The 72,089-nt window shown below is 31.5% G+C and overlaps 1 protein-coding gene and 2 long non-coding RNA genes across 11 annotated transcripts in view; all 3 read right to left on the bottom strand.

Moving 5' to 3' along the window:
- Positions 1–15,899: 15,899 nt before the first annotated feature.
- On the bottom strand, positions 15,900–17,289 carry LOC124360499. Its single transcript, XR_006922246.1, has 2 exons — positions 16,990–17,289; positions 15,900–16,443 (listed from the first exon to the last, which is right to left on the bottom strand). It is a non-coding gene; the product is annotated as an uncharacterized LOC124360499 (long non-coding RNA).
- Positions 17,290–37,805: 20,516 nt separating this feature from the next.
- On the bottom strand, positions 37,806–46,143 carry LOC124360345. 2 transcript variants are annotated; one of them, XR_006922233.1, is made up of 2 exons: positions 40,668–46,143; positions 37,806–40,433 (listed from the first exon to the last, which is right to left on the bottom strand). It is a non-coding gene; the product is annotated as an uncharacterized LOC124360345 (long non-coding RNA). The 2 variants fall into 2 exon arrangements; XR_006922236.1 differs by having other exon boundaries at positions 37,806–40,428.
- Positions 46,144–59,471: 13,328 nt separating this feature from the next.
- Positions 59,472–72,089, bottom strand: part of LOC124360313 (polypyrimidine tract-binding protein 1) — a 412,476-nt gene continuing 399,858 nt past the window's right edge. For 7 of the 8 annotated variants that reach the window (XM_046813832.1, XM_046813879.1, XM_046813823.1 and 4 more), the window contains 6 exons: positions 70,760–70,793; positions 70,175–70,267; positions 69,140–69,356; positions 67,147–67,224; positions 66,913–66,976; positions 59,472–66,020 (listed from right to left, as the gene is read on the bottom strand). In XM_046813832.1, coding sequence (XP_046669788.1) covers positions 65,952–66,020; positions 66,913–66,976; positions 67,147–67,224; positions 69,140–69,356; positions 70,175–70,267; positions 70,760–70,793 — 555 coding nt within the window. In that variant the 3' untranslated portion in view covers positions 59,472–65,951. Of the gene's footprint in view, positions 66,021–66,912; positions 66,977–67,142; positions 67,225–69,139; positions 69,357–70,174; positions 70,268–70,759; positions 70,794–72,089 lie in introns of those variants that run through there. The other variant, XM_046813870.1, reaches the window with a different exon arrangement.

Raw genomic sequence — 72,089 nt, 5'->3', positions numbered from 1 at the left:
TATTGAAACAAATAATATAAAATTAATTATAATTATGTTATATAACATTTTTAAACCACTGAAATAATTTAACCAAGTTTGTTGTTTCCGTAGTTGACAAGTATTGTAAGTTTAACTGCTTTATCAATGTTATTTCTGTGAACTGTGATGTCAATAATTAGTATTCTAGTGTTATACAACCATTACACCAACTAAACTAGTTATTAACTATCAATAAATCTAAAGCTTTATTCAGAATAGTGGACTTGATGCAAATAGAGATGCTTAAAATATAACCCATATGAAAGTTCAGTATGGTTTCAATAACAATATCTTTCATTTTCAAGCTAACTGTTATAATATATTGTCTCATATTGCATGTCAATGCTGGTCCTACATTGGAAGCACAGGAATTTTCAGCAATTGATGATGAACTTATAAGAATTTTAGACAGCCCAAAGGATGAACAAGAATGGGATTACATGTTGGCAAATATCACTAATATTATCAAAGAAATTGAACTGTACATGAAAGATATGAAAGAAGACAATCAAGAAATGATACAAAAAGCATATGCAATATACAAACTTGGAAAACCTAAATTTATTGATCACACTTTTAGTGAACCAGATGTCCAGGAGTTTGGGAAAGTGACAGACAAACAATTACTGGACTTACACGTACTTAGAGACAAACTGGACAACTTGTGGAACGACTTCTTGGACATTCTTAGTGAAAAAACTGGTGAAACACTTGATTATGGTATTCATGCGCAATATCCCGGATACGGTCCAGATGGAGACCACGGCTACAATGGAGGAGAGGGTTATGGTGGCAGAGGTCAAGGTTATGGTGAAGGGTGGAATGGAGGGGAAGGCTATGGTGAAGGCAATGATGATGGGTATGAAGGAGGTTACGGGGAAGGTTATGGTGGGGGTTATAGAGGAGGGTATGGAGGAGGTTTTAGAAGGGGAAGAGGAAGAGGAAGAGGCAGAAGAGGGGGAGGTGGTGGAGGCTACGGTGGTGGAGACTTTGGGCCACCATATCGGTAACTTATATTTGTGTTAAAATAGTAATGCTTTATTAACAAGGCACACATTTTGTTATTATTTGTGAAATTAAGTATTTAGATATGATAAAAAGTCAAGTAAATACAAGTAAAATAAACAATTTAAAATAAATATTGACTAACAAACAAATTATTAATCAAACATTTTAAACTCTCTACGTATTTTTATTTTCTTTATCTACCCAAAGTAGTAACAATTACTGCATGCTTGATAATATTTGTTTACCATATAAATATATTATAGTTTCTTGGAATTGCATAAAATATTAGTAAAATTTAATACATTTCCTAAACTTATCTATAATTAACATAATTTTGAAGTGAAAAATATTATTATTATTATATTATAATATCAAATACATTGAAATTTTCTTATTAAAAACTCAATACTATTTAATTAATTATTTGCTTTTGTTTATTAAGAAGTAATATTGGTCTGTAAAGAGTTCAAAGGACCTTTCTAAGATAGTCTCATACCTCTTGTCCAATCATTTAAATATATTCAATCCTTTTACATGAGAAAGATTGTTCATGTGATATAGTTCATTTTCTTTCTTTAAAAAATTTGATGACAATTAAAAATCCGTGGGGAATTTATAAATGAAATCGTTTTACAAATACAGTTTCTTTATATACACAGAGAGGCTTCATATGAAAACATTTAAATACAAGCAGGGTTGTTTTTTACAACAACTATAAACCATGATTAAAGTACTGACTAAGACAATATACTGTTTTAATATATAATATAATAAATTATTTAAGTGTTATTTATAATTGTGATTTATTATACTCACAACCTTTATACAGAATGGTAAATGTACTTTTATTATGAGTTGCTAGTAACAAACACTATTTCTCACTTAAATATATATATACAACAACATCAAAGTTTTCTTTCTTTCTCCAGGTTATTGTGTAAAAAGTAATATTAGTTTAAAAGTAGTTGCCATCAATTTTAAACCCCAGAATTCATTTCAAATTTTGGTGTTTCTGATGTGCCATTCACCAAATGCATGTGAATAGTGGAAATTTTGTATTAATTCAAGTCATCTCTCAAAATAAAATATTACTAAAGATAGAACGTAACACATTGGCTGAATCTTGATGTAGTTTAGATTAGCAACATTTAAACCCCATTTTTATAATTTTTTATTGGAGTAGTCTAATCAAATAGCATTCTTCACATCAAAAGTGTAATATGAAGAGATTGGTATCATCATTCAGAAACGAGGTGTTATCAAACTAATGAGATGAGATCTTGTTTTCTAATAGCCACTATGTTAATGACATCTATAATAAATAGTACATATGGGTTTACAGTGAAAAAAGCATTGAAGTTAGCTGATGACTTGAGAATTATGATGAGGTATCCTAAGAATGAATATTTACCTAACATAAGAAGGTTCCTCAATATGTATGCAGGTGTATTGAGTTATATAACTCTGAAACTCGAACAGGAACCGGATAATTCTGCAGTTGAAGAATTATATTTGTTTGGACCACCAAGATTCATGACAATGCCGATGAAAGAGAAGAGAAAGGTAGATTTAAAAGTAAATTATAACTGGTCCGAGCATGATTTGGATATATTTCTTGAAGAATTAAATGATGCCAAAAAAGTGTGGAGAGAATTTGCAAGGACAGTGAGAACAAAGAATCCTGACATCTCAGGAGATCCTGTTCCAAATAAAAGTTTAATGATAAATTAAAGCCAATTTTAATTGACATATTGGCAGATTATTTTCAAATATTGCCATCATTATTGATTATGTTAACATTAATAATTAAATAAGGATATTAAAAGTCGTATCCTCCACATGTTAGATGTTTCTAAGACTGGGATAGATGTGATTGGTGAGTATTCTTAAATTATATAAAAAAATTATGTATATTTATTCTAGTATAACAATTTCATATAGCGTAACAAGCGGAAGTAGCGTACAACAAATATATGAAACACTTAGTGTATAAAGGTGACAATAATTTTTTTAATTCTGAAATAAAAACATTTCTGGACAATTTAAAAATGTATTAATACCAACAATAAAAAAATATAAAATCTTAATATGGTCTGGATGTCAGTGCAAAATATAAAAAACATTTCCGTTTTTTACCGATTTGATTTCATTAATTTAAAATGGTGAATTTGCTGGCCAGAATAAGTAAATTCAAGACCAGTGGGAATCATAGTTATGGTCTCTGTTATTATGAATGTTTTTCTTCAATAAAAAAATTGCCTCCTGAACCAAAATATATAGATGTAGTTAGTATAATTGTTTTAAGCATATACTGGGTAGGTTGAAATAAAAAGCCCTAGTTTCCATTGTTCTTCTTCTTTAATAAAACCTTTCAAATGAGATGTCACTTAATAGGTGTTTACATTTAAACATTTGAGCCGGTTCCCCAAAATCCCATTTTGGGAAATGGGTAAAGTTGTAACAGGGACTAAAAAGTTCACTTCTATTTCCTAGAAAGGTATCACGAGTTTCATCCCTCCATCTTTATCCATCAAATACTAAACAGAATGTATCCATACTTTTAACTCGCACTGTATATACATGTAACAGCCAAAGTAATTGATCCAGCTATTGTATATAATATCCAGTCATTATGTGTAGTAGTTAGTAGTTTTTCAAAGTGATAAATAATACTCTATTTATTACTTTATCAAACCATTGTACATATTATCTGACTGAAGTTGGTCAAAGTTATGTTCAAGTTATACCAAGGCATTTTATTAATTGAACCATTAGGTTGGGTTGTGTTAGGTGGTGTAAGTTTGGGTTAGGTTGAATCAGGTAAGGTAAGATCATATTAGATAAGATTAAGTTGGGTAAAGTCAGATTAGGTTAGGCCATGATAGATCAGGTGGGGTCAGGTTACTTCACATATACTTTTTCACGTGACTTCAAACACCATTCTAAAATTATTACTTTGACTAACTTAAATGAGCTATTCTTCATAATGTCTGTTTAAAACCTTCACTATGATACCCATCATGTACAGACTTTAGGGCAGTCTAGATAGTATCTGTGACTGTCCACTACAGTCATTTTGTTAAACTATGAACATCTCTAGCTTTATTATACGATGTTAAAACCTTCACTATGATACCGGTAATGTACAGACTTTAGGGCAGCTGAGATAGTATCTGTGAGTGTCCATCACAGTCAATGTGTTAAACTATGAAACATCTCTAGCTTTATTATACAATGTTAAAACCTTCACTATGATACCGGTCATGTGCAGGCTTTAGGGCAGCTAAGATAGAATCTGTGAGTGTCCATCGCAGCCAATGTGTTAAACTATCAAACATCTCTAGATTTATTATACGATTTTTAAACCTTCACTATGATACCGGTCATGTACAGACTTTAGGGCAGCCGAGATAGTATCTGTGAGTGTCCATCACAGTCAATGTGTTAAACTATGAAACATCTCTAGCTTTATTATACAATGTTAAAACCTTCACTATGATACCGGTCATATGCAGGCTTTAGGGCAGCTAAGATAGTATCTGTGACTGTCCACTACAGTCATTTTGTTAAACTATGAACATCTCTAGCTTTATTATACGATGTTAAAACCTTCACTATGATACCGGTAATGTACAGACTTTAGGACAGCTGAGATAGTATCTGTGACTGTCCATCGCAGTCAATGTGTTAAACTATGAAACATCTCTAGCTTTATTACACAATGTTAAAACCTTCACTATGATACCGGTCATATGCAGGCTTTAGGGCAGCTAAGATAGTACCTGTGAGTGTCTATCGCAGCCAATGTGTTAAACTATCAAACATCTCTAGATTTATTACACAATGTTAAAACCTTCACTATGATACCGGTCATATGCAGGCTTTAGGGCAGCTAAGATAGTACCTGTGAGTGTCCATCGCAGCCAATGTGTTAAACTATCTAACACCTCTAGACTTATTATACTATTTTTTATACTATACGATTTATTATATTTTAGCTCCAGTTTACCTTCCTCATAGTGCAGCGTTTGAAATATGATGCTGTCTTAGACTTGACTCCTGGAATCTAGAGTCATTTTCAACTGAAGAGATCCTAAAATAGTCTTAAAAAAGTTCAAAATAAACTTTTTATGTTTTTTTAACATCAGAAACACCTAGACTACAAAGTATAGCGTAATCTAGGTGAAGAAGTATTCTCTAATTGTCTCATCAGATTTCAGACACTGCACTGAGAGGAAGATGAAATTCTCACCATTGCTATATTATGTATACTGGGGTGCTATTTTAAAATTGTTTATCAAAATTTGGGGAACTTGAGCTCCTCCCCTTTGTATGTACTCGTGGTTTGGTTCTTCTGTGTTGATATAGGATATGGATTTTATGAGAGATTCTTTGCCAGCTATTGGTGAGTTAACTCTTTTTTGGAAATAAATACCCCACAACAAAACTTTTTCAAGTTAAGTGAATATGAGTCTCCATATGAGAGAGTGGCCAAGGGGTCTTACAGCAAAATTGGTTTGTATTTCAATCACCTTTCTTGTCCTAACAACATTACATGAATTCATGTCTATTAGATGACAGAAATTGCTAAAGAGACGATGAGGTGAACCAATGAAAGTACCAAACTAGCAATTCTGTACTACTTACTTACTTAATTCTAGGAAAATTGTCATGTGGATCAGCTGTTTTAAGCTACCATAAAACTGAAATGTGCAAAGACTGTATAAGTAGAATGGAGTAAATAAATGGCCAGAGTTTCCCTATATGGTAAGTTAATACATTTGGAATGCTAGAAAGCTGTGTCAGTTACATTGTAGTAATTTTCAATATATGTACAAAATTATTAAACTCATGTTGATGTATGTTTTAATTATGCAATTTTATTATTATTTATTATAAGTAATATATTTTTTGTTTTAATGCTATATTTAAAACAAAAAAAGTTTCTACTTCTCAAAACTTTATAATTTTAGATATTTTGTTATTAATTTTTATTCCAAATAGTTTCCTTAAATCAAGCGCTTACATCTACCAGGTAATCTCTTCTACATAATAATTTTACATTATTCAGCAAATTGTAAAATATTGAATTGGACCTGATTATGCCAGGTATCACTGAGTTTGTGATAAAATGGAAACTAAGTCTGAAAAAATGTAATGATCTGATGAGTAAGAAATAAATCATATTCATTTTCTGAACATTATTATTCACAATCATTTTAATTGTACTGCAAACCATAGCCACACACCATCTCCAGAAACATGTGTGAAAACAAACAATGCGCATATTTTGTGGCAATTTGTTAAAAAAACAAACTATTATTTATGTTTCATAAATGCTCATGAAAATAATTCTGTACTGTATTATGGAATTGAAAAATATTTTCTATTACTAGAATATCACTAAAAACATACAAAAAACTACTGTTGTGTTTTGTGTTTTTTTTTTTTTTTTTTTGTATTATTGAATTGCATAAGACTAAAGTTTAGTTTGACAGTTAACTGCTTTTAGCTTGTATAATTAAAACTTTACCTACTCTCTTAAAATACAACTGATAATAAGTTAAAACTAATATAATTAGTTATTTCCTATAATTAATAAACATTAAACAAACAATTTTAATACAAACTTTATAATTGTTTTCTGATCCAATTATTTGTTTTATATGAACAATAAATTAACTAGAACAATATTACAAGTATTACACAGCTATAAGTAATATAAGTGATTATAGTGGTCTTTAACACTTTTCCTTTATGTTTCTTACCCAATTGATATGTTCACATTCACAAATCATATATAAGAATTGGCTTTTAAACTTTTTTGGGAAATTTATAAATACATTTTTAAGATAATGGTAAATTATTTTTTTACAAATTTTCTAACTAACTGAATTGCTAATCACATACAGTTAGTAAATATGATTTAACACAAATATCTACTATTTAGCATTACTTGTTTGTTAGATGAATTTGCCATCCAAGAATCTTTATCAAGATGAATAATTACATCATCAAGACCATTTGTCTCTTGATAAGCAGTATCAAATGGCAGAGTGGTAATGTCAGCAAAAACATCAGTAGTTTTTTCAAGAATTTCAGGAGATTCAGGAAACAGAACTGGGAAATTCGTTACTGAAGTTGAAGCATTATGTTTTTCTGAAATACCATTGTTCCTAACTTTCTTGTAGTTTTAGGGGAAAATTTTAAATTTTGAAATGGAACTAATTATTTCTTTGACGCTAAATCTACACCTTCACTGTCTGAAGATGATGTATCTGAAGATTTTACTCGATTGTTGTCATAATTATGTAAGACAAAAATGTGTTTGGGATAAACGTGGATAGTAGTACGTACTAACTGGAAATCTACATTAAACATACATCTCAAAAAAATCCAGAAAAAGCTAAGACTCCAGAACAATGCAAACATCCAAACAGCTTGTTTTGATGCTATTGTGTATTCAACAATATATTCCCCGATATCTTGGCCATCCAGTTGCAAACTGTTTAGATCATTCAGCTCTAAATCTTCAACATGCCACTGGGCAGCTATACTTTCAGTAAACTTCTTCAGTCCTCTATGAACATTACCGGCTACGAGCATTGACAGCACAAAACAAATTAGATTAAATAAAATTGTAGGCATTGTCATACGCCACGTATCAGGAACAGTCCGGTTCCCAGCTCCTCCTCTTCCACAAATAACAAACATAACCATAAAAAAACTAGAAAAAGCAACAATCACAACTGGTAAGTAGATAGCAAAGTCACAATAACCATCATAGAAATCTGAACTTAGGGATTTAATATTGTGTGTTACATTTAATTTTTCAGCAGAGTTGTTTAACTTAACTTCATAAAATACTACTTTAGAGTATAGAATGCAATTTTGATCCATCACAGACATAACAACACTGAGGCAGTAATAAATTGCTAAGCCTGATACTATGGAAAACATATAAAACATCACTTGTAGCCCTTGCCATAAAGGTGATATGTCCATCTCATTTTTTTCTTCTAATGAATAGATATGTTCTGTGTAAACACTCATTTTATCTCATAAAACAAAATTAAACCAACAGTTCTTTTTCAAAATTGTTTTGATGCAAACGTAAACAATAATTTCTTTTGTAATATCTGGTACTGAAGAAACAGCTGTTTCATCAATAACCTGTAAATCACTGCTGATAAGACTTTATTGTTAAAATAATTAAATTTAGTAGTTATGTAGTTGATTATGACAATATCAGCCATTGTTTTCACAAGAGTTTGCAATGAGAGATTGTGGTGTTTTTGCTATTTTAATGTGTACATGGTTCATTGGTGTTAGAATACAATGTTTTACAATAGATCACGCCATGAAACTAAGTGAAAGGTTGAACGTCATGTTGAGATATCCAAAATATGAATATTTGCCAAAACTGAGAAAATCTCTCAACATCTACACTGGTGTGCTCAGCTACATCACGCTCAAGTTGCAGCAGACCCAGGGACCACTTGATATCGCAGTAAAAGAGTTTTATCAACTTGGACCACCTATGTTCATGAAAGTGCCCATAGAAAATAAGCAAGTGGCTTTCCAAAAGATATATAAATGGACAGACAGTGATCTTGAATTGTTTCTTGATGAACTTAAAGATGCAAAAAAGGTGTGGTTAGAATTTTCTAGGCAAATTAAAAGTAAAATTGAAAGTTCTAAACTACATATAGCAAATGAAAAATAATATACAATGTTTACGTTTTAGGTTTAAAAGAGTAAAATTGAAAATAATTTAAACTTATATTAATTACTAAGTTCACAATATTTATTCTTGACTAAAATTTGTTTTGAATTAATTTATTCTAAGGATAAAACTTTTGTTTTATTTTAATTATGTTCTAAAAACCAATACATATTTCTTGTTTTCTTCTATCCATACTATGCTGTCCAGAGAACCATATCCAATGAATCATTATTATAGAGCCTACTCACACACACACACACACACACACACACACACACACACACAAACAAACAAACAACATGAGCGGCCATTTTGTACTGGGTTGAGATAGAAGATAGAAAGCTCTAGTTCCCATTGTTCTGTTTTTATGAAAAACAAAAAAATGAGGTGTTATTTAATGGGTCTACATTTATAAAATTTGAGCCGCCCCCCCCCCTCTACAATCCTCCCTCCAAATCCCATTTTGGGGAAATGAGCAAAAGTTGTAATAGTGATTTAAAAGTTCAATTCTATTTCCTAGACAGGTGTCCCAAGTTCATTCCATTCCTTCATCTTTATCCATCAAAAACTAAACAGAGTATATCCATACTTTTTACTCACCCTGTATAACTTTCAAGTATACAATCTAAAATTTATTTTTAAGACAGATTGCTATGAATAATTTCCTGGAAAAATAGTATACTTGAGGTTTCTAGGTTAGTTGGTTATCAAAAATAACTCTCAGGAATTTCATATAGGTATTCTGTATATCAACACTGTAAACCATTATTTTGAGATTATAGGCTGAAAGTGATTTTTGTTTATATTCAGCAGGAACCCATTTGTATTGAGTGATTGAGAATATTCTTCTAGAGTGTGTTTGGCCATTTGGTTGAGTCCAACAAAGATATTACTGACATTAATTAAAGTTGTGTCATCTGCATGAAATAATGTGGTTACTTGAATTGAGTACGACTAGGTAGCTCATTTACAACCAGCAGAACAATAAAGGTCCTAACACTGATCCCTGAAGAACTTCATATTCAGGCTTAGTTTCCACAATCACAAGCCAGTCCGATACATCCTCTGTCAGATGACAACATCTGATTATTTAAATAATAGCAGAGTAGCGGACAACGGAGAGTAGCATTGTGAAACCATAATGCTCCAATTTATTCAGTAAATCAACACGATTAACAGTCAAAATCTCTGATGAGGTCACGGACTATTACATGGATAGAGCTTCTGTTTTTTTTAAAGGATAGTAATATACTCGTACCCCCACAAATCTATACATTGCATCCATAGTTGACTTGCCCGACCTAAACCTAAATTTATATTAGGAACATCTTACACACACCACAGCTATGGTGGGAAGGGTTGTTTTTATGCAAATGTTGAGTTTATCTAGATTTCACCTCAACTATTCCTTTCCACCATAGATCTGTTAAGTGTGTAATTTGTAGTCTAGGTATCCCTGATGTTGAAAAATGCAAAGAGGTCGTTTTGAACATGTTCGTTCTGGCTTTTTTCTGGCTCTCCAGATTCCAAAAGTCAGGTGTCAGATTTCAGACATAGAAATAAGCAGGAGGTAAATTGGACCCAAAACCCAACATTCACATTAAATTAATAACACCATTATTTAAAAAAAAAAAAAATCTGATCATAAACTAAGAGCTCTATTAGTCTGGTGGAGAAAGGTTGGTAGACTGAGTTCAGCATGTTTTCTGTAGTTCATACTGTATCAAATCAACAGTGTACAACATTTTCTCTCTCTAACTCTGAAAATGAGAGGCTGATATGTTGGTAATATGTACGAATCCAAAAGTTACGAGAAAATATGAATTAACAAGTAAGGGAATTTTTTAATGGTGTGGAAAACTTGGCTTAGCATAACTGTAGGGAATTTTCTTCTGCATCTGTGCAAGACATGTGGCAAAAAAGATATTTTAGTAAAGTCTGTAGATCAGGAGAGATTACTTTTGTTACTAATAAAACCATTCTAAGATTTCCTCATTTCATATATCCCATAAGCCATCTACAAACTTGTTGAAAAAGGGAAATTACTTGTATAATTTTTCAACCACAGTTGGTGTTGCGACTTGGGATATATTTCAGGCTACTAACCAACAGTTGCAAGGATCATTAACCTAGCTATTATTCAGGATCATCATTATACTAGGTTCAAGTTACTTGCACTAGATGAACTTTGTGTCGATGCAGTCTTGATATTTTCCTAATTATATTTTGAGGCAGAAACACTGAAAGGACAATAATATCCATTTAAAAAGTAATGTACATACACAATAATTCACTATCTACAGTACATGTTGTTATTAATATTAGGGTTAAGTTACCTCTACTAGATAGACTTTGTTCCGATGCGGTCTTGATATTTTCAGAATTATATTCTTTGGCATGGATACTGAAAGCACAATAAGATCTATTTAAGGAGTGAGGTACACACAATATACCTCCAGCTACAGTACATGTTGTTATTAATATTAGGGCTAAGTTACCTCTACTAGATATACTTTGTTCCGATGCGGTCTTGATATTTTCAGAATTATATTCTTTGGCATGGATACTGAAAGCACAATAAGATCTATTTAAGGAGTGAGGTACACACAATATACCTCCAGCTACAGTACATGTTGTTATTAATATTAGGGTTAAGTTATCTCTACTAGATATACTTTGTTCCGATGCGGTCTTGATATTTTCAGAATTATATTCTTTGGCATGGATACTGAAAGCACAATAAGATCTATTTAAGGAGTGAGGTACACACAATATACCTCCAGCTACAGTACATGTTGTTATTAATATTAGGGCTAAGTTACCTCTACTAGATATACTTTGTTCCGATGCGGTCTTGATATTTTCAGAATTATATTCTTTGGCATGGATACTGAAAGCACAATAAGATCTATTTAAGGAGTGAGGTACACACAATATACCTCCAGCTACAGTACATGTTGTTATTAATATTAGGGTTAAGTTATCTCTACTAGATATACTTTGTTCCGATGCGGTCTTGATATTTTCAGAATTATATTCTTTGGCATGGATACTGAAAGCACAATAAGATCTATTTAAGGAGTGAGGTACACACAATATACCTCCAGCTACAGTACATGTTGTTATTAATATTAGGGCTAAGTTACCTCTACTAGATATACTTTGTTCCGATGCGGTCTTGATATTTTCAGAATTATATTCTTTGGCATGGATACTGAAAGCACAATAAGATCTATTTAAGGAGTGAGGTACACACAATATACCTCCAGCTACAGTACATGTTGTTATTAATATTAGGGCTAAGTTACCTCTACTAGATATACTTTGTTCCGATGCGGTCTTGATATTTTCAGAATTATATTCTTTGGCATGGATACTGAAAGCACAATAAGATCTATTTAAGGAGTGAGGTACACACAATATACCTCCAGCTACAGTACATGTTGTTATTAATATTAGGGTTAAGTTATCTCTACTAGATATACTTTGTTCCGATGCGGTCTTGATATTTTCAGAATTATATTCTTTGGCATGGATACTGAAAGCACAATAAGATCTATTTAAGGAGTGAGGTACACACAATATACCTCCAGCTACAGTACATGTTGTTATTAATATTAGGGTTAAGTTATCTCTACTAGATATACTTTGTTCCGATGCGGTCTTGATATTTTCAGAATTATATTCTTTGGCATGGATACTGAAAGCACAATAAGATCTATTTAAGGAGTGAGGTACACACAATATACCTCCAGCTACAGTACATGTTGTTACTGCGGGCTGCAGTACAGAACATAGCCTATCCAATCAATGCCATAACAGCTGCAGTCATCAAATGTTAACTCATAAATGTGCAATGTATTTGTTTTTAACATTACATTATAAATACTCAATGTTTTGGAGTCTAAAAGTGATGTGGCTACATTTATTCAAACACTCAATCATCACAAACGATGATATGGAGACAACAACAAGCTTCATCAACAAAGGAGTGTGTTATTATGTGGTTAATAACTCGTATATATGAGTGCATATTATAATATTTTTAGTTTTTTTTAAATTATTTTACAGTTTCACTTAACAGTGGTGGTAAATTGTATTGTTTTACTTTATTGCTTTTCCAAGGTTGTACTAAGAAATATTTACATTTAACTTGTTTTTAAACACATCCTGTTTTGATCTGGCTTCTGACATATTTAATTTCTTTTCAAAACAATATTTGGTAGTGGTTGATGGTAATTGAAATAAAATGTATTCTAAACTGCAACTTAACTTACATTTTGGACAAACGTAGGTTTATGTAAATATACCTACGTAGTTTATGTTAATTTGTAGAAATGAGTTACATTTTAACATATGCCAATATCATAATTTTTGTACTCAATTGAGATTTCATCTCACAAGAAAAGCAATTACAAATTCCAACAAAGTAATAAATCTGAAGACACTAGTTAGAAAATATATTCTAACTAATTTACTTGTATTTTAAAATGGTATTCTAATACAACTTGAAAGTTATATGTTAAATTATTGTTTCTTTGGACTTACTATGGTTGAAAGTATACAAATTCTTTTCACAATTACTCTCATAGTCTTTTTATCTCAGTCTCCTACTTCTGCAAGAAATGAAGGTCATGATTTAGTAAATCTGGACAAGAAAATATACTTCATCATCATGAGACCTTCAAAAGACAAAGGAGGGAGAAAACTATTGCAATACATGGAGACTTTTCTTCAGATTTTGGTAAACTTGGAAGAGAAAGTCAGAAGTTGCATGTATTCTGCAAGAAATGCTGTTCAATACATCCTAAAGAAAATTCCTCAAGGTCCATTATTTGTAGTGCCTCCAGTCGATCCAGATCTTTGTCTCGAAGTTTTTGGTTGGAGTACAGACAATTTGACACAGTTTTTACACTTTGTAAACAGAACTAATTTTTTGTGGCCCACTTTTAAATATGAAGCGAGAACTTTACTGTCCGCAAATCTAAGTAGTAATAAATATAAAATGCCTTAATTTTATTGTGATACTAACTAATACCACAGCAAATGATCATATAAGTGTTGCAACTAAAGGTAAGGTCTATGGTTATAAAAATATATGTGGTCCTTATGATGTTATGCTCTATCAAATGCACCAAACTTATGAAGATCGAATATGAGTGCTTTATAGTCAGCATTTACAAATGCAAAGAGTCTTAATTCTTAGGCTTATAAGGACGTCCATTATCAAATGTGTATCAAATAAGATTGCACCTGTTTTATTTATCATTGTTCAGGTAGACATTTTCTTTACGTATGAAAAACTGCAGCAGTCTTTTCATTTCCGAAAATAAGGGTCCATTAACCCTCTGATATTAAGACAAATTCAGTTATGAACATTATAACAAAGTCTTTTAAAACATTGCCTGCAGGTTTAATAAGAAAGTTTGCCATCTAACCTCTTATTGGTCAGGTTACCAGTGTGAGACCTGTCACAGCAAAAGTTCATGGCAATAGTTTTTTGGAATAGACAGAGTGTTTTGTGTGAATTCATGATACGAGGAACAACAATCAATGCAGAATCATACTGTACAACCCAAACCAAGCTCCAACAAGCAATACAAAACAACGGGGGGCAAGCTGATGAAGGGGATTGTGCTCCTGCACAATAACACTTTCTCAGACTGCTGTCCAGACCTTGGAAATTGTTCACTTTTTTAGATAGAATCATCCATGATACATCCATAGCCCTCACCATGCCTCAAGCGGTTATCATCTTGTTTGTCACTTGAAGTATCATCTTGGCTGGAAGCACTTTAACGACAATAAAGAATTGAGAACAGCTATATACTCAGAGCAGGCAGCAGATTTCTTTGAACAAATATTCAAAATTTAGTTTTTAATATATGACAAATACTTAAACAAGCAATGCAGTTATGTATAAAATATCATGTAGAACTTAATTTGTTTTCTTAATGTTGTGTGAGTTATTATGTAGAAAAGGCCTGTACTTAAATGTCCGTCATAAATAATAGTATTTTAAAGATAAAATGTTCTTTAACATCTAGTTAATAATACTTACTCTTACTTACTTACTCCCAGGGCCATTTATATCGGAGGTGATATTTAGCCGCACCAACAAAGCTCCTCCATCTTGAACGGTCCTCTGCATCTTCCTCTGAAGCGCCCACCTTCTCCATATCAGCCTTCACCTGGTTCCACCATCTCACTTTCGGTCTCCCATGGGGTCGTCTTCCTTCTGGGTTACCGTACATTACCCTCCTCAGTTTGCATTCCTCTTCTCTTCTCAAAACATGGCCTGCCCAACGGAGTCTTCTGCACTTTATTTCTCCTATTACATCCGTACTATTGTAGAGCTCCCTGATTTCTCTATTATGTTTTCTTCTCCATACCCCTTGTTCATATGATGGCCCATAAATTTTACGTAAAATTCTATTCTCGAAAACTAGAAGCTTTTTCTCATCCTTCTTATTTAGCCTCCACGTTTCGGATCCGTACAAAAGCACTGGACATATAATTGTTTTGTATATTCTAGTTTTAGTTTTGTGAGAGAGAGATTTGGTTGAAAGTATCCTATTGCATGCATATACACATCTATTTGCTGAGTTGATCCTATTTTGTATCTCTGGTTCATCTGTGTTTTTATTTGATATTGTGACCCCAAGGTACTTAAAGTCTCCACTTGTTCGAAAACATGCCCATCAATTTGTAGGGGTCCTCCTCTTTGATTTTGATTCCTTCTATGAATCTATATTTTTTTATTAGCCAATAAAAGGTGTTTAGAAAGTTAATAATAGTAAACATAAATAATAGTATTTTAAAGATAAATGTTCATGGCATCTGGGAAAGTCTTAAAAGATAGAAACTGTGGATCAGTTAGGATATGGGATGTTGGCACAGTAATTAAAATTAGATCTTATAGCAATAACTTACCACAATATGCCATATTATAATAACTTGTTTATACATCACTAAAGAAGAGGTTAGGTTTTGGGATGACTCAGAAGGAAAATGATGTGTCACTCAATGAACCAAAAGAGTCATGGTATTTTTTCATGGTTCATCGTTTTAGTTGGTGACAACAAAACAATCTTGTATCACTAACTGGTAACATGAATACTGTTCAAATTTGAGCAACGTTGGATCTGTGTCTGTAAGGAACACTTTAATTTATTGCTTTTCTATTTATATCCAAGCATATACAATACTATGAAAATAAACTCTTTTTCAAGTTTAAGTTAAGAAAAAAGACAAAAATTAAATGTTGTTTAGCATTTTAAGGCATTAAAAAGTGTGTCTTAAAATTTATAACTATAAAAGTGTTTATTTATGTTTTCCCATACATTCCTTGTGTCACTTACAAGCTTTTTAAATGTGCTAAGTGTTCTATTAGACCATCCAAATCCTTCTTGCAAATTTTCATAGTTGAATGTCTCATTAAAAAAAACTGGACCTTGTACTTCTACGAGATGTTTGGTTGATTCAAACACTGCACCACGTTGCATAGCAACTTTTTTGTACAAATCCCATAGTTCTTGTAAAAAGTCAGACATATAATTAATGATGAATTGATTAAGTTCTCTTCTTGGTGATTTTAATGTCTCTGATATTTTTTTATCAGCCAATAAAAGGTGTTTAGAAATGTCCCAATCATATGCAAATGGTGGAACTCCTGAATCTACAAGCTGCTGAAAATTAAACAGGAAGAGTGATAATTTAAATATTAATATCATTATTCACTTACTCTTTAGATATTTAATACAACAAATATTTAAAATTCTTAATATTCTCAACAAGGCCAATACAATTGATTTAAGTATACATTTATTTCTATTTATATTATTTTATAAACATTATTAATCCGGTTTATTTCCATGTACATTAATAATACTTGTATGATATATATGTAACTAAATTTAATTGAGTTGGTGAAGCTATTATATTGTACATTCAAAACAATAAATTGTTAATTCTAATTTTTTTAAATATGAACAATCAGAAAGATAGATTAATGATTAAATTGACATAATAATTTTACTAAGTCAACATTCAACATTATGTTTGATGCTCATTGGTTAAAGCTTAAAAAAAATATAAAACCAAGTTAATTTAACATAAAGGTTTGTTGGTTATATACTTCAATAAATAAAATGTATAACATGAAATATATTAAATATTAAGAATTAATAACCATCAAAGTTTTTTGGTTCACACCGCATTGAAACATTACTTACGAAATTAAATTCCAGAAATATTTTTATTTCACTGTTGAGACCATCTTCAGTCAACAGATTAAACTGTACATCAAATGGCTCTCCACAGTGAGGCCAAAATATTTCAAGAATGATTGGGTAAGCAAGGTTTCAACAGGACATGTTACTAATATATGTTACATAAATGTTACTAATTATAATAATTGTGTAAGCCTACGAACTAATGATTATAATACATTGATTGTGGCAGACGCCTTACATGAAGAATAGTAGGAGAATAGGCTGTCTCACTCAATATAGAGCAGCATTGAGAGTTAACTATATATACAGTGCTCGATTTGAGACGGAACGCGGCGGAACGGCGTTCCGGGTCCTCTATCCTTAAAAAAAAAAATAATAATAATAAATCTGTACCAAAAAGCCACTGAAACCAAAACTAAATTTTTTTGGTTGGTGAGTTAATTACCAAATTTATTATGAACATCAAAATTCTTAAAATATATGATTACTATAGTTTACCTCGCAATCAATAATAAAACATTCAAATGTATCACGAAGCTATCTCGAAGTGCCTACAATTTTTAAAATGCGCCAGAAGCCTCTTAATCTTTCCTCCTCCACATGCGTCCTCTCCCTCCGTCAGTGGCATATAGACTCGCAAGATTACTAATTCCCTCCCCACATGTTCCCTCTCCTCCATCAGCGACGTATAGACCAGCCCGTTTGGCTGTGTCGACGTGTCGTATTACGCATTCGCTCAGTTGCTCAGTAGTAGTGGTTTCAAATATGTATGCGCGCCTCTCCATCGAAAACGTGGTTTTCTTGCATTTATTATGTTACTTCATTGAGGTTACACATTTTTCTGTGTTTGTATTTGTTAGTGAAGTGTTTATTGTGAACAAAAAATTAACAGATTACTTTTTCGTCTTCGGGTGACAGTTAAAATACTTAAACGAACTGTTGCATGTCCAGACAACCATGAACAACAGATTTCATCGACGTCACAACCATCTTCTAGCAGTGAAAAAGGTAACCAGATTTGAAATTAATGTGAAACCCCCTAAAGAAAAAGAACAGCAGATTGAATGCAACAATGACTTGCCAGATTGTTGGAATAACTCGCAAAATTCAGAATTTTGCAAACGGTATAATTGGTTGTTTATTAAAAATGGAATGTTAGGATGTAGGACTTGTAAGGAAGAAAAAAACAGGAACAATTCAAAAGAATGGGCAAATGTTGAGATAGACAGTTATGGTGACACAAAAGAGAAAAAACAAACTTCATTAAGGAAAAAAATTCATAACCACAAAGAGAGGAGCCGTAAAGCAGCAGACGAAATTTTATCCGAAGCTAAAGACGGAGCATTGGAGAAAAAATATCTTGAAACAGCGTTCACAGGAAAAAGAAGGGACTGAAAAAATATTTTGAACGGCATACAAGGTTGTTAAAGAAAATCAATCCTTTAATGATTTTGAAACATAAATAGATTTGCAAGAACTTAACGGATTAACATGGGTCGCATTTTACATTCTGACAAAGCTCGTGCTAACTTTGCTTTACACATCAGTAAGGAAGTGAAGAAAAAATTTGTAAGTGAAATTATTAAGAATGAGACAAAAATTGGTCTGATAATTGATGAACCCACTTCCCTTAAGTAATAAGTCGGGTTTTATTGTATACGTCCCCGGTGTTCTTTGAAAAAAAAAAAACTGGGTATGTGTGGCTTCACTAACGTATTTCTGAATCTCGTAGAACTTGATGGCGTTACCGCTAAAGAAGTATTTGATTCTTTAATGAACTGCCTTCATTCAAATGGGTTATCTGAGCAGTTTTTAAGCGATAACTTGAGAAGCTTAACTTTTGATGGTGCTGCTACTATGCTCGGAAAAACACAAAGGAATTGGGGCATTATTTTGTCAGAAATTCCCTTCTATTATTGTCTGGCACTGTGCAAACCTCAGACTTGAGCTGTCAGTTTCAGACGTATATTAAATCTGTTTCAGGAATAAGCAGATTCAAATCCTTTATTGATAAACTCTATGTTATCTATCACGCCTCACCAAATAACAGTAGGGAACTCCGGAACTGTGCGAATCTATTAGAGGCAGAAATTTTAAAAATTGGAAGAGTTTTTGAGCACCCGTTGGGTCGCATCTAGTTTCAGGTCTGTCTCAGCTGTATGGGTCCTACGAGGTGTTAGTACAAAACTTCAGAGAAGCTTCAAATGATACAACTAGAGACAACAAAGAAAGAAGTACTTTTTCTGGCCTCCTCAACAAAATCACAGATACAAATTTCATATTAGACCTGGGTTTGATGGCTGACGCTTTACAAGAGCTTTCAGAACTAAGTGAAGCTTTACAGCATTGCAAACGCAGATTTGAGCTATGCAAATAGAAAATTGCAAATCATAGTTGCTTTATTTGAAGAAAGGAAAACAACTCCCTGGTCTATACTCTAAAATGGCCCAAGAAGCAGTTGACAACTTGTCTTTTTTCAGTGTTTCCTCTCCAAACAAAATCTGGTCGAGTAAACGACCAACCGATGAACCCGGAAATATTTTACGGAATACTAAAAACGTCCCTATTGAAGCGAGTCTGTTAAATGAAAAAGACACTAAGTTAGCAGAAACTTTCAAAGTTATTGGACACTAGAAAACTGGCCTGAAGACATCCCAATAACGTTCGGAGAAAACGAAATGAGGGAACTTGCTTCCAGGTTTAAGCTTAATGTAAGGCAGTTAATAAAGGGTTTCAGAGAATATATCTTCTCCAGAACGTTACCAGACAGCCTCTGTCGGCTCGATCAATCGATCAACTCGGTTGCCATTTCATCAAGTGAATATGAAAAAAAAGGGGTTTTCTCAAATGAATTTAATAATAACACCTCTGAGATTGTCACTCAAATTTACAACGGTGTCTGGCCTGTTGTTTTGTAAAAATAAATGGACCTCCTCTCCGGCTGTTTCAGCCAGAAAAGTACGTTGACACTTGGCTTGTTTCTGGACACCACTCAGTGCTAGCTGTCAAAAGTAAGAAGAGATCAAGAGAAAAGAAATACGATGAAAACGAGTTAAAGTTTTTGGACTATATTTAAAAACGCATCCGAATACAAAAAAGTAACGCTGTATTGCTGTACTGCTATTTATGTTAATAAAAGAAGTTTGAGGTTCTATAAAATCTTCTTGTTTCCTTTCAAGAACCTAATTCTTTACAAAGGCAAACACTGTTTTGTGGTGATGGAATAATATATAATAGAAGGGAGTGGGGGATAAGTCTCGGCAGGTTGTAGTTTCCGGTACCTCAATTTCTAGAAATCGAGCACTGTATATATATATATATATATATATATATATTATATATATATATATATATATTATAGCTTCTTTTTTTTCTTCTATGGGGTGGCCTATTGCCATGAACTTAAGTCTCAAGGGTATTTTGTGCACTCCGGAAGCACACCTTGAGGCCGACCAGTCTACAGCTTCAGCAGTTCTACAAACCACTGGAAACAGCCGATATGGTCCTCCTGAGGAAATTTGCTACTCTTGTCCAGACTACCAAAGATGGCATACCAATCCCTTGCTATTGCAGGACAATCAAGAGCATGTGTTCAGCAGTTTCCTCCTATTTGTCATACATTCTACAGGGCGGATCCTCCCGAAGGATACCAACTCTGTGAAGACGCTTCCTCCAGTAACCATGTCCCATAATCAGACCCATAACCCAAGAAGACACCAATCTATTTAGTGAGAGAATGTTAGACACCAACCTAGGGAAAGACAACTGTAGAATACAGCCCCGGATTCTCTCATGTTCAGCGTGAACCTATTTAAAGACAGCCCTAAACTATTCAACTCAATAAAGAGCAGCAGTGAAAGAGTTAACTATATGCATTATAGCTAGATAGTTATCATAAAGTAGTTTGACATGTTTACTGCAGCAGATGCCTTACAGTGCAGAATAGCAGGGAGAGTAGTCTGTCTCACTCATTTTAAAGCTGCAGTTAAGGAGTTAATTTGAATTGAATTTGTAATGATAAATTCACAGAAAAATCTGGTGATTATAATGGATTTCAATACACTGTTTTGTTTCTTTAGTTATGAGATTATTACTAAGCAATGAATACTCCTGTGAACAACAAAGAAAAGATGCGGTTTAACAGTAAGAAGGCAGAAACTGTATATGGAAATTCGCCTCTATCCTGTCAGTTAGTCTGATCTAAGAAAGAAATTATCTTTGACTTTGAATCTGTAAATCAATAATTAACTTTTGATTATGCTATTTTACTTTCTCTACTTTTCTATGCTATTTCCTTTAATGTCCAAACAAATTTTGAAGCCCATTGTTGTAGAACTCTAATGTTTGTTTTGAGAACAGCAATATGGTCATTTTGATCACATCATAAAAGTACTACTGATGGTACTGATTCTCCAGATGCTTCTTCAATCTAGTTCTTCTTTTAATCTAGTTATAAGAAACTAGTTATAATGAAATATAACAACTGATGTAGCCTAATTCATGCCAAATCCTGTGACATTATTAATGCTTAATGTGGGACAACAATAAACATTCTTGATTCTTGATTCTTGCATAAACTGGGTGCTAAATCAGGACTGTAAAGACAATGATCAGATTGTTCCCGTCCACATGATGTGATGATATCTTGCACATTTATGTCACATCATCAATTTTTGCGACCTTTCCATTGTTCATTGTGTTTGCTCTGTAAACTGTAGTACTAATATAATAATCAGATGTTTTTAGTAGGCCTTTAGCATCAAAAATAAAAATCTTATCATGTATTTCACAGTCACCAGGATTCTCAATTGGTGGAAACATTTTTTAAACACTAACAAACAAATACATCCATCTGTTTCTTTAATAGTCTGTATTCAGTCTGTAACTTCCTAACAGATGTAGGTAAACTGTGTGCATGTGCCCAAAATTATAAACTACAGCATTGCGCTCAGCATGTATCTTTCTTATAACGTAGTATTGCTAGTAAACAACATTAACAAAACAAGAAAGACAAGACAACATCATCAATACTAAATTAAATTTTACAAGATAAGGTATCATGTGAAGAACAGTGCTAGTGTTGGGTGACAAGTAGTGACAGGCTAGCGGTGAGATGAAGCTGATAGTGGGGTTAATGTGTTCCGTGTTGCCCATCATAGCATGGCATGATGGTAACCATTTAATACGCATGGACAGGAATATAAAACATCTAATTACTAACCCGACAAAACAACGATCATTACTGGTATTGGGATATATGGATTCTTTTGTAGAATTGTTTGAATATGTAATTGAAAAAATGACAGGGTTCCGTGACAGTGCAAAAGAAGCAGCAGAATATTTTGTGCAAAAAAGACCTGACGGCCCAAAGTTTGCAAGGCTTCCTATTAATGTGTATGAAAATTGTGAGAAAGTATTTGAGTTCAATAATGAAACTTCTGCCAAGTTTACAAATCTGATAGAATTGACAAATACTTTGTGGCCTAAGTTTGTCAAGGAGTACCAGATAATTCGAGGTGTTGAAACTAACAAGTCTGAGGAAGAAATAATATTTGGGCCAGGCCCATAGGTATTCAAATTTTTAGAAGCAATGAAACATTTGTAAAATATTACCTATAAAATGCAATTCTGTTAAGAAATTTGATTTCACCATCTACCCTACATTATTTTACTTATTTTTTTCAGTGTTCACATTTGACATATACATTTAAATATAATAATATTTAACATTGACTAGAAACTCTGATTGTATTTTAGCATTAAATCACATATTTTATTAAATTCTTTTATTATACATTAGCAACTTATTAATCAAAACATGAATACTATCTATCTGCCTACTGTTTGAACCCACTGCATAAATCTAGTGATAGAAAAGTAAAATTTTTAATACATTCCATAATTTATATTTATATGATTGTATACAAAGTTTGCATTTGAAATCTTACTTGTAAACATGATATCAAGGATCATAAGGTCGTAATGGTCAAGAGGAAACATTTCTATCTCACATTACCAGGCTGAAAACTGATAATGACCTCTTAAGTGTTATTATCTTAAGTGTCACTGGAAGAAGTCTCAATCTCATTATTTATCTTGAAATCATTACCAGAGTCCTAGACCTTTTGGCTTTCAAATTAAGGTCTTCGTAAACAACCCTTATTTAGATAAAGATATATAATTGCCCTGCACAGAAATATCAGGAATATTAGTTTGTGCAAACATCCCAAGATGAACTGTATATTAGATGGTCTCTAAACTCTATCTTGTTATACCAGGCTGAAAACACAGCTTTAAATGGATGGGCCACAACCTTGAATCGGTTTTAAACAGTAAAATGCCACAAGTATCCATGAGACAATAGATTTTCAATTGAACAAATTCTCAGCTCTGGACTCATTTCCCCTTTGTAGCATTGAACTCAAAAAACCCTCATCCACACCCCCTGTTTCATTATCAATAGATCCTGAATCTTCCATTAAAATACGTATCATTCATGACCGAACCTGCCCACGAAGGTCATTTAGTAACTGATTGAATGAACTCACATACTGTGGAGTAGTAACACCTTGTTCATAAAAAAGGTTGGGCCAACCTCAGAACAGAAAAGTAGATCAATACGTGTTATTTAAAACTTTTTCTAACAGGAAATAGCTATGAATCAATCAACAGCATTAGCATTGACCCCATACAGTACAAATTTTTCATTTATAAAACATTCCTTCAAGAATGTGAGGATTCCTGGTGTTTCATTCTGACTTTTTTACCTTTAATAACATCACCGTGATAGAAATTGGACTCGTCTGAACAAAATTCTGAGGAACTCCACACTTATGTCCAGGTCATCCTCAAGAACACAACAAAACTTCCTATTCTTCTTGTTCTTAACAGTGAAGATTTGGGTACTCCACGTTTAGTTCTACCTTTCTCAGAGATGAAGATTTGGAAGTAATGAATAGCGTATCAGTTCTACTCTTTCCTGATCTGGAGCACTTTTTCACTACACTTCTCACTCTTAATAACAAAATTATCTCTTTATTAAGGCTTTGGTTGGAAGCTGCACTCTTAAGAAGACAAGCTAAAATTTTCGAATTGAATATAAAATGTTATTAGATTTTAATGGCCTACTCACAATATTTTGAAATACTTGGTTTAATGTGAAATCAAACAGGTTTTCAATTGAAACAGCTGTTTAATAATCAAGAGACATAAAAATGTATTGTTTTATTTTCCTTTTCTTACATATACCATCTTGACTCCACTAATACAGATGGTACTTCACAGATCCATTGTACATCATCGAAAAGTGTGTAGTCTTAAAAATGTTGGTGAAGGAAACCAAACTGTATACCTCTTTGTGGAACTTTATACATTTCCTTGAATTCATTCAAAATTAATTTCTCAAAATTTTACTATTTTTTATTATTTTGAGAAATATTATGTATTAACAAATATTTGTACTTAAATATCAGGAAGAATTCAAGAGTTAATACTTAGATTAAACTCAAAAATTGGAAATATAGTAAAATACAAGTAGCAGTGTTTTATATTTTATTTTAGCAAGTACAATTTTTTACAGTCTTATATTATGTAACTAATATTTGATTTTTATTACATTTAAAAAAAAATTTTAGTCTTCGGTATTAGTGACAAGATATTTGGATGTGTGAAAAAATACTGAGAAAACTAACATCCTGTTATACAAACATCCCTATAAGTTTTGAAAAATACTAACACCCGGATGTCAGGGTATTGTGAATTTTATTTTCTTATATTTTTACTTTTCATTTAAATTAATTGTATATACTAAATCCTCAAAAACATGGATTTACACTGACATTCATGATTGTAAATACACTTCAAATTATCTACTTAATGTGTAAAAAATAAAACAAAGATAATTGATTGTCATAGAAATGTTATTTTTACTATAAAACCAATAAATTTTTGTTACTGTGTAATAACAATTTTGCCTGTGGTATTAACTGAAATAAAACATTTTGTATCATGAATTTTTTTATGCAATGTTCTTTCGATTAAAAGAAGAAAAGAAACATTTTAATTTTATGCAGATACATTTTTTATTGATACATTTAATTTTTATAATTATTTAATAAAAAGATGATTTTGGTAAAAAAATTGAATTGCGTTAAATTTTTACAAACATCATTCATTTGCACTAAAAATAAGGAAGTTACCGGCAAAAATGTAAAATAGTGCACAAGAGCCTAAAAAGAGTGTGTTGTGGTTTGGTAAAACCCTGGGTGAAAGTAGCCAGTATTCCTCAGATTATAACCAGTAGAGTCCATTTGAAGTATGGCTAGTGGAAGAACTAAACTGGTAACCTTTTCGACTATTATTTTAACATACAAATCACTAATCCCAGTGGACACTCTGAAATAACTCCAACTGATTTAATGAGTGAGAAATCCTCCTGCTCCCATACTACAGTCTTACCTTTTGACCTTGTTTTGTTTGTGACACCAGATCACTAGCAAATCATTGAGACTGTCTTTCGAAAACAGTTGAGGGCAATAACGTTATGTTTATTCTAAGTATAATGTTTTAGTGATGATCAATTGTTTTACAAAAACTAGATGACATGAACCATACTTAAGATGATAATACTACGTAACTTGTCACATACAATGTAATTAAATTCTTAAGAATGTACCTTAAGATTTTTTAAACATACATAAGAGTAATACAAAATTAAAGAAATTTGTTTCTTCAATCCAATTTTCCTTATGGGAAAACCCAAAATATGTTCCCTGCCTCATAACCAAAAATTTGTATGGAATAAAAGAAAATCCAATGTTTAGACACAAGTTCAGAGAAGCAACATGAACTAACCCATTTTAGTAGACATACAACACAACTTTTTTAATAATTTCTGTTTTACTAGGCATTTTGACATCTAGTATGCCATAATCAGGTGTGAATCCAACAATTAAATACAATTTTTAATTGTTTACCCTTTCATTGAAGTAAGAACTCTAAAATAACCAAGTCCAGCTTCTGAAGCTGAGGAAATGCTTGACTGTGTCAAATTTTTGAAATGCAAATGAAACACTATCCCTTATTGTTTTCCTTAATTCCATATATGCTGCAGACTTGAAATTTGGTACTCAGGTGCAGTTTAAACTGTTTTCATATCAGGAAAATTGTGAAATTATTTTGATATCCCGTGTTAAAAACTTGGAGATTGTTGCTTTGAGGCAATTCGGACAATTAGTGTGAAATTGTTGTTACCAATAGCGATGGTGAAGCATTTCCTTAGTTTTCAGACTTCTTACTATTCCTCAAGTACGTTGTCACTCTTGTGAGATGATGAATTACTATTACTTTTTTACAGGTCTTGTGTTGATACACAGAATGTTATTGAATAACATTAAATTATGTTAATGTAATTATGTTTCCTTAATTTTAATTCACTGCAGTGTGTGCACAAACTATGTATATTGCAATAATTAATTTATATAATTAATGAGAAAAAATTAATAAAAATTTTATTTGTCAAAAGCGGTTTACTCTTTACTTTCATAGTCATATTTATCGAACTCATATGCACTTAATTCAGGAAAAATATCATGAAATGTTGCTGTATAATTTCGAATACCCTCAATATACTGACTCACTGCGTCTGTTTTGAAATCTTCCCATTGAAACGTATCATGCAAGCGTTGTAAATCAATGTATACATTTAGAAACAATGGAGCACCTTCTTGGTATAAATGTTTAGCTGTTTGGTACATAAATTTTGGGCTGAATTTCAACAAATGGTTGACATCTCTCAGGTGAGTAATATACTCATCCAGGTTATACAGGAGAGGTTCTCCCTGATCAGAAGTGGGCTGAGATAGAATTTCTGTGATGTTTCGGTCCAGTCTCATTATGAAGTTGCTAAGTTTAGTTTGCGACCAGATTGTTGCAGGCAGAACAACTACTAAAAAGTAACTGAATAATAGTGAACTAGACATAGTGGATTAGTTCAAAAATTCTTTACACTCGAAAGTTACTAAGTACCTGGGAGCATTGACATTGAAGTCTTGAGATCATGCTTGTAATCTTAACATCAATGTCTGTTTGTTAACAGACTATACTCTCTTTAAGTTAAATATAATATCAATAATGAAATATAACAATCATTAAAAATTACATAACGCCATCTTCATAACCATTGACCACACATTCTCTTTAAATTACATGTTTTCTTTTTTCATTAGTTGTATAACTATGGTTTGTGTATTGAAGTATGTGACAGAGATCTTGTATATGGCTCCTCTTAACATTTCTCACACAATTGTAGCGTTTGTATTTCTTTACAATTATTGTATTTTAAATATAGAAAATGAACATATTGTTCTAACAGGAATGTTGTTATAAACATATCCAAACCATATATAGAACAAATGTTTATGTATAATTTGTAAAAATATTTTTTCAGGTTCCACAACATTGTTAACACAAACATATTTTACACTTTTGTTTAGCCATAGTCATAAGATCTTTCACCTTAGCTAAACATTGTGAATTTAAAAGCTGTTTTTACTCTTATTCTAAAAATAAAAACAGTGGAGATAATTTTTGACAATATCTATACAGAATTACAATCTTGAAATGTTTAATTAGCTTATCAGCTTAAATACTGTAGAGGGATAAAAGATTCTGTGAATCATTGAGTTACCTAAGTTCAGGAATGTTAAGAAAGAAAGGACATTTTGGAATGTTATATTGCATACCAATTCTGTTAAAAAAATACAAAACAACCTACAATGGCAGCTGTCATGTGACTTGTGCTCACACCCATTGTTGTACGTAGTCTTGGATCCAACAACCTGTCAATGCTGATCAAGCTGTTGAGTCAAGAAGATTTTTTTTTACGTTGTGTCTATTTTTATTATCTCTGTTTATTTTTTCTGGTGATCAACATGATGAGATTACAAAGAGGAACTCAGTATCAAGGTGAAACTCAAGAAAGCTACGATAAATTATTTTGAAGACAGCTTACACCTAAAAATACTCAAGAAAAACAATTTTTCAAGTGGATACACATTTCAGTGAAACAGAGAAAATTACAGGGTGATGCAAAGTCAGAAACCTATCACATCTTGTATTGACTTTGTGGTACTGAAAGTTAATGGTATCTTCACATAGCGTAACTATGTGAAGATATGGTGGGAAGGGTAGATTTGATGTGAATGTTGAGTTTAGCTTCAGTTCACCAACTTCTTATGTGTAGAAAACTTGGTTGCTCCATCGTGCTTAGAGAAGGTGTCTACAACATCGAAGTGCATTCAATTATGCACCTGATGAGATAATAAGAATACCTCTTCCACCTTGATTACACTATATTTTGTAGTATAGGTGTCTCTGATGTCAAAACGATGCAAGCAATTCATTTTGAGCTTCTTCGTTCCCGATTTTTTTATCTCTTCAGACGAACATGACTCCAGATTCCAGAAATCAAGTCTTTGACAGCATCAGATTCAAGATACTGCACTAAGAGGAGATGAAATGGTATCTTGTTCTTCTGACTATAGAACAGCTAACTGTAAGTGAAATTTAGTTAACTTAGTTTAGGAAAATTATTTTTAACAACACTTCTAAATTGACACTGGGTTTAAATATTGCCGGGCCCGTATTCAGACTGGTTTTTCGGACAATTTTACCAGTGCTCGGGCCCTAAGGAGTCCTGGGCTGTCCCCGCCACATGTCTGTTTGAAGGGACTGTTTCGACGGACGAGATAGCACAATCTAATAACTGTAACGCTATTATAGGCAAAAGTTTTCATGCCGTTGATTACAATTTCGATGAAACTGTGATTATTACTTTTAAAACCATTACGATCACGTTCAAACGTGAGCAGTGAATTACTGTATTCAATTTATTTATTGCCCTGCGTCCTGCTTATCTGTGTGATGGTGGTTTATTGGAGGTAAGGTGATTCCGTGGGGGGTATGCGGTGTAGCTGGGGCGCGGTTACAGGACATGACAGGGCCCAGCCGAATATTTTTATTCAGGCCCACCAAAGCTGTGTGTAGACCTGAATATTAATGTACCATAATTATGCCCAACCTAACATGGTAAGCTAAGATCAATTTATTAATATGAAAATGTCACCTACACATTTAGTGATTATTGCTACGAATTATTGTCCTACAACTCAAACTTATGCTTGATCATCAAGTATATTAATCATCAGTTAATCATCTGCTCTGTAATTCTTTCTTAATGTAGTTAATTTGTAACTTAATTAATTAACATGGGCCATCAAGCACGACAAGTTATATTTGCCATAATCATATGCAGAAATCCATAGTATTACAAATACTATTGGTGACCGCAATGTTCTGTCTCCAAAGAGCCATAAAAGAAAACAACAAAGTAGCTTGAGGAATCAATACCTTTTGGTGGATTTTTGCCTGTGGCACGTTTTTGTTGTCATTCGTAGTGATTTAATAGGGTAAAACCAGAGTGTAAACCCTTAAAAAAGCAGTTAATATGATCATAGTTCATAAAATATATTTAGTCAAGTTTCATATGCTTATAAAAGGCATAAAGCAGAGCAAGAGGATCACAGGTGGAGGTAAAGGTCATGGTCAATGTTATCATTCATGAAAATCAAACTTATTGCAACTTATGGGAGCAAATATAGTAGGTACACCACAGTAGGGAGGCACATCATAATGTGATCAAGAAGATGTACAGTGATATGAAGTGATTTGATCTACAAAACAAAGTTGTGTACTGCATGGTCTATAAGAATGCTATTCTGTGATTGTTTTTTTTTTCTTAAACAAAATAAGCTCATTCTTCCCACCTCTGAGGAGTTTCACATCAGTTATGAGTGAATTGTTACTATTCACTTATTTTTTATGATAATGGTAGTTACGTGAAAATCGTAATGGTGAGTGAAGCTTTACATCTCAGTAATAAGTACTTCTAAAATATAAAAAGTGCCAAAAGTTATTCTTATGAAGGAATGGAATCAATCATGGTGAAATATGAATTCCATGACAAGATTAGGATACTCTCTCATAAACCTCCTAGTTTCCTGTTTATTGGACATAAATTACTTAAAACTTACAATTACTTAAACTACTCTTTGCTTGCAACTAATATTTTGTCTTTGACTTCACCAATGTCACACAATGAAGAATATTTAATAAATGCATAACTATCTGTAAGCCTGTAATAAAGATAATTTAGTTATTTATACATACAAAATTAATAAAATCATAAGTTCTTAGTAGGTTTTGAAATAAGCTTCTCCTCTTACATAACAAATATTGAAGAAATTGTTTATGGTTGTCCAGATTTGATCACATAGTAATAATCCACGGCAGCATTGCTGCATTGATTTATTTTATTATGTCTTGTAAATCCTAAATATTTTCTATGTAAACAATTCATGTACTCAAATACTTATATACCACTTTTCCTTCTTTCTCCGACATACTTCACCTGACTAATTTGCATGTAGTACGAAATGGCACTTCGCTAATAAATGATGAAACAATGTTATGGAGTTATTTAAAGTTGTTATATACTTACATCTATTCAACCTAAACAATTCAGAATATTGATTTACTTATGTAAAAAGGTAAGATTAAAATTGTCATTATTTCCATGATATCATTTAATCAAATGTATGGGCCATAACATATTAGGCAAATTCAAAATATTTCTAAGGTTCATAATTACTAAAAATCTTCTGAATAATACTTTAATTCTTGTCATATTTAATTCCCATTTTACAGTTTTTAACTGCGTTTTTTATGTTTAGAACATCAAAAACGTACTTAACATAAAAAACATGTCAAGCTTATAGATAGGTAAAAATAAGAAAGAGGATGACATTATTTGCTTTCATTCGTAATTTTATATATTTAGATAAACTTTCATTACTTTGATAAATATGCTTGGAATCATAAACAACACATAAAACAGACATTAAAGATAATGCAACGCTAGTAACTTTTAAAGTGCAGAATCAGTGATTCACCAGAGATAGCAGAGTTTCTTAATTGGACGACATTTCTGATGTTATACATTTCTATTGTAGCCATTGTGAAGCAAACACAACTGTCTGAATGAGTACAGTAACAGTCCTTTAGGGATGGACAGAAAATGTACAATGATGTTTTACACTTTATTTGTGGTGGTAGGAGGATTGAATTGTGTGTTTTCAAAAGAAACTACGGAAAAAATAGTTTCTCAACTGATAGTCAAGGTTGAAGATTTAGGCACTTATTTGGTTGATCTAGATCAAAAGATCTTGCGGATGCTGATACTTCCAGAGAAAGGGGGTGGTGATCAGCTTCTGGAGTATTTGGAAAAGTTTTGGAAAAACTTTCGTCACCTGGATGGTCTGGTAGTACTAAGTGAACAGGAGGCTTTCAGACCCGCCAAATACATGCTCGAACAAGAGTGTCCAAAGTTTGTACAAGAAGCTTTTGATGTTCTGAATTTACAACAGACATATGGTTGGGATGCTGTACAGTTTTCTACTTTCAGAGAATACCTGATCCTGATATCAGGGCTATCAGCAAAATTTCCAGATGATTTCAGCAAAATGAGAGTTGATGTTGAAACACTACTTCAGAAACCACTCCAACAGCAAGTTTAGTGTTAACATAAGGAGATAGAATAAATATGTATACTTAATATTTATAGTAAATTTGTGTGTCTTTATATTATATGTTACTTAATCTTTTACACAAACTTTATATGTTGTCAGTAATTAGACATCACTGAGCAATCAATAACTGTGTTAGTGTATTCCTGGGATAAAACATTAACTTTTCATTAAATTTGTCATGATGTTGAATCAAGAATCAAGAATCAAGAAGATTTATTGTCGTTAAATACACACAGGTACAATAGACATTGTCAGACAATATAAATATATATAATCTATTAAAGTTCTATGGTGGTTATAACACAGTAATAAGTAATGTTTTTCTGTAGTAAGTTTATACATAAGTGTGGTTTACTTTCTAAAAAACTATATAAAAAAAAATTGCATAATAAATATTCACCAGTGCTAAAATTCAAATACTTACAAATAGGAAACACAAATGAATAATTTATCACAAAATTTACATTGAAAAATGAATATAACAAATTAAAATAGTTTGACTAGAATGCTGAGCTTAAATTAAAAGATTTCAAACTGGTACAATTAAAACTAACATTATAAACAGTACAAATTAAAACAAACATTTATAGTTAAAAAAGATGTATCAGACCATTTACAACAGACTATCAGAAAATTATGGTACTTGTATCACAGACTAAGAATTCATCCACAGAGTAAAAAGGTGCAACCTTAAACCAATTCTTAAGAACTGTTTTAAATTTATTTAGACTCGTTGTCCATGCACTATCAGGTAATTTATTAAACAACTGCACCTCCATAAAGCAGTGACTTTTTTTAAAATTTTTCAAGTCTTACTGGTATTAAATTTAACATATATTTAGCTCTTGTATTATAATTATGGATGTCTTGACGCACCTCATATTTGTCTAGATTTTCTTTAACTCTCATTAAGCAACAATATATATACATAGATTGGTACTGTCATTATGGAGAACTCTTTGAAAATCGGGCGACAAGATTCCCTACCCTTCACATTCTTAATCAATCTTAGAGCTTGCTTTTGCCACAAAAAAACTCTTTGGGCTCCACTACTATTACCCCAAAGAAGTATTCCATATAACAAGAGTGAGTGAAAAAAAGGCAAAATATGATGTTATTAAAACATTTCTCTACTTACACATAAACTTAATTTACGTAATAAGTTATGTTACCCTAGATAGCTTTGTACATAGACTACTTGTATGAGTATCCCAACTAAGCCTGTCATCCAAATGTACCCCTAACAGTTTAACTGATTTACTTCCACTTGTTACAGCAGTTCTTAAAACTGAAATAAATATTCTCTGTTTTACTATTGTTTACATTTAAGAAATTTGCCTCTAAACCAATCACAAGCTACCTCATTGCATTACCTTGCACCAAGTCTAAGCTAATCAGGTCTTTACCAGAATTGAGTAAAGTTGTATCATCCGCATATAAAACGGACATACAGGGTACACTAAAAGCATAATCATTTATAGCTACAATAAACAAAAAAGGCCGCCCCAGGACCGAGCCCTGAGGGACACCCATTTGAACTAATTTGAGCTTTGATACGTCAGAACCTTGAGCTACCATTTGCTTCCTATTACTTAGATAAAGAGGTCATTAAATTCAATTCTTTACCCTGTATACCGTAACAATGAAGTTTTTTTTAAAAGCAGATCATGAGATATACTATCGAAAGCTTTCGACAAGTCAATTAAAGTAGCTGATAACATATCTTTACATTCAAAAACTTCTTAAGTTTTTTTTCAACAACTGATTCAACTGCTTTGATAGTGTTTTTACCAGGTAAAAAACCAAACTGCTCCTTACTTAGTAGTTTCTCCCTCAGCAAAGTAATTGTACAGTTGGTCTTTTATACAGCACTCAAAGACCTTACTAAAATATAGGAACTAATGATATCGGGCGATAGAGGGGCACAATTTATCTCCTTTCTTAAAAATAGGTTTACAACTTTGACAACTTTAAGAGTATCTGGAAAAAACACTCTGCTCAAGCATCATGTTAAAAAGAAGTGTTAAGGGCTCTAGAATAATATCTATTATTTCCTTGACTACTTTGTTGGAGAAACCATAAACATCTTCACTTTGTGATGAACTCAATTTAGAAACATACTTGAGCACATCTTTTGAAGGAATCTGCTTCCAGTGGAAAACGTTATTTCTCAATATTCATGTCAGATATATACCTATTTAAAAACTGGATGGCAGCTATATTACAGTTACTCGCTACATTATTTACATTTGATATTGTTACAGAGTTAATAAAATAGTCATTAAAAATTTCTGAATCAATTTTTTGTTTCCTGATTTGCAGGTCTTAAATTAGCTTCTAATCTAATAACATTCCAAGCAGCTTTACACTTATTTTTTAGAACTAAGAATATAATTTTCATGAGATTCTAACTTGGCTTGTTTTATTTTTACTTTTATAACATCTTTTAGAATTTAAATATGCATCTTTATATAAATTTTCTTCAGCAAGACCTTTATTATTCTTATAGCAATCATACAAATACATAACATAATCTCTATATGACCTCAGCTCAGGTGTAAACCACTTATTCTTACATATATTTTTATTTAAATCTACTTTTATTTTCTTTATCATGCAGCATTCTTCAAAAGAAGTTGTCAAAAAAGTTAATAAAATCATTAAAAGCTAAATCAACTGTATAGTATGTTTTTAAGAAATTCCAGTCAAACTCACTTAGCACCATTCTAAAGTTTCTTATTGCTTTGGGAGTTAAGTCCCCTCATTCGCTTGAAATATGTTTGTTTGTTTGGATCATTACCCATAAAGTCGTGGAAGACTGCTAAAATACCAGAGTGATCAGGAGATATGAGGCTCGATGATCTGACATTCTATATCATTTTTAAACATATTGGTAACAATGTTATCAAGACAAGCTACATTTCTTGTAGGTTCATGATTTAAACAGTATAAATTTAAAGAGCGTAATGTATTGAGAAAGTTTGTAGTATTTTAAATCATCTTTTAAAATATCAATGTTAAAAATCTCCTGAAATAATAATATGTCTGGAAGGGTACTTTTTGTACAGGAAACCAACACAACTATCTAAAGAGGACAGAAAGCAAGCGAGGTCTAAACCTGGTGTGCGATATATTGTTGCTACAATAATGTTGGTCTTTACTCAATAAAACTGCAGTTACTTCAAACACAGTATCAATACAAAATTTTTTTCCAAATCAATAGGTTGGTAATCCAATCCATTTTTTACAAAAATACTACACCCTCCTCTAGTTAATGGCAGTTTTTCTACAATAAATATTTGCAAGACTATACCCTTGAGGAACAAAAAGCTGACTTTCTTCTATGACTAGCCAGTGTTCATTTAGTGTTAAAATACTACAATTTAGTGACTCTAATAAAAGTTCTAACATTTCAATTTTCTTCCTAATTTGACTGAACATTTAGATGGAAAACATTGAAAAAATTTGCATTTATTATCAACATATGCTACTTTAACGGATCTAGAATTATTGATGTGGAGTTTTCCCGACACTGTGGCTGCCTCTTCTTCACCCGATGCTGTTGTCTCCTCCTGTAGCTGCGGCTCGGTATCCCTCTGCACACCATCCGGGTTGGTTGGACTCTGGCTCCGGGAAGCTTCAGCCGTGTCACAAAAAGTCTTAGCTGCCTCACGAATTTTGTCTGCAAGCCACAGTTTTCCCTTATGATTGAAATGCAGACCGTGGCGAGTATGAAGTTTTCTGTCAGCATCATGTACATTCACCAACTTGACATTATTATACTGATCACTTATTTCTTGTAGAATACCATTAGTCCTCTTAACTTCTTCATTGACACATGACCATTGCACTAAAATCATATCGATGTGGAATATTTAAATAGTATTATATTTTGATATTGAATGTTCTTCAAGTGTGTCTTTGATTATATTTATTGCTTCATTTGCCTCATTTCCTTGAGACGTCATTAGTACCACAAAACACCACCAAAATGTCTTTTCGTCCAGTTTTTCCCCTTGAATGTTTATTGGATTAAGAATTTGCTTGGCTCTACCACTGGGGGCTACAAAACCTACTGTTTGATGTGTGTCTTAATCAATTTATTTAAGTTCCAAGTCAAATCACGTCCATGGCTGTCGGCACACAACAAAAATTATGTTGATGAGCCTTGCAGGATTCATTTATTATTGCAGTGGAGGGATGTGAAGGGGCTGTTATCAATTATTATTTGAGGCTGTAGAGGGATTGGGATCTCAGGAGATGTTGGCCTAGTCAGTATTGTTTTTCTAGTTTTATTGTTTTTACTACAATTTTTATTGAGGATAGATTTAGGAGTATTTACATCAACAGGCGATAAAACCCCAAATTGATTACTGCACTGTACCTGAAAAGCTTGTGTTATCTTGTTGGATAGGCTTTTTAGAAATTCTTCTGTTATTACATTGGGCATCCTGAAAAAACTGGAAAACAGTGCATACACCTTGAATTTTTGGGCTTTTAATTCAGTCAAATTATTCTCTAACGTCCTTTTGTCTTGTTCTAACACTGTGATGACAGTATTCAAGTTCACAATTTCCTGTTTACAAGAATTCAGCTCCTGAATAATAATTTTGCGTTTGAAAATTTGGAGATTTTATTACAGTATTTTGAGGAGAGTCTAGGGCAGAGTCTTTATTGATCAGGGTAGCAGTGTTTTTTTTTCCTGTTCTAATTGTGTTTATAAGTTCTTCCCTTAGCTGGTTTTTCCATTTTTAATTTTCTTTCAAGAGATTTTATTGTTACATCCATTTCATTTGCCTTATCACTATGAGTTTTTAATATTATTTTCATTTCTTCTTCTATTTGTTGAATTTTATCCTCCAACTGTAGTTTCATATTGTAGACTTTTGATTTTTTACTTCGTGCAACTCCTGCTTCAAGTTTTCATTTTCTTGGAGGATGGCACTACCTAATTTCCGTAGCCAATGAAAGGGAAAGATTAAAATCATCATCTTCATTTTTATTATTCATATTAGAAACCATTCAGTTCAGCTTCACTGCACAATGGACACAACCATACCCCTATCTCTTCATCTGTCATATTTTTAATTGTTGAATATGTCAAACCAATACATTTAAAATTGAATCCATTTTTTACAAGTACCAGTGCAAAATATGGCTGCACTCTTTGCATACCTGCCACACACTCTACAGTCATTTACACAACTTTGATCCATTACAGACACTAAACACTGTACACAAATAATAAAATAATAAAAAATGAACACACAAGTCAAGTTAGTCCTGTTAAAACAATTTAACAAATAAATATGTTATTGTCAAATAAACTCTATTTGTTTTGTCAATCCAATAAAATACAAATAAAAACTCTAAAAAAAAATTATCACAGTAAAATTTATAAAGCAAAAATATTTGCCTGCAGTTGGATTTGAACTTGAAACCTCCAGGTTAACAGTCAGAGACGTTATCCACTGAACTACTGTGATGGATAGGAGGGAATGTTTATCAGTTGTAGATAAGGTATTCAATCAAACAGACAAACTTGATTTAAACATGTCACAGCAAACAGGCAATATAACTCAATTTCACGTTCAAACTATAAAATAATAATCCATTTGCAACTATTAGTCCTGAAAGATAATAAAAGTTTTTTTATTGTAACTTTTAGCTTGTTACTTTAGAAAAACAATTAATATTGTGAAATACATTTAAAATGTTTGTTCGAAAAACATAATATAGGTTATAATGTCCATGCAATTTTCTTGATCAGAGATATATGAAATACTTAAAAATCAACTGATACCTATTATTCCAGTGCTTTAAATATAGAAAAACACTCACTTATTTAACATCCAAAGAACACTTTTTGAAAGACTTTTACATTAAACAATGATTTTAAACTAGTTGCTCACAAACTTGCCACACTCTTCCATTGCTCTCTTGGCATGACGACTTGAATAGGGTATACCTCCTCAAATAGTACTTAACTATCTAAAATTTTTGTTTTTCTGGAAGGCATCTTATTTTTGACCCATTAGAATAATGGTAAACTAATAGAGTTTTGTCAACATTCCTTTAAATAGCTTTTCTACTACTATTAAAGTGACTTTCAAAAATAATAAAAAGTCTTTTCTAGGTCTTGGATTATCTAAATTATTCACATTGTAGATATCGTTTTAGATAGCCAATTTAATCTTAGTTTTACAGTAGTTACACATTTAAACTATTTATTTGTAATAGTAATAGTTTTAATCATGTAAGAGCAAATTTTCAGGAAATGTTCACTAAAGTATGCATAGTGGAAAGATATGTTGAATGAAACAACAATTACAAAGCTAATTTTCCACTTTTTACTAGAAATTAGTCATTGCATTGGAACAAAAATTGCCACTCACTTTGGAGTGTCCTTAAAAACAAAACAAAATACTGAATACTTAAATATGCTAGAAATTGTGAGCTGTGAATTTTGATCCAATGAGATACATTGTATCAGGTGAAAATGTATAGTGTCTACATTCATACTCACGTGCATGCACTGGCCACCATTGCCATCTCTAATTTTGCTACAAGTGTACTACAAACACTCAAGCTGCACAAACTCATAGCTATTACCAAGATCTATAACTAGTTCAAATTTCACAGCAATGTATTGCAAAATTGAATTGTTGTGTGTAATACTACTTCAAACTAACTAATTTGAAATAATATTTGACTGTACAAATGTTGTAAATATGTAGTGGACATATTTATACAATTCCTAAATTTGAAATACATTTTTCCATTGTGCATGTTTTAGAATAAATATATTTCATTTAAATAATTAAAATTTCTTTGAGTACCGGTAATCAACATTTTAGGTACACTTAGAACTCATTTTTTTATTATCTAAGCAATATTTACTGTCAGGCACAATGAAGAGATGTTTACCAAAAAAACAAATCAATTTAGTGATCAAACATTCTGAAACTGTTTATTCCCTTATATTTAGTTGTAAAATTTCACAAGAATATGTATTTTTAAATACATATTCAAATGACTTTAAATAATCGATATAATTGCTAGTTATTTTATAAAAATATTGCCAAGTTTTTGAAAAAAAAAACACTGATTATAAAACTCTGAGTGTTTCTTCAATACATAGATTTAAACAATGGAGAAAAGAAATAAATAAGTAATGATATTCTTAAATTTAAAGTTATACATAGAAATTGTAAATTACAATGTATGTGTAACTGCTGTATTGTGGCTTGAATTTAATGTCACATTTGTCCTTTATAATCTTGCAGAAATTCTCCTCACAAAATCGTTGATTACAAAAAAATTGAATTATAACTTACATGCAATAACTTACAGTTATAAAGCCCGCTAGTGTAACCGTTATATAAAATGCAGCAATCTTTTTCAAATTTTAGTTACTTTAAGGTGGTTTCAAGAAAAATACAAACTATTAAAAGTCAAACCTTTATCACAATGAAGATCTATCAAAAGATTTAAACGATATCACAAATATAATTAATTAAAACCAGTAACTACACAGTACTGTCCTTTATACTCAGCTAAAAGAAATTCACCTAAATGGTGACATCAGTTTTACATCAGTTCAAAACCTAAATTATCACATAATGTTTTTATTTCATGCGGTAATAATTACTACTACCGTGTTGATGGTTGCCAGTGAAACAGAGACTGAAATTGCAGTTGAGGAATTAGGAAACTTTTTAGTTGATTTAGACAAGAAAATATTGCGTTTGCTGATACTTCCAGAGAGTGGTAAAGGAAATTTGCTTTATGGTTATCTGGAAGATTTTTGGAAAAATTTAAGGTATTTGGATGGATTGGTAGTACTAAGTGAACAAAAAGCTTTTAGGCCAGCAAAATTTGTCTTGGAAAACGAGTGCCCATCTTTTGTTCAAGAAGCCTTTGACCTTCCAAACTTACAACAAACTTATGGGTGGAAATCTAAAACATTTTCTAATGTCAAAGATCTTTTGCTTGTAATTGCAGCACTTTCACAAAAGCTTCAAATTGATTTCACTAAAATGAGGGTTGATGTTGACACTTTGTTTCAAAGGCCTTATAATGAGTAAAAAATAGTAATCAGCTGCAAAGATGTGGATACAACTAACTTCACTTTGACTCATTTTCTACATTATCATAATTAATTATTAAGATTATTTTACAGTGTCATTTTTTATTAAATTTTTTACCTGCTGTGCAAAAATGCTGTCATGTCTTATTTACCGCTATTGGCTGAAGTACACATGCTATTACTTATATAACTTTAATTCCCCTTTCATGTAATATACTACAAAATTTATAATATAATCACATTATAAATGTGATTGCAATTGATCAATTAAATCATTTCCGTAATTGTAATAATTGTGTCTGTATTTTACCTGTTCACACAGTCTGTTAAGAACCATTTTAGCAGTTACGAAAATTATTGATTTATAGCAACTATTTAATCATTTTAAATGCTCAAAAAATACATATAAGTATACAAATGTAAACTGACATTTCAGAAATTGTCAGTTTTTTTTATTTAATCCCTGCTGTGCTTTGGGATCGTTTCTAAAACATCCTAGTGCACTCAATTAACTGTGTACCTAAGGAGACAATGAGAACACCCCTTTACCTATATTATACTTAATGGTGTAGTCTAGGTATCTTGATGTTGAAATAATGCAGAGTTCGTTTTGAGCTTCTTTGTCACCAATTTTTTTTTATCTCTTCAGACGGGCGTGGACTCTATATTCCAGGAGTCGCCTTTGACAGCTTCAGATATCAGATGCTGCACTAAAATAAAGCTAAACTTAAAATCAGTGTTCTCACTATTATGTTAATAACTAATTGCTTTTATATTTATATTTGTTTTAATCCGTTACTTCATTACATCATCAACCTATTTATTATTGTGAAGCACATGTAAACTATTATGAATATTTATCTTTTCCTATAAACTTTTTAATTTCCCTTCAAGTATAATCAAGTATATATCAATACAAAACACAGGCAGAGAATTACTCGTACCTGAGGAGGTTGCATCAAGTGGCAGAGAGTGCTAACATATCAGGAGTGCTCTTCCGGTGATCCCTATTGGCTGGCAGACAATGCTTCCTGCAGGTCGCTTCTTGGTTGGGCTAGAGCTTATGATCTTTGATTGAGATCACCATTTCACCAAGTTGCCATTCTATATGGTCACAACAATGCTATGGAAATGAAATCCATAACATGATATTTAACTCAAAATAATTTTATTTTTTATAATTGATTGAAAACATCTGTTCAATATTCAATCTTTCATTAAAATAGCATTTTGCACTAGACTTAAGTTGGGAAAATGAAATAAAATTATTAATATACATAATAATTTTCCAATCTTTTGGAATTGAGAAGATATTACTATAGCAGTCTGTCTTTAGTTGATCTTTCACAAGGCTTCACAAAATAAATTGCCATAACATATTGATTGTTTTACAGCTTTTCTCATGGTGTGAAGGTTTTGACATCAATCTGCATTGACAATTTTATTACAAAAAATAAATGAATTGTCAGATCTCAATGGTCAAATGCTGGGACTTTCAATAGAAATCTAAAAAATGAAAAAATTATATTATTAGTTTAAGTAGGATTACTATACAATAAAGATAAAGAACTGCATAACAGTATTAGAGTGAAAAATAAGCAGTTTAATCTCAAATTAGTTGATTGCAAGAGAGAATTATATGGTTGCAAAATCAGGAAAACCACTTAGCAGATTATTAATATTCGAAGAAGAAATTCGAAAGACAGTTTTAGAGATAGTATTTAAAAGAAAACAGGGAATCAACATCTGATCCAAACAGTGTTAGTAGTTTTTTAATTTACAATTTGTCAATACAGTTCATAATCTTACAAATAGTACCGAACCGTCTTGGATTTAACTAAATGGATCCAAAAACTAAGGAAGGGCAGTTTTAGAAGAGGGTTTTTAGGTGTGCACGAGTAAATGAAAAAATATTGCATGTTATAAAATGTTTTACAAATAAATCATCAAGTGGTCATGATGAAATTCCAATTAAATTAGTGAAAACTGCTACAAAAACCTCTTCTAAAACTAATAGTACATTTAATAAATTCATGTCCTATTACTGGTATTTTTTCTTCTGAAATAAAATTGCCAAAGTAGTCCAAATTCATATAAAAGGAAGCAAGTTAGAACCCAATAATTACTGTCCAGTATCAGTCTTTCCAAAACTATCAAAAGTGTTTGAGAAAGCAATGTAAATAGACTGGTGAACTTTCTAGAGCACAATGAACTGTTCAATAGGGAGCAACATGGTTTTAGAAAAGGTAAATCAGTGGTTACAGCTCTGGTTGATTTTACAGAACTAATATTCAATTTAATAGATGAAGCTAAAAAACCTATAGGTATCTTTATGGATCTCTCTAAGGCTTTCGATACCATCTCTCACTTTTCACAAATTCATAAGGTTGTAAATTTATAACAAAAGATAACCAGATAAAATACTGTACTTGTTACTCTACTTATATCATCAATAATATGGAAAATTAAATAGAGAGAGCTTTGCAGTGTGGCTTCAGAAGACTTCGCTGTGGCTTCGTCGCTCATGCCAACCTAATAGCTCTAATCATTAAGGTATAACACTTTATGATCATATTTAACATTATTGGCTTGGAACAAACACCCTGTGTTCATCCTCTTTGAAACTTTCTAATAGAGATTTTGAGGACTAATTTGATTTAAACAAATAAGTATTTATGCCAAGAGTGACTTGTTTTAGCTCTTAGAGAAAATGTTATACAGTATAAGTGGAAAATATATGCATGGGTTCCAGACTGTTATCACACACAAACCACTTACATTAATCTGGCATTAATGCCATTTGCTAAACCTGTGGAAAGGAAGATAGTCCAATGGTGAAGCAATCAAGCAAGGAGTCCATTTAGTCCAGGTTCTGAAATACTGGTTTACCAGTTGAACATTTTCAAAATAATTTAACTTATAAAATAACAAACAATGCAATGTGTGTCACTTCCTACATAATTTATAAATTAAAATAAAATAATTAAAATTTTACATACACACAAAAAGATTGATAAGAATCTCGTATAAGATTGTAAACTGTGAAATACTCTGATATTTTTCTATCACTTATTTTGTTTAAATGGACTCAAAATGTGCTAGATGTGTTCTTCAGTGGACTTGTCTATTTTATAGTATAGGTAATGTGCTAGTTACAAAAGAAGAGAAACCTCTTGTTATGAGCCAAGAAACAAAATACTTACTTTTGCTGGATGATAAAATTTCAAAACTATTACAGTCATCAAATAAAGAAGATGGACAATACCTACTTCAAAATATGGAACTGTACTGGCAAAAGTTTAAAGAGTTTGACAAATTAGTTCAAACCAATTCAACATTTTCAGATTCAGCATTTCATATGATAAAACTGGGAACTCCTACTTTTATGAAATTGGAATTTAACTTCGATAAACTGATAGAGCATTTTCAGTGGAATAAAGTAAAAGTTGAATCGTTTAAAAAATACATGAAACGTATAAAGAAACTATCACTCATCTTTCCATTGCACTGTAAAGACTTGGTATATTCTAGTTTTTCTTTTGGTTAACATTATTCATAATACATAAAGAAAATAATTTTAACAATATTGGAAATGAACAACATTTTTACACTCTGGACATTAAACATAATAATGTTTCTGATGGGCAGAGAATTTCTTAAATGACAAGCTAGTCTAAGGCATACCACAAGATATACTTTAATAATACAAGAAAATAGAAGAAAATTGTTATGTGAGAGAAAAGTAGATGTAACCTCAATCATACATATATTATTTGTTGGGTCCTGCTGGTTATTACTATGTTGATACTAAAACTGCTATTTGTTGTTAAATAATTAACGTATTGAATAAAAGTTCAATGTTTTAATGTGATAAAATTTTAATGCATTTTCAAAGTACTGAAAAAATACATTTAGAAAGTGTTTGCATATAATACAGATATTTTTAGAGAAATGCACAAAAATATGAACAAGAAAAAAATTTTCAAACCTTTTTCTGTCACTGAGAATTTTCCTACATGAGAAGTGAGAACACTGAAGGTCAGATAGGTTTCAAGAGGTTCTTTAACCAAAGATAAGCTACTTCTTTCAGTCCTCTTTAATCACAACCAAGAACATTTTTATTTTTAAACTTCATAGTTAATCTACTAAAAAAATTTAGCTATAAATAGTTTAACTGAACAACAAGTTATTTCTTGGAATATATTTATACTTCTCTATGAATCTCCTAAACAAAAACCACAAATAATGTGTATCAGTTAACCATGTTTGCAAATTAATCACTTCTTGCTTTGTCCAGCCACACTTGTCGACGAAATAATTGTACGTGCAATTGTAGTGAAGAAATATGGGCCCACCTTGTTCTTTCAACTTCAACACAGATCTAATGTATAGACTGTCCTTGATTTTTATTTTAACAATAATTAAATTAAGCAAATGATTATACTTTTCTACATCACGTGTTATAACAGAAGTGTTCGTTTTTGTTGAGTTTTGAAAATATTTACAAATATTACTTTCTAAGCCAAACAGAGTGTTGTATATATTTCTTGCTTTAAGTAGTTTTTTTAATTCAATCATTGATGAAGTTGATAATTCACACTGAAAGATGAGGAATAGAAAAATAATGATCATAGTACATTACTTTTATACAGATGTTAAAATTTGGAACAAATATGGATTTTTATGTTATCAGTAGTAATCACAGAGTTATAAAATTTTATCAGATACCTTCTCAACACAATGACGCTACTTTGGTAAACCTATTCATATTAATATAGACCTTCACTGATATAAAACTCTATTCATTTTTGAAGCAGTCAAAATATTAACAAAACTTTACAATACAGTAAACCGAATCTGACAATATTTATTGTGCAATGTTTGAGGAGTGGAATATTTTTAATATTTGAATATAGAAACTTTCAAGTGACAAAAACTGCCTGAGATGGACATTTAGGAGTCTTCTGACACAGAAGAGACTAGAGATGAAACAATACAGAAGCACAGAGGAACCAAGTAATCTCCTGTAATCCAACTGTGGGAGCCAAACTGAGGCTGAGAAATTCCCTTCCTAAAAACTGACAAGAATTCTGTCCATGAAAAACCAGCCTGAAATGACCACCACTCATTGACCTGACAGTCAGACACCTTTATTTGCCAGACTGTTAAGTAATTGACTATTCTGGTGTAAAAACTATATCTTATGTATACAAACATAATTTTGATAAGGCAAACATTTTTTGGCTACATTCAATGTATCAGGATGTGTAATAGAATTTTTGAAACTCATTCATGGAAGGTATCATAAAAAGCTACCAAGACTTTTATTATCTAGGATTTTTGGAAACACTGTACATAGTTAAAATCTATACTTGCAATAGACAGTAATAGTCATTTTAATGATACTTGATATTTGGTCATATACAAAGTAACTGACAAAATATTTAGCAATGACTCAACATGAAGTTTTCACAGCATGGACATTTCACAAAAAATATATCCAAAACATAAAACTTTATATTTTATCATGTACTTTAATTTCACTTTTAATTAAAAATAAACATGTTATATGGTATGCAAAAACAGCATTTAAAAACTATAATATTCTTATGGTAGGTGATATTTGATAAAAGTTTGTAGATATGTTGAAATAAAGTGTTCTTTTAGTGTGGCTGCTGTTTCATTGAGTATAGGATTTTTCAGTATTTCTTTGAGTACCAAACCCAAAAATTTCAAAAACATAGTTGGATTGTAATGTTGTTATTTATATTTTAGAAAGTTTTTTGGGTATATACTGTGTTAATATAAACAATGTAGCAAAACATATTATAAACATTGCCAATAAGTGCAAATTTATGCAATTTTTATAACCATGTGTAAATTGCTAAAATTGGCAAAGTATTTTTTATAAGCTAAGATTATTTTATACCTTTGATTATTTTGAAAATTTCCCAAAAAAGGTCTGGCATTGGATGGGGCACAAATTTGATGATTGTGTATCTTTCAGTTATTTTTCATTAGTAAACATACAATTATATTATGATTTTCTTGTACATCACTTTGTCTTTTTGATTAATATGGTTTTGATCAACTTATTGTATGACTTACAACTAAGTTGTTTTATGCCCGGAGACTATAGAATACAATCCGACACAAGTTAATCCTTTAAATCTCTGTAGGCTATATTCACACAAAGGAGTGAAATAAAGAGTGTGAGAAGCCGTACTAATTTCATATGCCTAGGAAAACCAGCAATAGAGTGAATGAATACTTTTACTTTGCACTGGCAATGCTGAATTTATTATTCAATCCTCAAAGAGATTAAAAAAGTTTGAGCTTGAATTGAATTGGTAAAAGTGAATATTGTTATGTGCAACTATAACAGATTATGCCACTATATTCTAAATCACAAGATTTTAATTTGTAATTACTGATAAGAGAACAAATTTGTGAGATAAGGTCTTTTTCTATCAAAGTGTATGATGTAATATGAGCATAAAAGTGTTGTGTTTTTGTTTAAGTGTTCAGTTTAGTGCATGTACTGGTTATAATTTTACTAAAAATCATGACATAAATTCTACTTTGCAGAGCTTGAAATTTAAGTACAGGCACAATTCATTAACTTTATATGATAGATTACTGACTTTAGAAAATCGAGCAAATGCATTTCTTCAATACCCCGAGACAAACATTGCATCGAATTTGACAAAAACCTTAGAAGAATATAACAAGTTTTTAAATCTTGTAGTTGTGAAGGTTAAAATAAGAGACAGAATGTATTCAAAAACTGTGGAAAGGTTGTTACATCAAAGTGGTCCTTTTTTCCTCCAGTACGATTATACTTTTGATTTCTTAATGAAAAATTGGGGTTGGACAAGACAACAGGTGGTCAACTTCAGGACATGGTTGACTGACACTTGGTACTTGTGGTTCTTGTTTCGAAGAAGTGTGAAAAAATACAAATATTTGTCCTATATTAGTTAACGATGTTTAAACAAAAGTAAACTATCTGATTTCAGTTGTTTAAATACCTAGGTGTAGGCAAGTTTTTGTTTTTTCAGCAGTTTAACACAGGTATCAAAAGTAGTATAGTTTAATTAAAACATTTTCACATTCATGCAAACTTTACAAAAAATGTATAAATAAAAACCGAGCCTCTTCTGAAAGAACAATGTTACTGAATCAGATATGTCATATTAACATTTGAAAGTTATGGCCTATTATTATTCTTATTGTTACAAAATATAGCCAAACTGGCTACATGTATATATATGTATGTTTAAATATATATAATTTTAATAAGCATTGAATCTCAAAAAGTTCTTGCTCCGCCGGGACTCTAACCCGGATCTCTCACTTGTCGGGTGAATGTGCTACCATTACACCAGAGCCCTTACTTTTTACGATTCAATTATATTGTATTTGGCCATATCTGTCATTATATATAAGAACTACTGGGGACCCGGACAGTAAAAATTTGGTAAAAATTACGTTTTCACTTTTTTATTTATTTTTGTAGACAATTTTCTTGTGAACATTTTGATATACAACACTTCATATTTTAAATTTTATTAGCACTCATAAAAAAATAAATTCGAAAGTGTGTTTACGTAAATATGGCAAGGAAACAACACCTCATAGCTGAGCAACGCAACTTATTTGTTGTAGTACTCATTACTTTATCAGTAAAAGAGATGATGCCTTATGGAGCAGATGTCCTAATAGACAAATTAGAGTGTATTGGACACATACAAAAGCGGATGGGTACTAGGCTACGCAAACTAAAGTCCTATAATAATTCCATAAAACTTGCTGATGGTAAACCACTGAATAGTAAAAACCGCCTTTCATCAAGTGCTATAGACCAGCTCCAGGCCTATTATGGCCTAACCATAAGAAGGAGCAATACAGTTGAAGAGATGAAGCAAGGAATATTGGCTTTATTTCATCACAAGTCATCCAGTGATGAAAATCCTCAACATGGTCTTTTCCCAAAAGGCGCTGAAAGTTGGTGCAAGTATCACCGATCTCTTGTAACTGGTGAGACATACAAACATAAAAATAATATCCCCTCAGTTATTATGGAGTTTATTAGGCCAGTGTTTAGGAGCCTGTCAGATCCTGATCTCTTGAAAAATTGTTTACACAAAAAGACCTAAAACCCTAACGAAAGTGTAAATAGTGTGATATGGGCTCGCCTCCCAAAAACTGGATTTGTGGGTATAAAGACCTTACATTTTGGAGTTTATAAAGCCGTTTCAACTTTTAATATCGGACAGATTACTAAATGTAAGGTCCTACAGAAATTGGGCATTTCAATTGGCAAAAACACTGTTTCTACAATGAAATTACTAGACACCGAGAGGCTTCGAAATTCAATGCGCGCTTCTGCTGAATTATAGAAAAGGGCAAGGCAGACCAAGAGGCAATCTAAAAGGAAGCTGGAGGACAAGGAAGAAGACACAGACAACCAAGTTATGGGGCTGGCCTGTTTTAAACACAATTTGTAAGTAAAATCTGTTTTTTTACAACATTGAAATGGTACGCATTACTTTAAATCGCGATTCCCGAAAGTTGCATTTTTTTACATTGTGGAACACTTTTTTCAAAAACCATTTGAGATATCAGACTGAACTTTTTACCACATATTCTAGGCTATTATTTGAACACTTTAACACGAGCATTTGTTAATTAGCACGTTAGTTAATATTTTATAAAATATTATATGTGAAATTTTAAGTAAAAAATTAGCAGCATATAAAAAAAATTAAATTTTTAAAACAAATGTGTATTTTTTTAAATCCCTGTGTTAAAGTGTACTAATAATGTCAAAGAATGTGTGGTAAAAATTTCATTTGGTTATCTCTAATGGATTTTGAAGAAAGTGATCCACAAAATACACAATTTAACATTAGCGTAATAGGACTGTCCGGGTCCCCTTAAGTTAATAAGGAATATATATGTATTCAAAACGGTTCTTCAAAATGTTTCAAATAAGATTATTAATACAATATTTCTTTTAATGGAAAGGTACTTACATAATTATTTGTACTTTAAATTCAATAGGCCTAGCTCTTGTTCTAGCTTTATAATGAGAACAGTTTAAATCAGTTGAATTAAATAATCAAAAGCACTCCAAATAATAAAAACAAGTAGTATCTCCCAACTGATTCAATTGAAGACCTATAATTCCAACTGTTTTTGTATACAATGTAGTGACATAACCAAGGTGGGTTGAGGGAGAATAAAACTCACTCGAAAGCTCTAAAAACTGAAAAGTTTATTTAACAGCCATCCTGCTTGTTTGAAATAGAGTATTAAAATGTTTGAGTATGAAAGTTATAGATTTTCTGCGCTGTGTCCTAGATAGAAGTCTCAAGGTTTTAATACAAAAGATTTTTATTATTTTCAATTGTTATTGGGAAGTAATAAAAATTTCTTTTGTATTAAGTTATCTAATGTCTTCAAATTTAGAATTTTTCACATTAATTCAATAACCCCTGTTATGCTATACTCTTCAATTAGATTCATCTCCCTGAAAAGACAAGCTGTAGATACAACACTGCTACAGGGCTAAACAGGGACAATGTTTGAACCATCAGATTGCCTCAAGTGATTACAGGTCAGTTTTGCTTTAACCCAACTGTTTCTCCTAGAGTTAGAACCCAGTAAAAATATTGTATGTTATTGAGTATTTCAGATATTTGAGGAAATGAAGACTGACCCAGAAGACTCGTGGGCTTGACAGACTGTGCCCAACTTTCCATAAGCTGGTACTCTTATAGACAAAGAAAATACGAATTTGGAGACAAGTCTCAGATGATTCGGATCCCTCCATACCTGAATACCTCCATTCAGTCCATATTGAACTGTACCTGAATAGAGAGGATAAGGAATTGTACAAATATGATCAATCTAAATGTTTTTGGATGCTGTAATGAAGAGATTCATGCGTAAGAAAGGTCTAAACAGATATGGATTCTGAAAGAGATACATTTGATGGAAAAAGAACACATAGTTGTAAAAGAAGAAGGTTTTCTTTTGATTTCTGAACTAACACTTTATTTAAATTGTACTGTCTTTTTTCTCTAAAATAAGAAGCTCAGTAAATCTCTATTGTTCTTGTACTTATAAGCTCTTCTACACAGCTTCCGTACTAACAGGATAGTCAGAATGAGTTTAAGGTGGGGGATTGGGGCCGCCTCTTGTTCAATTCCATGGTACAGCCACTACGAGGAGGGATAGTGAGTGTATTATTGGATATCTGTCATTCTATCTTGGAAAAAGAGAAGGCTAGCTGTGTTGCACATCTACCATGCAAATGTCGGAGAAGAGTTCTCCTTCAAGTTTTGACTTGCTAAACCGTTATACACGCTCCATCTATTTCAACAATAACCTCCACAGAAAAATTAGACCTGTTGATTAAGTTGTATGTTTAACTCAATATCTCAAAATTTACGGATAGTGATGTACCTCCATAGGTTTACCAACATATAAATGACATTATTTTTACTTGTACTCAGTGTAGGTTCTATTAGTAAGTATAAACCAGCCAGAGGCCAACCCTTATGAGGACAGCATTCTAATGATACAATCAGTAATACCAATCAAGTGCTCTTGTTGAGGCAGCTTCTCAGAGTATGAAAGGACCTGACAATATCTCTTTACCTTTGAAGTCTCCTGATGGCTTTTATAGTCCTTCCTTGGAGTAACTATCCTCCAGACGTTTCACACAAATTACAATGATAATCTCTTGATGAAAGACAATATTACAGACTGGTTTCAGTTAGTTTTTCCTACAATATGTTGTGTCAACTATCAATACACTTTATTTTCTTCTTAATTCCACAGATAAGATCTGAAGACAAGGAAATAAGCACACGTTCATAAGTACAAGAAAATTCTGATCCATTCTATAAATATCATTGGCTGAGCTTTAGCGAAGCCTATCACTTGGGAGGCTGCAAAATTTTAATTTCTGTCTGTTTGCACAATGTCTCGGAAACAAAATGACCTACAAATTTGAAATTTTGCATGAAGCTTCATTTCATTATGACCAACACTGAGTTTGATGATGGTGCATATTACTCCATGGGATTTGGCTGACCATCAATTTCTGAGTCAATTCTGTATGCCTGTATATCTGTCCACATGATATCTCAAGAATTAAATAAGTTCTAGATTAGACATTTCACATACAACCACAGCGAAGCCTGTTACGTGAAACGTGGTCTTGTGTATTACTACCAGGTTGTATATTAAAGCCAAGTACTTGACTAAAACGAGGGCCTGACTAAAAACATGAATCTTATCTTATAACAAGGATGATTTGGGAAACTCTTTTTATTAACAAAATATTGCCATGGAGATAATTGGAAGTCTAGCGTTTTATTCTTGATCTTCTTAATATGAAAATATATTGAATATTTCCACTCTTTTGAGCAACTAAAATGCACTGGAGCTAATTGTTTCCACCATGGAACAAAAATTCCCAGTGGCCATACAGTAAATTGTGACGGTATCACAGGTGCTGCCAAAAGAAGAGGTCGAGTCCATTCCCTGCCAGTCAACATGCACGCCAGAACCATACATAATTTTAAATATGATTTTTTATACCAGAACATACAACAATTTAATATGCAATATTTCCTGACATTTGCGATGTCTCAAAGCTAGTGTGAGGGGATTATTTCTTGCCACTTACTTTATCTGTTGTTGATAAATTATGGTTATTCCTCCACCATATACTGTGACACAGATTCACATTTTTAATATCTTGACTGCTTGTCTTGACATTGTGATGACTTATGTGCTTCAAAGTAGAAGATAAACAAAACTTGGTTACTTTCTCCCTTACATAAACATTTTCAAAGAACATTTCGTTAAATTCATAGCTTGATTCCAGCTAAGAATAAGCTGTTCAAATTCTGGGGGGCACGCTCGGGGGGGGGGGGGGGGGCAGTGCATGCTGTGAAGGGAGGGGGGGTGTGGAACCATTAAAACTATGACTTTTATAAATAATAATTTAAAATAGAACAGTAAAGTATACCTAAGTTCACCCAAGCTTATTGAAACGTATTTGTGATGTATTTATTGTAGGCTAACTAAATCATTCCTGTCTTGCTGGAGAATACGGTTATTTTGAACCATTGGTGAGGGATCTTTAAGATTTACATCATTGTATTTAAACCTTTATTTACAGTCCATGTGATACAGCATGCAGTGTTAGGTTTGTGGCAATGTGTTCTGTTATTGTAGGTTTTATAGTGAAATGTTAGAGTCCTGTTCAATATTGTTCAATTATAGTTGTTGTTAATTAAACTAAATTGTGTTTTTGTAGTTCATTCTTCACAGAATTGTCTAGTTCTACTAATCCAAGTACATAAGTAAGTAAGTTAGTATACCATTAAAAGCTTTGTTGACCTCATATCATGTTTCATATAGGATTGCTCAGTGTAAAAAACTCAACAATTGATCCTATTCTTCCAGCAGCAATCGACATTTTGTCCACAAGCTTTGGTAAAAAAGATAAAATCTATTCCACTCTATAATAATACTAAATCAAATCAATTTTTGGTGATGTTTATGATCAGTTCCTTGAAAAATTAACAAGAACTGAACACAAAATCCAGATTGACAAAGCTACCGATATGTATGGGACGTTCATTTCATAGCATAATATGTAAGATTTATTGACTAGGTTAAACTCATGGAAGAGCTTCTTTTTGTGAACACTTTTCAACTAACACAAATGCAGAAGAAATATATGGAATAATTTACCAATTTCTTAAAAAGCATGACGTTACATGTGAATAGCGTACTGGAATTCTTACAAATGGTGCTATTACTATGTCCGGTACTCATGCTGGCCTAAAGGTGAGAGTAAAAGATGTGTAGAGACATTGCACTGTTTGGCTGCCTAGAAACATTTCTGAACTTCATGATGTATTGCAAAGATATGAAACAGTAAATTTTATTAAAGCTGGGCTTTGGAACTCAAGACTCTGTAAAGTCATGAAATCTGAATATGTTGCATTACTCTTTCATACAGAAACTAGGTTATTATCAAGAGAAAACTTGATATCATATTGTTGTGCTGAGATATGATTTTTGTTCTTGCGGAGGTGGTCTCTAATGAGGATTTTCTTCTAAAACTTACCTTACTGATATTTTTCATAAATTAAATATTTTTAACAAATTTCCTCAAGAACATGAAGCTAATATTGTGACATGGAATGAAACTATCTAGGCATTCAAAAAGAAGCCAGACTTGTGGGAACAAAGTTTAAAAAATAACAATACTGAAATGATCCCAACTCTCAGTAAGATGGTAACAATTATTAAAAATTATAAAATGTCTTCCTCATGTATATTTCTTTATAATCAGAATTCAGCCACCATTTTCATGTAAACTTGAGTCATATTTCTTGGATCAAAAATCCTCATAAGGATGTAACAAAAATAAAATCATTTTGTATTATGGATAAAAAGACTCATTGATTTCGAGTGTGACAGCAACTTGAAGAGAGAGCTTTCAGAATGTTCATTGCCAAAGTTCTGGATAAGCCTAGCCAAGGAAATACAGGAGGGGTAGACATTACTGAAATAAAATATTACAAAATTGAAACTGTATTGTTTCTAATTATTGAGACCATAGCTTATGCTTGTGGGCTCTGCCTCCTTGGCTACAAAGCCAGTTATAAGCTATCCTCGGTTATTTTGTGTTCTTCAAAACATTTGTGCCAATTTTTGCTGAATCCATCTAACTACAAGGCATCTATAGTAATTTTGTATAAAATGGTTTAACCCATCTAATGTAAACAATTAGCACTTAGAACGTCCATTAAAATTTTGATTAGAATTCATTCCATCACAATGGGTTTAATTGAAAAACAATTTCTGGATACACAATTGTTATTACCTATTACCTTTTTTAGACACAAAATTACTTAAAAATGAATACATTTTGTAGGTGACATATTTTTTGTCTGGAATAATAGTTAGTTTTTTAAAACAATTTCTCACATATCTTCAAGAGTTCTCTTCTTTTGTATTTACATGAAATTATTCAATATCTGAAGTTACATTTTTATATTTAGATGTTTTTATTGAATCAGGATTTCTTTAGTCTAAATTTTACTAAAAAAAGACTAACACTATAGACTGTCTACATTTCTCCAGTTACCACAATACATGTCAAAAAATCTATTCTGGAATGTTTGTCAGTAAGAGCCAAGAAATTATGCAGCAGACAATCTGATTAAACTATATATATTGAGAAACTAAGTAAAACATTCAAAGGTATGGATTACCTTGAAAAATTTAAATTAAAAACCCATAATCTCCAAAAAGTGCATATGACTATTCAAAAGAACCTAAATCTTACCTGATCTACACAAAATTGATTCTGATATAAAAATTGGTTTGAATTAACTTCAAAGTTTCCCTGACACTTCAACTTTTATTTTAAAAGCACCTAGATTAATTTTTAGAAGACCTCGAAATTCTAAGATATGTCAGTTTGAACAATCTCAGGAACGGTAAACACAAAAGTTCCGAACTCGGATAAAACAGGTAGGATACTTAGAAAAGTAAAATGGAAAAGTTTATTGGTCGTAACTTGATTCCCAGATGTTGGAATATTGATTAATTATGATTACTTTTTTAAACAAACTGAAAGCAGCAGTTTATTACTATCTAAGTAATACAAAATCATACAAATGATTCCTTGAAGGCCTTTGTTTATCAAATAAAACATTCTCACTGTCATAAATATTTATATATAGACTTGCCTACTGAAAGTAAATTGTAAATTTTTGTATCCGTTAACCTTGTTCTAAGAGGAGGTGTTCATTCATATCTAATAAGGAACAGAAATTTGATCAATAATGATTATGTGAAACTTAGTAAAACTAAGTTCAAGTTATTTCCACTTATCTGTTACTATTTTTAAGATACTTCGTAAAGATGTTCATAATGTTAATTTCAATAGATTTAAGATTGTGATCTTTAATTGGCTAGTGAATAACGTTTTTTTATTTAAATCAAAAGAGATTTCACTGAGAGGGGATCTACCATCTCAAAATGTCAAATTAAATATGGATTTTTAGTTTAAACGGTTCATTTGTACAACACTGATGGTGTGATGACTTTCATAGTCATGGTTGGCATGATACTCGCACACTCCAAAATATTTATAAACTCTATCGTCTTGAAACCTTAGAAATAAAAATTTTTAAAACATGCATTTGTTTGTAAAAACATAAAATTGATTTAGTTATAATCAACAGGAAATTATGTTTGTTAACATATCTACTTATGACAATCAAATATATACTTGTATACTTCAAAGGAATGGTTATATTTCAGTTGTTTCATTGTAAAAAACACAAAAAAGACTTTTAGAATTCTAAAATCATTCACAACGTTTGTTACGTGTTTTATTCTGTCATAAAGTTTTTCAGATAATGAAAGTACAAACTTTTGAATAACGCACAATATCAGTAAGGAATTAATAGTGATCACATGATTTATAGCCAATTCAACTGAAGTTATATGATGTTTGGGTAAGTTCTTTGGCTAGTCTCAACCAACAGAAAGTTTCAGGATAGTGGCCATTCAATTGTACAAAATTTTGGTCTGGGAAGATACAATTTAAAGCTACTGTTATTCCTAATATTTTTTCCATAAAAGCAGTTGTTCAAAAGTTTTAGAAGTGTAGAAGAAAATTCAATATTTATAATAATTCCAGATAAAAGTACACGTGAAATCTGCCTTTCTTCCAACTAAACCAGAAGGGAAATTTGACCTCTTGATGTAGTTTCAAAAATTGTATTATGACTGTCGTTATTACAATGCTCAATACATTGATTAATCTGGTAAAATAATTAATAGCTATTTCGCTACTCATAAACCTTTACAAACGTCCAGTTTTTAGGATGTAGTGTGTGTGAATTTTGTATGATCTAAAATGTCCTATTTCTAGATTCCTACACATTTAAAAAAAGTATTTTGTAAATAAATATTAACCCATCTAATGCAACATTCAACTCTACTTTGATTTTAGTAGGAGATAACCCATTAATAACAGAATACATTATCGTTGATATTATTTTAGTTCTTTCCATACCAGAAATAAAACTTGAAATTTACAAAATATTACTCAAGCAGAACAACATAGGTTGTTCTCTCAAAAATTCAGATAATAATGGACAAATGTAAAGGTCCACATAACCACATCACCAGGTTGACATTATCATTGCAACTTCATGTCGAGGCCTGAAAATTTCCATCTCACTCTTATATGGTAAGTTACCATTTTGACCATCAGTACTTGTATGTTACGTATTTTCTTTTAATTTACCATAAAGAGTTTTTAAATCTCATCTTTTTAGGTTTGCACAAAATTAAAATGTTGTACCTTTTGTGAATATAGATTATTTTATATCACTCATCATGAATTTTATATAGATAAAAAAATGTAAATTCAATTTATTGAAATTTTCCATTTGCAAGGATGTAGTGACATAAAATATAACTCTTATTTACTTATTAACACTATATAACAAGTATGTTACTTGAACTTTCCTGAATAAATTTAATTGTTTTATTATTTTTTTATGGAGAGATTAAAAGCCTTATTCTGCCTGTCCTAATGGGCCTGTGTGAGAATCTTATGAAATAGAATAACATGGAAAGTAAATGAAGAATAAGGTCGATAATATTGATCAAAAGTATTATGATCACAGACAGGATTTGAAGCTGCTCTATGTCTAATTCAGAACCAAAGTTCAATACCTCAGTCCATGCGCCAATCAGCTGTCCCTATGTATACTTATTATATTTTGCACTTACGATAATAAAATAAAAGTAAATCAAATTATGAGGTAAGAAACAATTTTCCATTATGAAAATTTGACCATCAATTCCAGGATTGAATTCATCTGTTCTTACAATAAACTTGCTGATAAAAAATTGTATTAGTAATTACAACAGACTTTGATATTACTGTTTTGGTGTCTTTGCACTCTACAACTAACAAGCGTATACTTATTTGGTTATATAAATGGCTATATTGTTATTTTGCTTCTTCTTATAAATACCTCACAGTCATTTCTATTATTCTTAACTCCATTATTCTATTATTCTCAACACCAAGAAAACTGAGTCAGTAGTAAAAGGGTTAAAATACAAAATACTACCGTTCTCCATGTGGATCCTCTTGCTGCGTCTTCATCAGACATCATCTGACACTCCTACCTGCATGCTCATTGGACTCTTTTATAAGTACACACAGATGTCTTCCATAACCATTAAATGTTAGTGAGAATAACCCATCCCCTTAGCCCATCTGTACCGCAATCAGAAGGACAGGGTAATTACCAGATGTTGTTATATCTCGGTACTCGGAAATACCAAGATATTCCTATATTGATATTTCTGTGGCCAGTGGTAGTATTGTGTGAAATTTCAGTCTTGTATTAGTAAATCACAGTAACCAAGTCAGTGTTACCACAATTGGTCTAAAAACTCACAAGCTCCAACATCAAACATCCACATTAATGAAATTTGCGATAATAACATGGATATGAGTATTGGCACACGTGCCAAGTGGAAATCTTTAGTAGTGCTATTGCCAGGAGATCAATAATGAAACTGTAATTAATTGTCAGAATAACAAATAAAGACACAGAACTATGATATAAGTCCGAATAGCCAGGTTACCAAGATGAAGAGTGTCATGAAGGATCTTGGAGTTTGACACCAAGCTCACGTCCGCTAACAAATTTTTAGCACAACAAGCAAGTTGGTGTAAATCACTGCCTATTTATACCACCTTGTAAATACTGTTATGCTTGTAATAAGCAAGTAACAGCTGCTCATATCTATACACATGGTACAGGCCATGATCTTGTACAGGTATAAGGCATGGGCAGATACATTGCTGTAAGAACGCTACAGGGGCATGACATCACCAATGCAAAGAAAAGATGCCCTCCAGATAGTGAGTGCTACCCAACAGATGTCTGTGAATTGCATTGATCACACCCTGAAGACCAGTTAATTGCTGAAATACTTGACTCATAAGGATGGCATGTGAGAGTTCCCAGAAAGTAAACGCTACTTATATATAGCAAAAGAATTAGTCAGGGTAATGTCGCTATGTTGAAATCGGTGTGTACAATAGTTCAGTACGCTTCTAACTGTACAGCACAGGGCATTGTTGTTCCCAGTATTGTTGTCCAGTTATATTTTCAAACATGACTGCTGTAATAGAAAATCCCATAAGTGTGAAATGTATTGTGTTATAAGATTTCTTTGGGCAAAACATCACTAAGCAGCTGAAATTCAAAACAAAAATTGTGGGCTTTTTATGGCTTAAACATTATGAGTCCATCAATGAGGGGAAATTTGTTTAAACGGAAGAACATTAATGATAAAGAAAGAAGTGGCAGAACTTTTCTTATCAATGATGCCCTACTGATTAAAAGGAATGGAAAGTTCAGACGAAGCGTCGTTTCAACATTTTGGAACTTTTAAATCTTTTTATATACGTAAAACTAAACTACAAGTTTTGTGCTTGTTGGGTACTGACGGTCACAAAACGATACAAATGAGTTCTGCCATAAACTTTCTTTCACGGTATGACATTGTAGGTTGTGATTTGTGGTTCAAATTTTATAAAATGTGTTTAGCACGATTTGTTGTGGTAAAGACCAGATTCGTTACCAATTAAGTACAAAAAAAGATTCTTCATAACATTAAAATTAAGTCCTTTCCTTTTATTTTAGTATTGGTAAATAATTATTACTAGACACAGTGTATATTGATAACATAATTTTAAGTTGTTGGGAAATAGTTTAAGTTTCAAGTATTTGTGTTATATAATTTAAGCATTTTTTCAGTCAGTACACAACACTTTACTTCCAAAAAACATTTCACTCTAATGTCAGGTTGCCTCCTTGTCAACCTTTTCATGCTTGAAGATAGATAAGGATCTTTGACAAAACTTTAGTAAGCCAAGAAGGCGAATTGAAATAATAAGATTTATAGTCTTGTTTGACCATTAAAAAAAAAAAACCAAGAACACAAACACAAAAAAGGTAGAATTGTCATGTAGCAAAATATTTGTTACACCCTGCCTAGTTAGAGCAAGTTTTCATACTTATAAGCACATATTTTTGTTCAGAATGAATATGATCATCATAGTTTGTTCTTGATGACAATCCAATTCGCATGTTAAGAGACTTGAGTGAGCTATTTAAAGGTTTAATTTAAAGCAGGATATTCCTGTACTGGAAAATTAAGTTCACCAACACTAAATTATAGGTAATTGATAGAAAAAAATATTTTTCATCAGTTTTAATTTAAAAAATAAAGATGTGAATTTAAAATGTGTTACAGTTGGCTGGCTACCAATCCAAACATAATTTATCAGCATAGTAGTATGAAGGACTGATGTTATTCTTCTTCGTTCTAAAAAAGTGTTTCTTCAAAAGGTTTCATAAAAAACTAAATAGTCCAAGAAGAAAGATATCTTTTATAGTTACCTCCAACATGCCAACATATGTTCAAAAGTCTTGAAAATGTATTTGTTTAGACAAAAGTCAGAGTCACTTAATTTATTGATGTATGAGGTTTTTCATGTAAGACAACTAAATTGATGTAGATTTAAGTTTATAATCCTGCTGACTCATTTCACGAATGTTAAAAACGCAACAAGGGTACAATACCCGCACAACAAGAAATGAAATAAACGTTTTTTGTAATTATTTTATTACAAAACAAAAAGAACACCACGATCTTAAAAATTGTATCCTTATGATAAATTAATACATAATACTTTCGTTTTATAATAGTAATTATAGCAATACTTATTCTAAATATAATCTGTCCAAAGTAATTTTAAATAATGTTTATTACAACATAAATAATATTGCAAAGGTGGGTACACATAACTAATTATACCTCATAAATTCGATTTTGTACCTTGTTTAAGTCTTCACTATCAAAACTTTGGTAGTGACACGATCCATCCTAGTACAGTTAGTCTAAAACTCGCTCAGTCACAGGAAACGGGACCTATTTCTTAATTGAGTCTTCTCGATTTATCCTTCAAAAATACCTACTTATTTACAATAAATCACATCAAAATAACAACCTCAAAACTACATGAACTTCTATTTATTTAAAATATACTTTTTACTGGAAAACTATGGTGATACTCTATAATTATCTAATTCAGTATCACAATAAACACATAATAAAAACTGAAAGAATCAAAAGTTTTAGACGAGACATGAAATAGAATAGTTGCTGATTTGGCACTTGCTTTACTTCATAATAGTTTTGAAAACAACAGGACTGATAAGAAAATTAAACTTACATTGGACAGACTATAGAGACACCTTACACATATACAGTATACTAAAAAAACGACAAATGCACCATTTTTGTGGATCACTGGATGAACACAATAACTTGGTATAAGCAAATAAACAGCGATGGGAGTTATATGGACGGGCTCCTCGCACGCTCTGTGGCCTACTGGAGGGCTGCCATAGTCTTCACGCACCAAATTATGGTTAAACATGCGATATTCACCAAGTGTGTCATTAAGATAACATTATACAGTGCCAATTTTCTTTGAGTAAATCCATGCTGTTTGATTTCACTTATTTATGGTTTATAACAGCAAACAACAAAAATCAGAAAAGTAGTACAATTGTTGTGATCAGTAAAACTTGTATTCTGAAACATAAATTCAATAGTTTTAATTATTTTAAAGATGAAATAAAAAAATAGTGAACTGAAAAAACCAACAAATAGACCAAGCAAAATATATGTTATTGCATTTCATTTAAATTAACTGTATTTGCATTTTTAACAATAAATTTATAGAATATAAGTGATTTAGTACCCCATGTGGATTGCACATTCAACCATAATTTGTTTCGTAAGACTGTAGGTGCTGTTTTACCAGCCATAGCACTACAGATCTAGAGTGGGGAGCTACCATTCCCATGTGCAGCTTGCCTCAGCCTCGGTGCGACAACAGGTACTAAATCTGGGGCACACTACCATCTCCACTTGCTAAAACAAACATTTTGTCTCAAAATACTGTTCCAAAAATTTATCAAAACTTCATTAACCGTTAGGAGTTTTTTAAATTCATTTACAAACTGCTTCACTGACCGCTATATAAATATTGTGAGTAAGTTACTTTTAAAGAGATATCCGCATTTTAGATTAAGTATTAGTAAATATTCAATGTGAACGAATAGCATAACTTGTAGTTAAATATTCACAACCATTCTTGCGGTTTACTTTTATAAAAATGTATAAAATGTTCTCATAGTAGTTGATATAGTATAATTCGAACGTGTAGCTCTTAATTGAAACTACTCGGGGGTTAATCTGTGGACAGTTAAGGAACTAAGACATGCAGAAAGTCTTAATGTTGTCAGAAAGTGGTATGAGTAGGATCGACAGAGGGGCAAACAGGACATACAACTCAACGTAACAATTACTCAGTTTATTTGTAAACACTGGGATCTCTTTCCATCCGTTCTGAAAAAGAGAAGTTTAGCAGAGCTCCGTGCAGATAAATCTAGAGAAGAGAGAGAAGGTACAGCACAGAATTGCCTTCAGCATTAAGCAAATACTTTCATTTACAAGATGTCAACTGAGTACATAAATCCGGAAGGAAAATCACTATTCTTTATCTTAAAATACTTGTTTGACGTTCAAAAATTATTATGTGATACTATTTACTGACTTGAATGATTGTTTGAAATATAATTATAACGCACAGTTTTTACTGCTGTTTTGTCTTTAATGTTTTCAACACTAAAATTACTCAAATTCATACCATGTTTTTGCTTAATGCCAAATAAATTCTCAAGGAATGTAAATGGAAGTAGATGTGAAGAGAGATAGAGAGAAAGAAAAGAAGAATAGCAGAAGAAAGATAATATATTTTGGTTCCTACTAGATAAACTCTGTTATAAAGAAAGCTGATAATTTGTGTTACAGAATACATAGCAGACAGAAACTAGACTAAAGGAGTGGGGCTGGATCCTCCAAATCACAAATCAATCAGAAACATTTTTATCCGCGTATCTGAGGTCAAGTACACTTCAATACAAACTAATTGCATCTGTTCCAAGACCTCAAAGTAACAGCCAAACGCAAATGATGTATTCTATTACTTGTACTAATGTCACATAAGATTAACTTTGTGATCTGGAAGCTTTGCACCTCTAAGTCTACACATTAACTAGCCAGCTACAGAATAGAGTAGGTCAACACACATTCACACAAACACTCTTAATATAACTTCATGTATTATATTATTTATATAAAAGAATAATATTGGAAATATATATAATATATATTGTTATATGATTCATTACAAGCTAACTTGTTTGATATACAGATAAAAGACAACATATTTTCCTGAAGATGCTTTAAAATGTTAATAAAACGTGCTAAATGACTTTCTTTTCCATAAAAAGATATAAGATTTTTGATGAAAATGTTAGCCTAGGTTTTAGAGTAAAGTTGATCCCATAGAAGATGTGAGGCACAGTGATGAGAGGGGGAGAAATTGTCAAGAGTTACCAACTAAAGCAACAAATTCTACCTAAATACATAATACAATGCAAAAGCAATAACAAAGTTAAATAGACGAAATTACTAAGTTGATTGGCACATTTTTACAGTCAAAAGTTTTACAGCGGCAGATACTGCAGGGTGTCGGATACATTTACTTAAAGCAGTGGTAATTCGCTTCACGGTGTGAGGAACTGCAGTATGAGCAGCGTAGCCAAAAGTAAAATTACTAACTGTATACACTACTTGTTACAAACAGTTTTCAGGAACATATTGATCTCATATTTATTATTATTAACCAAAGCAATCAGTTTTTACTCAAATTAAGACTTAAAATAGTTCAATTCATTAAAATGTGCAACTATTTTTAATCAAATACAATAATGACTCCTCATTAAATATCAATAATTATAATTCTGCTGTGATGGTACAAAACAAAGTAAGCACGTGCCACGTTGTATGAACTGACAGATAAATAGATGTTTAAGAGCAAATCAAACAAGAAAAATGTGGAAAAGAAAACACACAAAGCAAAATAATCATTTTATCAGCAAAAACATTTTAATATCACACACAACACACAATTTAAATGACAGAAAATGAAACAATAGAAAAAAAACCTTAAATATTTACAACAATAAGGTAAGAAAATTGAAGTGGAAAGAGGGATCAGAATAGATCAAGACAGAGAGATAAATAAAGATTGAGAAGTGAAAAACAGGTGTACAGAGAATAAGATCAGAAATAAACAGCTATAACAAAGAAGTATTAAATGTTGAAAAATATAAATATTTTAAAAGTTAACTTGAAAATACCCTGCGTGTGCGATAAGCGATTTAAGGCAAAACTTGTTTTAAAGAAGCTTTGCGCGAAAACTGTTTCTATCGTTTGCTCTACTTTCGTAGAGCATTAAATTGACGTGGGTAGGTTCTTTACGTTACTATTCAAAGAGGAAACTATAACTTTACAGTGGAATTCACAGTTGAAACCGAATTTCAAAAAGCTTTGTTTAATAATTATTTGCCTACCTTATGGAAAATAAATACTTTACATGATATGTTATAAGCCTATTCAAGAAACAACAATGATAAACTTGTAATAAAATAATGAATGCCAGAACGAACGAACAATCCTGTCCTACGGGTACTCAACAAATGTACATTCATCATTCAATGAGTACCTTTTTGGTCCGAATTCAACACTACTAAATAAACTTATAAACATTTCAAGTTTGATAATCTTCAAGGGCAATTGGGTACTAATCTACGTCCCTACCCTGTACTCTAAATACTACTTCAATATTATAAACAACTGTAGGTAAATAGATAGTATAAACACACCTAAACTACAGAAATTAGCCAACGTTTCTCCATTAACACATCGTAACCTCCCTAAAAGCTGGCGAACAAAACACATTGACAGAATCATGATGTCGAAAAATAGATATATGTATATAGATAGATATATATAGTAGGGCAAAGATATGATTGTCAGCCATTGATTAAGAAGATACACTCATATTGAAGCGTAAGGGCGTACTACTAGTTATTGGATAGAACATCATTGTTTTGCAGTTATATTTCAGATGTAAGTTATAGAATTGATCTGTTTTTTTCATCTCTAGCACGAGAAATTACTCATTATTAAATATTTGACAGTGTTTGTTATTTTGTTAGTTAAAGCTATAGCAATACTGGTCACATTACAACAAAAGAGTACAAAAATCAGATCGTTTAACATATCACACATATAAAAATATTTCAATAAATGCTTTTGACATGAATTATTGTTAAGTATTCTCAGAAATGATACGTCGCCATTCACTTCTAAAATCCTGATGACTTTTTCTGACACCTCTTTCCTAAAGCTCAAGAGCTACAATTACAAACTGATTAACCTTTTCTTATTTTTAATACCCAATTGAAGTTTCATAACTATTTTTGACTACCAATCACAAAGAAAATATAAAAAAAATCATACCTGTATCATCGCTATACAAAATTCTTAACAAAGTTTAGAAAAAACATACTGCCACAAAATCAGCTTGACTTTCAACTTTTATATAATTAACTCTTAACATACATATTTGTACAGCTTATCACCCTGACAATAAAAGGGCCAAAGGATAGCACTTACTACACAAAATATAATGATTGATAGTTATACAGTTCATGTCAAAATATAATCATGTACAGTTAAGTTAGCTTAGCTACTTGGCCCCCCTATACACGAGTTCGTATCACTTCTCCCACCATTACTAAACTATTGTACAAAAGCTTCCCTCGATCAACTAATAAAGAAAATAAATAAATAAAATTATAAAAAACTACAAGTGCAAAGCAACTAAGTGTAAATATAATAAAGTAATGAAATAATAACAACTATTTGTTGTGATAAATTAGAACAATAACTTTACTGAACTTGTAAAATAGGTACAAAATACTTGGGAAATACATTAAACAAAACTTTCCAATAGTAAATACTTCCTGACCGGTAAATTGCCACTTTTACAACAAATAGTTGCTATATTAAGCACTTACAAGTACAATAAAATATTAATAATACTTCAAAATACTTATACAGTTATAAAATATGAATAAGATGATTTGAATAATTTGTTGATCCTGATAATAGTGCTGATTCCAAGACGAGGGATCAACACTAGAACTACCCTGACATACACACAGACATGAGAAGCTACGATATTCATTAAGTTAGGAAGTGAAGAGTTTGTTCCAGTTAGGGTATTAGGACAAGAAATTAAGACTAAAGAAAATGTTTCAGATACAATGAAAGATGGTTGACAATAACTACTTAGTGTGTTAAAGAATGAATTTATCAGAGCTTGAACATCGAAATAACTTTTGTAAACACTTAGATGAGAAATGAACAAGGTAAAAGTTGTAATCTAAGACAGAAATTAAAGGAATCTAACATCTCGTAAAAGATAAATTCAATCAGTTAAACTGTATTTCTTCCACGCTACGCTATAGGAGATTCGGAAAAACACCGGGTACAAGACCCATCTTTTAATAAGTTCTACAATCTTTTCTCTATCCTAAGCTCTAATCTTTCTAAAGGTAAAATAATGCATACAAAATACGATATGTATAATCCAAGTTATTCAAACTCTGGTCAACGAGGCTTACGAGCCATAACAAAGCTTTGTTTCACAACATTTCCTTCTGTAGAAAACTCAATTTAAATATAAACATTTGTCCTAATAAAACCTATAGAAACTAATCAGTATCTGTTGTCTGTAAGTAACAAAATAATTTTACAAAGTAAACCATATTACACGGAAAATGCCCTCAAAATGTCTTAAAAGTTAAACCTTTGTTTCATATTTTTACAAACACTCCACTTCGTTTTGAGTCACTCAACTGAAATTGACGTCACCAAAACAAATGTCAATGATATCTTAAAGGAAAATAATCCTGAGTCGACGTGAACCCTGCAAGCTTCGGTCTCGGTGGACCGGACCGCACTATTTGGCTAACAAAATACTGGAAACGTACAAGTTCAATTAAATAACAACACAAACTATTGAAGAAACTTAAGATCGCCGATAACTATATAACAAGTTCATAAACACGACAAGTTTCTTCATGTTTCTAGATGTTGGATTTTGAAAAAGATACCCTTAGATGGTTCTGTTCACTCAACTGGTAGTTGTGCATTTTCTGAAACAGAAAAATATTTTATTATTAACAAAATTAGAACTTAACAGTAAAATTATTTTGTTACAACTAAACAACTTTTAGACAATGAACAAAACTGAAGTGCATCCCTAAAACCAGTAAAAAAGAACAGAGTATAAGACAAAGATCATCCTAAGGACTGGTTCCAAAAATAAAGAGGATTTTATAAGCTGAAAACTTGACGGCTTGATGTTTTATTGATCACAAAAGAAATTGTTATAATGGTTCCTTAAAAATCATAACCCTGCAAAATTAATATTGAAGTCTATGGAACAGATTTTGCTGACAATTAGACTATAGTTTTTCTAGCATTAGTCATTTGAACTGGCAAATTTTAAATGATTTAACAGCAAAAAAAAATTGTCTATAAATTATTTTAACTACCATACAATTTTACAAGGTGCTTTTAATGATGATTATTTCATATCTGATACATTTAATTACTCATTTCAACAGTTTTTTAATTAATTTTATGAGTTTGGCCAATTTTATACAGCTAAACAAAAAGCAATATATCACAATCCATGTTAGGAACTGAAGGTTAGAAACTGTAACCTTCATAAAGATGGGCTTGTATTAACAAGGATATTTATTTAAGGTATTTTGACTGGCTGAAGAAACTGTTCAAGAAAGTGTTAAGATATCAGTTCCCCAAAAGATCCATATATCTGAAACAGAAACACTGTTTCATCTTAATAAATAAAATAAAGTACTATAAATTAAAATGAGATGGAGTTTTAGACATCGCCGGTTTCTGCTGTTTGTCATACTTGTACAGTAAAAACGTATATACCTAAAGCAGAGAAAAGTATTTAGAGTACAGCAGGTGAATGTATTAAAACTATTTTTGAGGAATTTAATGAGATTAACTTACAATAAGTGCTGCGACTGCGTCTTCCATAGAAGCTAACTGTATTAAAGCCATACGTTTGTCCTTCCTGAAACAGATGAATAACTAGATTGTAGTTTACTCTTGTAAAATACTCAAACATTAAATTATGCAATGTTATATTGTCACTCTCAAATGTTCAACAGTTATGAACCAACAGGTCTCTGAATTACAGAAAAGTCTATTAAAGAATGTGAAGAAGGAAAATCCAGTACTTACGGGAAGAACTTGAACGCCTTAACTGTAAAACCATTTTTGGCAAAGGCTTCCTTCATGTCTTCTTCAGCAACAGTTGACCTAAAATAACAACAATACAATTCATAAGGGTAAGCAATATTCTGAACATAACACAATTTGTTAGTATATGTCTTATCAGGAATGCAAATATATTTTCCTTCACTTTAGAATAAAACAACTAACAGTAAATCAGATTTACTGCAAACATCACAAATATAACTTATTAGAACTGCAATACAATTCACTTGATTGGATTTCCCTACCAACATACTAAACTCTTCCAAAAATATAGCTTCCATTTTCTGTTAACAGACCAGTGAGCCAAATTTACACCATACCTTGTGGAACTCACACACTAATTAATGAAATGATGGTTTGCTGATCTGTGAGCAACACCTTACTTTTTACACCAGTGTGTCATACGTGTTAAAACTTATATTTACCTAAAGAGGGCCAAATATTGGTTTTATGTACAAAGATTCACCCAAAAATTACCAAAATACCCTTTTAGTGGACAAAGTCTATATTTCTTACATTTGTTGAGTGTTGTGTAGCTTTCAGAATTTAGTATAAACAGTTGTTCATCTCAGAAAGTTGTGTTGTCACAAACTTTTTGTAATTTTTGACAAAACAGTTTTGCTTCATCCATTTAGAACTAAAAAAATTAGCCTGTTTATTGGACCCTGGGAGTGAATACTGTATATTGTTTTAAAGCAAAAAACAGGTGAATAATGCACAAAGTGTGTAAAACATTGAACTTACTATTATTAATTCTTATTGTTTAGTAAAAATTACACATGCTTATAAAAAATATAATACAAGTTACACAATTTAGCATAGCACAATAATAATTGTTTTGTGTTTTGGCCAATGTTACTGTCATTTATGTTGATTTGGTACCAAGACATTTCATGATTATTAATTAATTTTTTCGACTTTTAAATAATTTTCACTTTGTCCACTACCATTTTCTTTCAAAACAGTCTCAATAAACACCATACATTCATTACAACTTACATATGATACATGAATATAAATATAGAAAACACAAACTTCAATGTAAATATTACAATATTTGCAAAACAATAGTTATTTGTTGATTTGGTTATATATATATCAAAGCCATAGAGTAAAAATATTATGCCTTTTTATTATAAAAACATTTTCTACCAATCAGTACTTTTGCGTAATGCTAATCAGTGAATAGATGAAGCTGTCTTGTGGTGATGCAAGTACAAGTACATAAAGTGAATATAGAAAATTTCTAACTGCAAGCAATATAATATTACTTATAAACTACAATAATTTGTTAATTAGTTCTTTGTTTGAAGTTTTTTTTGATGATGGAAGGATTGTGAAGAAAAGAGGATTTGTATGTAAATTAGATTATCTATAAACAGTTTTTCAAATACAAAAACCTACAAACACGGTTTTAGCAATCAGTAATTTGCGTACTGCTGATCAGCTCTCGTTTTCGAATAGATGTGTTTGTATGATACTCAAACATAAACATAGAACATACAAGTTTCAAGTTACATATTGTATAAAAAATCACCATATTTACTTAATTTTGTTAACTAACTTAAACTTTTCCATCTACCACAAACTAGTCAAACAATGATAACACTCATACAAAACATAACAAAACATATACAGTAACTTGGCACTTCCTTCTTTTCGTGATGGGGTCTTTAGTCTCAAAAGGCTTAATCACCTTTTTTGTGAAGGTATAATACACCACTTTATTATTTTAATTGCTACTATACAAAATGCAGCTGAAAAGTGTTGTGATATTGAAAACTAATATTACAAGGACTATATTACTGTAAAAACCAGTGTTCAACAAAAGTGAAAAAATATGTTCAAGTGTTCAATTCAAACAGGTTTTACGTCCTAACATAATAATAATTAACTATAAACTTGGAAACTCTTTCTCCAGTTACTTTTAGAAGTGCCTTACTGAAAAGATACTCACGGAATGTTTGACAGGTGCAGGGTGGCAGATGGAGGGTAGATGTTTTGGTAGTTCTTAGAACCTGGTTTCTTGAAGCGATGAAGGTTGGAGGAGGTGTAGTCCTTGGTGAGCCCAGCGTCTGGCTGACCCTCTTTCGGCAGTTGGACTGCTTGGTGTTTAGAGGCCATGACTCGCATTTGCTTGCCAAACAACTTCAGTTTGTCCAGGTGGTTCATCGCTGTTCATCACATGCATATATCAATAATTGCAACTCATTAAATTGATAAGAGGTAATGAAAGAAAATATTGTAAGTTTTGATATTTTCACAGTGTCTTTACTAAACCAAAGTATTTTTGTTTAATTTTAAAAAGTATAAAAAGCAAATATAATCCAAGTTTACTTTTATTTTTCCAGGTAAAATAGCAATACAATTTTGTGTGAACAGTAAAAATAACTATTTAAAATTAATTCTTTTTTGCTAAAATACTAGAAGTTTTTGTCACTAAAGTTAGAAACATGTATTTAAGCATGACGTCCTCGTAGTACTCACAAAAATTGCATCATAATACTTAATTTATTGTTACTGTTTTTATTTTAATACTGGTTTAATACTAAAAAATAGTTACTAAAATTATAAGCTAAAACATTTTCACAAGTTGACCTTAAACATTGGTTGTGATATAGCTGTGCAATAAAAAGGAAATTTTGTAATGAGGACTCGCCCTTTAATATGATACTAGTAAAAAACTTTTTGTAACAATTAATTAGTAATGGAGTAAGTTCTGATGCAGCTTTAAATCGTCTCTTTCAGTCGTCCATTTTTAATGGCAGCTTTTTATCATTTTATTTTTAATTGGAATAAACAGCCTGAATTGTACTACACATTGAAATATAATGTCAACATCTTGTAAAATTCCACTTACTATCAGCAAAAATATTTAAAAAGAACCACACATTTTTACTTATAATCTGCCTGTTGCATTGTGTGTTAAACTAAACAAACTTACTAGACATACTTGTACCATCCCTGAATAACATATGTTTGGAATACAAACCTAACTGTGCTTGATGAGGCTCAGCCATCTGTATAAGAGCACTATCTTTCTTCTTATACAGAATCTTCACCCTCTGAACATCTCCATACACGCCTAAAAAACATTAAATATCAATGAGTAAATTTGTAAGTTATGTTAAGAGGAACAAATATACATACACCTTGACTAATAAATTCTGAGTACTTCATAAATTTAAAAAAATTGCTATCACAATTTTTTATTAATATTTATCAAAAATATTTAGTGCTGATGAAATAGAGAAAAATATAGTTAAAAATGTTTGTTTTATCACTTAATATTATAGTTTGACGAAACAATTATTTTTTTAATCAATGCCCAAGTAAACTTCAAATTTCCTTCAGCACAGCTATAGTTAGTACTCATCAAGCATTATTCTATAAATAAATATTCAATGGAACAGTGAAAGAAGTATAAGCGAAAACTGTCTAATATCATTGCTACCAGCAAGCTCTAAGAACAAAAGCAAGCAGGCATAAATGAAAGACTTGCTAATAAACTAAAACAAAAAATTAGATAGAGTACAAAGACTGTTACGACAATGAGAAGAGGTGGGCAGTGACGTACCAAACAGAGTAAAGAGCGCATCAGGAGTGATGACCTGGCGAACCACAAGTGGAAACCGAAAGTGAAAACAGCCGCAGAGCCGGAAAACAGAAACAGAGAACAAAACACAGTGTTAAGGAATAAATCAAAATAACAGAATTAAAGCAGAGCAGAAATTGCCAGAGAAGATTACTTACTAAGACAGTCAAAACAAAAATCACTACAGAAAACTTCTGTAAGTTTTCACATTTTCTAACAGTCACACTATGTTATCAAATTAAGGAATTACTATGCGTGTTGTGGAATGTACTAAAATATTTTACAGTTTATAAAGTAACAAAGTTTTAGCAAATTTGACTACATTGAGTATTCTATAAATTAATGTTTACATCTCATTTAAATTGATTCTGCTACATTAGAAACAATTTTTTTAACTCTTTGAGAAAATACATATTCAAAAAGAAGTAAACATTTAGACTGAAACCAAATGAAAGGACTACATACATCTTGTAGTTATCAGAAATAATTAACAGGTAAACTAAATAAATAGATGAAGAAGTTAGTACATAAGCACTCAAAAATACGCTTATGACGTTAAATTCATGTAGTGTACAGACTAATCAGTTATACGGAGTGTACAACAAATACCTTGAAAATTCATTCTAAAGAAAAATATTCACACACAAACATATACATAAATTTATTTGTCTGAAAATTCTTTAATAATGAAATGCTAAGCTTTAATACACTAGTTAAAAAGGGAGATGATAATTCCATGTAGTTTTGACCTATGAAAGCTAATATCTCACATTGTAACATCAAATAAGAAATAGTTTTTATGAATAACAAATACAATTATAGTAATTAGAGTAAAACAACTACTATTTTACTTTTCTGTATATTGCTTGTGTTGACTTACAAATAATAAATAAAATATGTATGACATGTAAGTAAGAATAAACTTGTATGCATACATATTTATCCAACTTGGTTTGTCTTATCTGATATTTTAATTATTTGAAATAGGCTTAGCCCTATCAACTTTGGATAATTATGTCCTATATGTACTATTTCATTCATAATTGAACTACATATAAACTTAAAAAGTTATTATTTGTATTTGTTTATCAAGGTATTAACAAAGTTATTGTAAAAAAGGCATGAAAAAATTAGTTTAGTATTTGCCAAAATGATTTAGAATTTTAAATATTATTAGCAGTTTCCCACAGCATCGCACACAATTTCCTGTTGAAAACAGTATTCTTTTTCTATCACATTCTTTTAAACACTCCTGAGATAATTGATAGTAGTTCCTTCGTGAGCCTTTTAGGCATATTAAGAAGGCGTGTAC

This window comes from Homalodisca vitripennis, chromosome 1, assembly GCF_021130785.1.
Source record: "Homalodisca vitripennis isolate AUS2020 chromosome 1, UT_GWSS_2.1, whole genome shotgun sequence".
In the NCBI taxonomy this organism is placed as follows: domain Eukaryota; kingdom Metazoa; phylum Arthropoda; class Insecta; order Hemiptera; family Cicadellidae; genus Homalodisca; species Homalodisca vitripennis.
This window is presented reverse-complemented; position numbering and strand designations above follow the sequence as displayed.